The 72,089-nt window shown below is 41.2% G+C and overlaps 1 protein-coding gene across 1 annotated transcript; it reads right to left on the bottom strand.

Annotated features, from left to right (window-relative positions):
* Positions 1-63,618: 63,618 nt before the first annotated feature.
* Positions 63,619-70,221, bottom strand: RSL24D1 (ribosomal L24 domain containing 1). Its single transcript, XM_010186233.1, has 5 exons — positions 70,111-70,221; positions 67,332-67,404; positions 66,574-66,637; positions 65,520-65,605; positions 63,619-63,942 (listed from the first exon to the last, which is right to left on the bottom strand). Exons 1-5 carry the CDS (start codon positions 70,159-70,161, stop codon positions 63,869-63,871), a joined length of 348 nt encoding a protein of 115 aa, XP_010184535.1. The 5' UTR covers positions 70,162-70,221; the 3' UTR covers positions 63,619-63,868.
* Between the last annotated feature and the right edge of the window lie 1,868 nt (positions 70,222-72,089).

The raw sequence follows: 72,089 nt of genomic DNA, 5'->3' as shown, positions 1-72,089 counted from the left end.
CAGAAGAAAATAGGCGGTATTATTTTTTTTTATCTAAGAAATAATACATTCTTTCACCTCAAATTAATTCAGAATTGATTGATGGGAAAATTAAACCTTGGACAGAAAGCAATTGTGAATGTTTTTTAGCCAACAGGGAGGTGCTTCACAAAATTACAGAGCACAGAGACAGCTGTTGCTATGGAGACTGTTTTGCAACCTTAAATGTGACAGCAAGTACCAGGTGTCTGCTGTAATGAGACTTTAAGGTAATAATGAAATGTAAATAAAGTTTGCTGCCAAAGTAATTTAGCAATGAGGATGGATTGAAACCAGGTATCAGCCACAGGCCTGAAGGACAAACCCCTCTCTGGACAACACGCTGGGAAGAAGGTGCAGCGCAGTGGTGGCCAATGCACACACAGCTCACAAGCCAAGCGCTGCCGAGCAGCCCCCTCCTCCCAGCTCCAGCACCTGAAGGAAGGAGGCAAGCTGGGCTGTATGGCAGCAGTTATGGAGCATGAGTGCACGGTCAGCAGAGGATGAGGTATCTCTGGGATAACAAGACACAGAACAGCCACTAGACTTCACCTTTGGTCACTCACCTCCTGCAGAACTCAGGAAAATTTAGTTTGCTCTCTTCACTGGCTGCAGTTTGGGGATCCCATGTACATCGCTGGCTGGACATCAGAGATTGTGGCCCCTGGCACCAAGGTTCACAGGGAATTGGAAGAAAGGCTGAGGACTTGAGACCTGTTTAGATGAAGTTCTTGCTACCCCATGTAGCATTACATGGCTGACACCAATTCCAGGAAGCCCGTACAGAGAATCCAAAGGCATTGGGTCGTTTGACAGTGCTGTGAATTAGGGGATTATTCTGGAAGGGATTATTCTAAGAGGGCACATCTCATATGTGAGGACATGGGAATGCAGAACTTTGGGTAAGGAAGGGGCATGGTGACACTGTGGCAGAGGAAAACTGGAGACAGCAGTAGGGCCTGGCTTTATAAGGCACAGAGAGTTGCATAAGACAACTTACAAAGGGATAAGAGGGTTCTCGGTTAGGGGAGAAATTCAAAGTGTCATGAGGACATAAAAGAATGAGTACATTTTGGATACATGAAGACTGAGCAATGGAAGCCCTCTGTTTGGCTGTGTTGAAGAAGTGGCTCTCTGTCCCTGAGCTCAGTCACTTAGCAGGGAACTCACATGTCCTGTACAAAGGGCACCTGCACATCAGGCACATGGCATCCACGAGCTGGAGAAACCACAGATCTACACTGCAGCTGAAGGGAAGGGAGGCACTAAGCAAGTAGGGTCCCATATTCAAAGCAGCTCAGCTGCAAGGACCATTTCCCAGCTACAAGTATGCATCTGCTTTCAGTACCGCCCCAACTTCTTTAAGATGCTGTGAAACAGTAACAGACAGCTTCCCCTTGTACCCTGCCAGTATTACATATCAAAATTAACCTGCTGCATTTCTGAGTTATTTTAGAGGACCAAGATGCATTTATTTTTGCAGTTAAGTGAAAGACTTCAATTTCCAAGGCTTCAGGTCCTAAAACACACTTCAGTAACTGGCACCATGGAAGTTACTCACATGAGCATTGCTGAGTCAGAGACCAAATCTGCCATTGTTGAGAAGTCAGTTGAATTTTCTCTAACTCAGGTAACTTTGGTAAATAAATCTTTACAAACTTTTCCTTGAAGAAGACTCTAAAAGGTTCCTCTACTGAAATTTAGCTGTGTTTCTATCAGACACCTATGGGTTTCTTAACTATTCAAACCAGTGCTCAGAAACCAGTCCAGTGCAGAGCCACAAAGATGCTGGAGGGAGTGGAGCATCTCCCTTATGAGGAGCGGCTGAGGGAGCTGGGGCTCTTGAGCTTGGAGCAGAGGAGACTGAGGGGTGCCCTCATTCCTGGGGATCCATTGGGAAAGGGCAGTGTCAGGAGGAAGGAGCCAGGCTCTGCTCTGGGATGGCCAATGCCAGGACAAGGGGCAATGGTCCCAAGCTGGAGCACAGGAGGTTCAAGCTGAACATGAGGACAAAGTTTGTCAGTGTGAGGGTTATGGAGCATGGCCCAGGCTGCCCAGAGAGGTTGTGGAGTCTCCTTGTCTGCAGACACCCAAAGCCCTGGCCGTGTTCCTGTGTGACTGCTCTGGTGATCCTGCTCTGGCAGGGGTTGCACTGGGGGAGCTTTCCAGGTCCCTTCCAACTCCTCACATTCTGTGATTCTGTGTGATTCTGAACAGGTACACATTCACCAAGCCATCTCACAACCACTTCTCTCACTCCAGGGGAAAACAAAGGCTGCCTGTAACACAGACTTCATCTCTATCAAGAGCATCCCACTGCAGGAAATCAGCATAATCAGAAGCTCAGTTCCATCTGCCTTCATGCCCCTGCAGCACACACTGACCACCGTAACCAGCCTGGAGACTGCATCAAGGGCTGACTCCTCAGATGCCAGCAGTTACAATCTCCTGGTTTCGCTCAGACATTTCTAAGCCAAGTCTCATAACATTAATGAAATGACATTGAGAGAGATCCTCTATAAAAAACAAACCCACTTAAAACTTATGCAAGAAAAGACTATATTCTTCAATACAAAATTTCCCAGCATTCCCACTTGCTATAGAGAGCCTCTGGTTGCTGCCTGCAGAAATTTGTTTCGCATTACGTCCACATGAACTGCAAGCCACTCAAATGACTGCATATATTGAAATGCATGCAACTCCTTCCAGTCAGTTAGTCCACGTTTCTAGGAGAAGCCCTAGAAGTCATGCCCTGTATTCCAGACACTACATCAAAGGAATTTGACTAGAGCTTTACAACACAGAAAGTCAAGTAATGCTAACCTTGACAATGAGCCAACACTAAAAAAAGCACAAGCACATTCGTATGTCCCTGTAGTGCTGGGGGAGAAGGCGGGGAGGAAGAGGTGCAATGGAGCATAGTCATTTATCTCAATTATTGTCTGCTTTTCCTAAATCAGTTCTGACAAGAATTGCATTGCATAATAACCATTATTCTCTCGGCCTTGCTGGGTTTGGTTCTCTCTCTCCATATTAACAGGTTCATTGACATCTCCGTAAACTGCAGTTCCTGCTAGCACTGACAAAAAACAAACCCTGGGCTGGGTGGACCTTTGACACCCACACGTGATGTGTTCACAAAAGAGGAACATGTCATGCTTTCCCCATTAAGCACAGGAGTGCCCGAAAGGGAAAATGTTCTTTTTTCCCCTGGAAGTTCACAGATGTGGGGAGCACTGTGTCCTATGCACAGCCAGAAGGCCTTGTCTGCAAACAATTCACGTGATTTTAAAACTGCAGAAACACAGAGCAGTAGAAAAAAATCAGGAATAGGCCAGAGATCATTTCTGCCCTGGCAGCTTTCTTTAAAGAGAAAAAAACTGTTTTCACAGTGCTATTGTAAACTGTAAACAAACTTATCTTACCTCAAATGCATGGTGACTCTTTCTTGATGTCTTTGCCCCTAGTGGAGTTATGGGATACATAAGCTATTCCATATCTGATTGCTTCCACATATGAAGAAATAAAACATTTCTGATTTCAATGTCTATAAATAGCACAAATCTAAACTAAAGAGAATTACACATGAATTAAGCTATTTTGCAAAATGAGGGAACGTACCTCTCTACTGTGATGCTGTCAGGAACACAGCAACAGAGAACCTTGGATTTCACACTGAAAAAAAGAAACAAAAAAAAGCTTTAAAAATCTGTTGCAAAAAAGAGAAACATAACCCAGCACACTGTATATTATAGCACTACCTTAAATGTACCATTTGGTTTAACGCAGCTATTAGGTTTGTTCTCCCTTTCTCTGTCTTTCAATCTCTCACCTTGTGAAGGTCCATCCTGAAATAAAAATACGAACAGCAACAATCATTCCTTAAATTGCTTTGCCTTCAATGTGACATTTTTCAAAAGAGAAAAGCTATAGCTTGGCCTTAGCCTTTCTATGCCTTAAATATTCCAGCATTGCCATGATCAGAGCACCTTCAATGACAATTTGTTTTGTTTACCTAAATTTAATGCCTACAGGAAAGAGACATTTTTCTGCCATTGGGTTTTTCGCTTGTAGAGACTAAAACAGGAGAAAAAAAATACATAGCTTTATGTCCAGCCAGTGGTAGGAACATCAATTTCTCCTCTTAACTACATCAGTTACAATGTTCCAATGAATGAGAGTAAAAACAGTTTTCACTTATTTGACAGCTTTCCATTTCTTTTGTTATCTAGACCTTGATAATTTAATAGAACTTCAATGTTTTAGAAGAATAAGATCCAAAATAATGTCACTGAAAAAGAACGAATCGTGCCCATTCCTGCCTTTGTTTCAATGCTTTTCAGAACCTGTTCAATATTTGATTTTCATAACCAGTGTCATGCAGTCTCAAAATGTACTGATTAAAGAAGTTTAGCCATCCAATTAACTCACTTTGGGCATTAAATGTTAAATGGCAGAGAGAGATCAGAGTTTTATTAAGCGATAGAGAGTGAGAAAAGATTTTTAAAGGTTATTCAGTGCACCAAGAGTTTTATGACAGAACTTTATCGATCAAAGTTGTTTATGCGGTATAATTAAGTTCAGCAAGTCATCAAGAATGCAGAAAATTGGATAATACAGACTGTACTAAACTGCGAGATGGTCAAGTGAGCGAGTAAACCTGATAGGAGTAACCTAATGGCAGCACTGCAGTAACAAAAGATCACAAAGTTGAAATGCATCAGGAAGATTAAAGCTGGATCTACAGAAAGAAGCTAGGAAGATCTGATGCATCTTTTTCCTCTTCACCACTGAAGTGGTAAGTACAAAACTACAACAGAACAGTACCAGGATCTCTGGAAATCATCTGGTGCTGTTCTACCAAACAAATTAATTTAAAAGGGCAGATGTCATCAGCCAGCAGAAGAAATTTGCAGGTGCATAACTTAACTTAAGTATAACTTAAGGACAGAAAACTTCACACAGCAGAAAACAAACCAGACAACGAACTGGCTCTGTGTTGGACATGGCTAATGTGACACCATAAAGATCTTCCTTTGTAAGCAGATAATTTTCCTTTGTAAATGCTGTGTAGTTTTGCAAAAGACGATGTCTTCTATATAGTTCATAGGCCATATTTCAACATTTTCTTAGTGTGAATCAGACACTCAAAGTTATCACAGCACTAATAAACGGACACAACAAATTTCTCAGCTGTTTGCAGTCATGCTTTCCTGCACCCTCGTTAGTTCTGTGCAAGACTCTTTGGGGAAGATCACATAGTTCAATATCTAATCTTTCCCTTAGGACGTTTCTGCCACTTGGTTTTGAGACAGTTCTCATATTTAATTAAATTCACCAGAAGACCTTTATTTGTACATCTCAACCCATATAAATTAAAAGTATAAATAGCAAAAAATTGCAGCATTCTGTGTGCCCTCCAGTCTCTTATCCCCCCCGGTTGCTTTTCTGTAATTCAGTGTTCTCTGATGGTGTTAAAGGTTCCCACATGGACTGCGGTTCCTGACTAAATATTCCAGCACCACCTAATTTCCTCGACTTTCAGTGGTTCATCAGAAGGAGCTTGAATTACATTTAATTTTAGTACAGTTTGTGTTTCTTAAAACCACTTGCTCCATGGAAACATATTTATTCTATCATTTCCAACACGGATAGAAAAGCCAGTTCGAGGAAAAACTTGCCAAGTACAAAAAGCAAAACCTATTTGGAAAGACAAAATTGCGTTTTGTTCACAACCTGACAATAATGATCTAAAATGGAAATATGAAAGGTAAATAGCATCTATTTCAGTAGTGCTGCACCCTTGACAAGAAATTCTGCATCAGCCTGCCCTTGCTACGCTTCCTACATCATCATGTCACACTACTCAGACTTTCTGAGGTTTATTATAGAAGAAAACGGTCAAAAGAACATACGTGTATGCATCGTGAATTTCTGTCATGTGGACTATGGCTCTCAGTATTATTATTCAAGATTCCCAGACAGGAACTATTACAGCGGCCAGATATCAAGATGCATGTAAAAATCCATGTCCATATTTGCCAATCACAGCAAAATAAACAGAAATAATACTGAATTGGTTCTGATGAATCAACAAATTGATAACATTTCATGCAGCAGGAAATTCTGGTTCACTGGCTATTGACACAAGATTCCTGACCTAGGACGCTGGAAAGACAACTCAAGGTAATCTGGAAACTCCAGATAAACCAGACAAATATTGTCAATTATGTCTTTGACTTCTGGTTTGCTTTCTGTCTCCAGAACTGGAAGCTAATGCCAGTGGCATAGATGAAATAAAACATGCCTTGTATTAGCTGCTAATCTAACTCCATTGAAGCCAATTAGTTAAACTAATCTAAATCTGCTCCAAGGCTTTATCACTTCAGCCTTGTCTTTTTTAATAAATCGTGCATTATTAAAGCGAGAATTCAATAAAGTTACAGTGGGATTATTTGGGTTATATTAAAAAGAAATTCATGTGATACCAACAGACGACAGCTCACAAGTTTGTTATTTCACTGAATAAAAGCATAACATCCTCCAACCAATGAAACAGAATGAAAGACAATTCAAGGAAGATCATTTGAATTCACAGATCGTCTCAGTTTATAAAACAGGTTTTATGCACATAGTCCTGCACAGGTTGAAAATTCTTGGTTTACTTGAATTAATTCATACAGGAAAAAATAACCTATAAGGTTATGATTCTGAAAAACTTCAAAGTACAACTGGAAATAGTTAACAATTCTTTTTTGTTCAGTCAGTTAAAGTCTGATCATGAAGATATAAACTGATCTATTCTTCTCCCATAAATTAAAGAGGGAAACAAACGATCCACCTGTAAAAAAATCACTTTGAAAAAGACACAGCCATTCAGATAGGCAGAATCTGCTGCAATTACAGCTACCCCGGACTGCTGGGGCTGGGCAGAGAGAGGCCCCCTGCAATTATTCCATATGCTTACCTCTAGTGAATTCGTGAGGATGCAGGAGTGTTCAAAGATTATGCAGATTCCATATATCAATAAAAAACCTCCTTATGTGCCATTGTCACCAATGCTATAAACCGGTATTTCAGTTCAGCAGTTTGGTTTATTAACTCTTCAACCCTCACACCAACACAATGGATAACTAAAGAAGAAATGCCTCTTCTCTGCTTCTCTTTCATCTCTCTGCCAGTAATGTGATCACAGTCAGACAGTGTGAACACAAATGGAAATCCTAACTAATGGTTGTGAAAAGATCAAATGCCTTCAACTGTTATTTTTAAGTCTTACTGAGATTTTCCAGTTCAGCTCTTATTACTGCTCTTCAACTCTGAGATCAACTGAAAAGGGAAAACTCAACACGAGGTCTTTGACCTGCAGTGCTTGCAGGTAATTAGGATATCAAAAGTCCACAATAATGGGTACGGTGCTATTTCTTTCAAAGAGTACCCGACAGTGAATGTTTGATGGTACTCAGTGCTAACAAAAAAGTTCACTGCGAGGACTCTAATTCTGCTTTTAAGACTGCGTAGTTCATACTGTCATGGGGGCGGGCAGGGAGGGCAGAGCTTAAATAAGTTTTCTGTTGCAATGAACAGCAGTGAGTTTGGTTCTTTTGCAGCAGACAAGCTCATTGATCAGAAGAGCTCTACAAGGCAATGCTATTTTAAAGTTCAGTGGCTCTCAGCAATGGTCAAGACAATGTGGAACCACCAGAATATAACAAAGAAAGATGACCTGATTCAAGCATGCCCAGACAACCTTTCGAAGTTCAGAACCTCTTCCCGCTCACCCACCTGAACAAGGGAATTGCTCTGCCAAGTGGCTCAGAGCGAGCCAAGGCAGCCTTTCCTGCAGAGGGGCTGTATGAGACCTCTGCCGGTCCGTGCATCTTAGCCTAAGCTTTATCTATATCTGTAAATCAACTTTCTCTTCTTCTGAGAACAACTGGAAGTTGGATTTGCTTTGCTCCTCAATGTATAACTTCCAGTAATGCTTTCAATGAAGAACTTTCATTTATAATCATTGTAGGTTTCATGCCTTTAACCCAGAGCATAAAATTGGGATTTCTTCAGTCATATTTACCTCCAAACTTCCATTAACAACCTCTATTGGCAGCACGGTGTTCAGCAGTCCTGCTCTGCAAACAGGGTGCGGACCTACAAATCTTTCCTCCTACCTGTCCAAAACATTTTCATGCAGGAGCCAAAACTAATATTATTAAAAGTGTCATAATTTCTTCATCTGGATACTTTCTAAGTTTCGTACACCTATTTGCTCCACATACAGAAACGGTTTTCCCACCTCAACAGTTCCACAAAGACCCAGTTAACGTCATCCAGCCATGACTCCCTGACCTTTCTTACCTGCATTAACTTCTCTTGGTTTAGTCTGCATTTTCATATGCTAAAACACCACAGAGCTATGCAGCAGTAGCTATAAATAGCCACTTCGAATTAGTCTTTCTCTGACCTTTCTGTCTCTCAATCTTGCCAACGCTTCCTTGCAGGGCAGCCAAATAACAATTTTGTCAGTTTATAAATAACAAGTTTTTCAGATGTACTCTCTTCTCTCATTTATACTCTTCTTTTTTTTTGCCTATGCAAAAAATCCCAGCAAACCTTTCCAATTAAATTAAACATCTTCTTTTTGTTAATCAAGAATTAGTGCTCTACATGCAGCTCATATACGTGTGTATATACATATACACCATCCACTGTGCACAGCCTCATACAGTTCCTCCACCTTTGCTCTTTTTCCACACTGCTACACTGTTTACATCCTACCTTTCTGATCCTGTTTCGTATGGCCAGAAAGAAACTGAAGTCTCTCCTGTATAATTTTAAAGTTTCTATTCATTAACCACTATTAGTGTATGCTGATTCATTTACAATGTCCCCTACTTGGTTTTCTAAGAAATAAAATCTTTTAGAGTTAAACATTCAAGTGCGTAGAGAAATTAGTGAATATCACTATCCCTCCAACTCTTGCAAGAGGATCTTGAGCGAGAAAAAGACCTGTAAGTCATAGCTTGCAATTAGAAGTGTACTACTTTAAAAAATTCAATACATATAAAACCTTGAAATAAACCACAGTTTTCCACTGCAAGCACTGCCTGATCTGTTTTCTGACTTCAGCACAATAAAAGGTAACAGTGCAATATTCTTGAACAAAAGCTTTAAAACAGAGTAAAAGTTATTTGCAAATGTTTATACACAGACCTATAAAGTGTAACTCTTGCAAACTTTACCATCAAAACACATCTCCACTATAAAACTATACTACACGCAGTCATCTTTTTTAGTGGAAAGCTTATTCAACATTTGAAGCATGAAGGAGACATCAATTTCAAACCACTTAACATGTTTGGAACAGTCTATGGCAGCAGAAGTCAGAAATGCTGTACATTATATTGGGTGGAAAGACTTGATGTGAGGACGAAGCAGCTTACAGCCTTAGCTTGAAAAAGTTGAGTGAGGATTTACTTATCAATTCACTCAATCTTTTATGAATCCATTAATGCTGCACACGCTCACACAAACAGTGTTTAAACGTTTGTATTCATTCAGCCAAGGATGACATCCATCCAACAGAGGTTTGTGTAAAGCTGAGGTCTTAATCTTGTGGTCTTTGCCCCCTGGCAGGGGCTCTGCAGTATTTATGAAAGGTCTGTAATACGTTACTGAGAGCAGAAAGCCCATTCTCAGTCGGTTTAAACTTGCAATACAAGAAACCAAACTTGAACTTTCAGAACTTAAATGGTCCACAAGTGGAAAAAGGTTGGGAGTCACCAAAACGTTAGGCGAGACTCACAACATGGGTCAGTATTCGACAAATATAACATTACGCTTATTCCATTAATGTTACAGGAGTAGTCTGTGAGGAGACGATAGATCAGAATTTGCCTACAAAATTGTCCTGATCCTTTGTCAATATGTACTGAGCAGTTCAAATCAAATCAATCACATTCTAACCTCTATTACTTTCATTTAAAGGTACATGTGCTCTGCAGGGTGAATCCATTATGTAGTTGTCATGCATGCCATGCTTCTTGGGGAAAAAAAATTACCTAAAGTAAGGTCTATAATATTTTTTTTTTTAAAGCTCTAGACAAAACTGTAGCTGACAGCTTAATCTTGACAAAAGTTACTGCAAATGTTTGAGGTGTTCTGTAGTTTAATTTTGCATCTCTAAATCCCTGACCTAAGTAAAAATCTATACAGGCTAAAATTCTTTAAAGATTTCTTCTAGCATTCTTCAGAGAGCAAGTTTTTCCCCGTAGGACATACAGGCTGATGGATGATGACCTTTTTTACAGTAAGACTGCGCATCAAGTCTGTTGGTAGAAGACACAACAGGAATTTCAGATTTGGCTTCCCTTCCCAGCTGATTAACAAATAAAGCAGGATCACAGTTTACAGATCCATGTTTAGTCTAGAGAACACCACAAGAGTTTAAGCTTTCTGCAAAACTGTTCTAAGCCTACTATATAATGATGGCAACTCCTATATTTCTTCAGTTTTGCAAGACTTTTAAATTCAGATATGTTTATTATACTTTATTTAAAAAAATCTCTAATTTCAAGTCTTACAGTAGTGAAATAATCTGAACGAGAAACTTTCCACAAAACCAGAGGTGTTACATGGGTTTATGCTCGGGATTCGTAGAAGTGGTTGCTTTCATTGGGAGAGCAAACAGCCCAGCAAGAGCTGAGGGAACACATACAAGAGGTGTCATTCTGCCCAAGGAGTAAAGCCTGAGGCCTTGACATTTTCTGATAATTAAGATTTCATAGACTCATTTGTAAAAGTCAGGGTCCTTGCATGCTGGCCCAGCTTCAACTTTTGTAATTACTCCCCAACAGCTTAAATTCCCCTTTGATTTTTTAAATATCTTCCTTTTCTTTGTACAAAACCCCTGTCACTTTTTCTTTGTTTAGTATATCTTCTTTTTGCAGAGGTTCAAACCTCTATACCTTGACTTCAAGATCAAAACCAAGCTTTATTACTTTGTACCCCTCTCACTACTAGAAAGGTCATCATGACCGTCCATGCATAACCTGCTATCATTTTTCACTGAACGATGGCCCAGCGCCAGTGAAACCAAAAGATGCTCTCAGTCACACTCCAATTATTTCTATTAAAGCAACGGGTTAAATTTACTCCTAATAGATCAGTCCAGGGATGCAAGACTCTAAGTTGCTGATGAAAGAAGCCATAAGGAAAAGAAAGCCTCTGAAAGAGGCCTCTGAAAGAGAAAGAAAGCCTCAGTTCAAGAAGGGCAGGAACTGCTGGAGAGAGTCCAGTGTAGGGCTACAAAGATGATCAAGGGAGTGGAGCATCTCCCTTCTGAGGAGCGGCTGAGGGAGCTGGGGCTCTTTAGTTTGCAGAAGAGGAGACTGAGGGGAGATCTCATTCATGTTTAGATATATTTCAAGGGTGAGTGTCACGAGGATGGAGCCAGGCTCTTCTCGGTGACAAACAATGATAGGACAAGGGGTAATGGACACAAACTGGAACACAGGAGGTTCCACTTCAATTGGAGAAGAAACTTCTTCTCAGTGAGGGTGCCAGAGCACTGGCCCAGGCTGCCCAGAGAGGTTGTGGAGGCTCCTTCTCTGCAGACATTCACAACCCGCCTGGACGCCTTCCTGTGTAACCTCATCTGGGTGTTCCTGCTCCGGCAGGGGGATTGGCCTGGATGAGCTTTGGAGGTCCCTTCCAATCCCTAACGATCTGGGATTCTGTGAAATATTTGAAGTGTAATTTCCAGTGCAGGAAGGCATAACAAGAAGGACTTGAGGATCTGGGCTCCAGAAAAGAGGGGGAGAAGATTGATGCTCACTTCAGTCCCTGTCCGTGATGCTTCCAATGGGCTTGCAGGGAAGAAAATAATCTTTTAATAAATGTTAATAGGTGAACTCAAACTATGAATAACAGTTTACTAATGTAACCTAAGCAGGCTGGTTATAGGCTGTGAACTGCAAACACAGTTGTTACAGAGCTTTTTTTTGTCCATATGCAAGTATAGACACAATTATATTTACCAAACTTTGGTTTTGTTCGTTTTTTAATACTAAATTTAACAAAAATAACATTTCCCATGCTAAATCCTGCAAGCAGAAAGAGAACTCCAGGAATTACCGTGAAGTTCTGCTTTGCCCTTTGCCCCCACCACAGAGAGATGATCCTTATAAGCCACTGGATTTCACGGTAAGATTTTAGTTTGCAAATACTGAACATGGAGTTGCTCAGGTTTGATGCAAAACACTCTACTCCTGAATGACTTCTGTGAAGATCTAGAAATCATCTTCTCCACACAGCAGTAACCCACTTTGCCATATCAACAGCCCTTACACTTATGAGATGTTCAGTTAATCTATAGCACCTCTGTGAAGGAAATAAATGTTTTACAGACAAAAATGTAGCAAAAAATATTAAAGGTCACACTCTAACTGCCTTGCACAGTATCTTGCAGTAAGTAGAGTCTCCTCTGCAGTCATCAGACCTCCTCCCAGCACAAGAAAGATTCTGAGCTTGAGGCGGTCCTACACAGCTGGCCAAGGTCATACAGCACATCTGTGACCAAAACGGGCAGGCAGCCCAAACCTCCTCCAACTCCTGCCTCCTGTGCCTTCATTTTCAAACTATGCCTCCTCTCACTATGACATTTGAAGTCTTCAAAGCTCTTTAAAATATTCATACAGTACATTAATTTCTAAAATATTTGGGATAATGCATATTCTACAATAATAGGCATACAAAATATGACTCATAAGAAGGCAGAAAGGCCACTCACAGGGGGCACTGGAGTTGGAAGCAATAACAGTGCTTAACAAGAAGCAGCTCTCTGTCACAGTTACCTTAACACCAGAGTGCTCTGGCAAGGCCATCTGACCAAAAGAAGTGAACTCCAAGACTGCACAGCAGGCATGGGTCCCTCCCAGAAGCCTGGGAAACTCGCACACGCTCCCAGAGACAGCGTTTGCAACACACAAGTCAGGAGTCTCTCTACAGTCACACATTATTTCTAAGATGTCCTCACTGACTTACTGTTTTTTTTTCAAATGTATACTGTTACAAAAAGTTATAGAGAAAAATCCTCAAGTAATCATTTTTAATGCTCCTTCTTGAACACATGCTTTGGGGCTCTCTAATGCTAGAGACACACTACCTAGTTCCCCTTGAAATGCCAGTCTGTATCTGTTGCAGTCTGATGCTCTGGCTGGTGATCAGGACACTTCTGCCAGCTGCATCCACTGCTTGCATCTTAGCTTCTTACCTTTAACTTCACTTCTTCCCCTGCACCAATAACCTCAAACAATGTTTCACTATGACATCTAGTGCTGAAATAATCTTGTGACTTCTTGCAGCTTCCTACCTGGGATAAATGTGTCCCACAGCCCCCACCACCACCTTTGGTGCACTTAGACAGCAACATCAAGTGAAGAACACTGCAGGCAGAATTGTAACAGCCCAGGTACCTGCTTCTGCTAGCTGCAGGCAAGAGGAAAGAGCTCATGAGCACTGTGTGGCTGCTAAGCCAGAATTACAAAGTGTTTCATTCTCTTTTTTGAATGATGAAGGATTACGGGTGTTCTCTCTCAGAGAATATTAACAGCTAAAGAGCAACACCGAGAAACCTGTCAAAATACCTGGCTTAAGCTATTTTTGCAGAGCAAGTCTCCCTTTCGCAGCTGCCTGTGTTGGTGGCGAGTGTAAAGCAGCTCTCGTAATTTTGACACCTGAAGCTGTTACACAATAAAACACAGGGAACATTACACAACATTTCTCTACGGACTGCTGTACAGAAAGGGGTACAGCTGTTATCTTTCACTGGATTTCTAGGATCTGCCTTCTTCAATAAAAGATTTAAGGGAGGAGAGGTCACCAAAAAGGAGCACCTGAGAGAATTAATTACCTGCCAGCAACCTCAGCTGTTCCAGATGTGCTGCTTGTGTGATTTCAGGTCCTGTTCGTGCTGCTGACTCCACAAGCTGAAGGCAGTACCATCTGCCCCATTCCCACCCATCAGCACATAAGACTTCTTACATATTCTAGGGCAGTCTCACTCAAGGACTTTGTTGCCAGAAGCTATTTTCTTCTGCAGTCTTACACAGGTGACACATTTTCTGTCAACTGAAATACTATTAAAAGGTACAGCCTGCCTCAGCCATCAGTTTGTTTCTTTCTCTGACATTGCATCCTCCCATGCAAACCAGAATAAAAGACAGTATTTCCATGGCTCTAACCAGCAGTACTGACAGTGATGGGTAACTAAAGGAACATTGGTGTAGTCTTGTTAATTTGACTTATAAACAGAATTGCAACTCATCAATTACATAGTGAATGAGATTCCTCCGCAACCAGGCTCAGCGAAGGCCCCTTAATTATCTTTGGCATCTGCAGCAAACAGCTCCTGCACTACATGTTACTCATTACCACCAGTGTGACTTTACACCCTCTTGGCTTTCATAAAACAAAAGTTATCATGTCAGCATCTCTTTGAACCTGTGAACAACAAACCGAGCTATGCTGCGGCACCAGGAGTTGAGAGCAAATCCTCCTGGAGACAGCATCAGCAGAGCTCACCTCAGCCGTGCAGCCAGCTCACCGGGGTGTCTCCCTTTATTGCAGCTGGTTTATTCCAGAAAACTGTCAATGGAGATAACTCTACCTCACTTGTCAAAAGAAAGAGTATCCAAAAAAAAAATAGAAGAATAGAGCGTTACTTTTACCTAAGTATGAAGCTAAAAATAAATGTATCCACTTCAGCGTTATTCAGAACACAAGAATCAAAGGTTCATTACATTAAAGCTGAATCTGATTTCATTCTTTCATACAGAATAGCACAGTTGTTGGCTACGTTAAACATCATCATTTCACACATCAATTATTAATTTAATAAATTCAGAATAGCAGTCTCAGAGGGGACAGAGGTCAGTAATTTAGCAACTAAATCTGAGTGAAAAAATAAGTAAAGCAATAAAATGCCACAGTTCAGACTAAATGTACGACTGCCTCGCACTGAAGAAGTGATCTGCGCTCCCAGGGCTGCGCCAGACATTCTGCATTCGGAAAACGTCATTATCTAATGATGCAGCTCGCTCACCTGCCGGGCAAAACTCCACCAGAAGGAACCTTTGGGGGAAATTCAGTCGTGATGAATATACGCAACTGCTAATTGCAGGTTTCTTCTGTTGCGTACTTCGAGACCTTTGCAACGTGGCGACTGTTTCTGACTAGTCTGCAGCATGCCACAGTGTATAAAAGTTGAAGCATATACAAGTTGAAGTAATTGTCCTCAGAAAATACGACTATTTCTATTACTTTCATTATTTAATATTTATAACTACGCCACTAGTGCACTGTAGTGTGGATGAATAATCTGTACTTCATATTGATCTTAGGGAACTCAGCAAAGGCTTTCTTTAATCTATAATTAAAAGTTAAAACCTTTAGGGGAGCTATTCATCTGACAGTCAGTTTTCTTCCTGCTGCCCTCTGCCAGTAATTAAGTTCTACTAGCACTTCCAATTTTTATAAAGATTTGCTTTATAATAATTCTCTTCGAATTTGTTACCACAAAACACCAGAGGCTCCTGTGACAACAACCTCCATTTCAAAAAATCCTACACAGTAATGCTGATAATGTATTTAAAGTGTCTGTTAATGCAAAGCTGTATTCTATGAAAAGCTGTACTTCATATCCATCTGTCTTCACACTATACCTGTTACAGGTTAAAGCTGCAGTTCGCACAAAGCAGAATGTAGATTTCCCCATCCTGAATTCCACGGTGTAGGTTAGAACTGCCTGGTTTACCCAGCAAATTCAATTCCCCTTCCTGATAAGAGGAAAGGACTGATACCCCAAAACAACAGTTGGAGACATGTTCTCAATATGTTTTGTGCAAGAGTATTCCCTCCGTGCTGCCCCAATGGGACTAGTGCTGATCTTTATATTAACCACAACACTTTCCACCCAAAGAGCTCAGAGCACTTCTCTAGGGCTGAGCATAATTATCCCCATTTCCCAGGTGGGCCAGGCACTCCCAGCACCAGCTGAAGACCCAGTTCTAAAGAAACAAATGTCACTGTAGATTTTCACCAAGTCTCTTCACGTTGGACTAGTTAATATGCAGAAACACCACCAGCAAAATGCCTCCGTAATGTCAAACAAGCAACGTATCGAACTCCCTTGCTGCCTAAAAAATATTTGACTTTCATCTCTGCTTGTCAAATCAGAAATCATTAGTTTACAATAGAGAAATCTGGCACTTGGCACTTTTCTTATTAGAATGGGAGCTTGGGAGGAAAACATGATAAGAATAGCTCTGCAGCAGCGTGCCCCTGTGATTGGGATCGTGGCATGTCGTGTTCAACACTGCGGGTCTTGCTGGAAGGAAAAACCACAAAGCAGCCACCAGCCTTCCCCAAACCTGTCATTAATTGTAACCGTAGGACTTAAAAAATTAATAGTAAAGATAGGATCTGAATAACCTCCTGCTGCGTTACACAGTTTCTCCAAAAGGTTCTCGACCACTACCCTGCAAGGTGGTATGGGAGAGACAAAAATTATTTTAGTTAAACAGCCAGGGAAACAGGAAGAATCAAAGCTACAGCAAGCAAAGCACCGCGCTGCTGCATTTCAGTGAGCATTTAGAATTTCAGCCCACACTACTCCTTTTTGTCAGCACAGATAAAGAAACATTAAAGAGTTTAGATTTTAGCCAGATTTAGAGTGTCAAACCCTGGAGCTAAAATGTTGAATGTCATCAACATTCTTCCCATTTTTATAACATTTATTCGAATGCAAAGCAAAGCTAAAGGCTCTAACAGGCATCCAAGCAAAATAAAGTAGGTATTTAGAAAAAGTCATTGGCGTGCCTTTTCATGCCGTGCTAAGAGGTTAAATACACGTCCATGGGTAACATAATTAGTCAAAACAATCCTGATATGAAGGAGATGAATTTCTCTTTGGTCTTAGCCATAAGAACATGGAAGTTAATGTGTGTTATCCAGGAGGGAAAGTTCTAAGATTAAAATGTGGGTGCACAGAGGTACTGAAGTATCTGGTGAATCTGATGCCAGCATTACCCCCAACAGCTCCTTTGCTTATCAGTTCTCATTTGAAAACACACGGCTGTGAAGATAACTATTTTGAAAGACATTTCACTTTCTTATGAAATGGAATGGGAACATGAAAACAAAACAGCCAAGTAATCTCAGCGCAAACCCAAATCCTGTGACATTGACAATGCCCTGAGGATCACAGCCATAGCTTGAAATAAATCACATATTTTCTGCAGATACTGCTTCTCTGTTTCGATTCATACCCTCGCATATTTACAGAGCCCCAGAAGGAAGTGAAGAATCTACTTTGTAGGAGGGGAACATAAAAACTGGATGCTGGGCCTGCTTATTTTACCTGGGATAGGAGGATTACAGGAAAACATTCCTGTAATCTCAGCCTGTCTTCACTGACTATCCCAGTCACAGTGTTCAGAGATATTTCACTTCCAGGAAAGAAAACTACATATGCCAAAGCTCTGTTTCTATGGTTTTCCTCCTCTGAGATCTCTTGCATTGTGCTACCACTTATTTTTCTGAACTGAAGCACTGCCTTAGATCCTCCCACCAGCATATGCCATAAGAACAAAATTAGAAAGGTGTTAGATATTTCGGTTGTTTGGGGCTTTTTACCAGAGGCTGCTTTTCTTTTTTATCATTTGTTTTTCAAGAGTTAATTTCTAAGTTGCTGGACATTCTCTACTGTGAGGGTGGTGAGACACTGGCACAGGTTGCCCAGGGAAGCTGTGGATGTCCCCTCCCTGGCAGTGTTCAAGGCCAGGTTGGATGGGGCTTTGGGCAACCTGGGCTGGTGGGAGGTGTCCCTGGCCATGGCAGGGGTTGGACTGGATGAGCTTTAAGGTCCCTTCCAACCCAATCCATTCTGTGATTCTATGACATACAAGGATATATATTCTTCTCCTCTCATTGCCATGTATTACAAGACCTGAACTGACCAGTACCTCAGGGTGGAACTGCTTCACCATTTCAAAGACAAAAGGCACCAAAGGCTTCCAATCTGCAAAGTCAGGTTTCATTAAAATGAAACATGGAAAACTAGACCAAGGTAACCTTTTAAAGCAAGAAAACATAGACCTGCTGGGATGGACAGATTAAAATTAAATTACCTGAGAACAAACCTGTTTACCTGAAATGGTAAACTTACTCTCTGCACCTCTCATAGCTGTAGCCCAGGGAAAAGACCAGATCTGCACAGCTACGTGAAAACATGCCACAGCCAAAAACAAACACAACACTCATTTCTGTACAGGCCACATCTTCACAGAGGAATTGACACAAGGTGTATAAAAGGCATTTCTGCATGGAAAGCAATACAGCCCTCAGCCTCAACTACAGCAAACGTCACAGAACTATGCCAATTTGCATTACATTTACTTCTGACAAATGCATGTTTCCATAAGCAAAAATATTTTCATAGCACAGCAGCTTACGCAGCTTTGTTTCACTGTACCTGACCAAGCAGCTCTCATGGAGAAATTACACAGAAGCAGCAGAGGAGAGTGTGTGTGTGCGTGTGTGTTTGTCTGTTGACCTTGTGAATGGGAGGAAAGTAAATCTCTGTGGTTTTGTTTTTCTTCCAGAGAACTTCTACAATCTGCTGCTTCAATGTCTCTTCACATGACTCAATGATCCTTGATCCCAAAGGGACATAAAGTTTGGCAACTTTATTTTCAGATGCTTCCTTTTTTTCTCTTAGCTGTTACTGTGAAGATATTGGATTTTTTCTTTGATCCGCCAGAAGAAAAATCAATCTTTCTGAAGAAAAACAAGCAGAGAACCGTCTACTGACAATCATCATTCATTTGACTTTTTCCTATTATTTGGAAGGCAGCAAATGCCTCATTCTACTGTAACACTACTTGTATTAACACCAAGTATTCTTTAGGGTTTTCTATTTTACTACTTAAGCTAGAAAATTTCCTTTTCCGTTAGTTCAGCCTCTGCACCATACATGAAAGCAAATATTGTAGATTTTCTCTCCAGTGTTTAAGATATGACTAAGTTCTAAATCAAACCTCGGATGGTCTGGAGCAAAAAATCTTTATTAGAAAAAAGGCTTAAAAAACTATAAACTTCAGAGTTACATCTCATGTCCAAACCCAACCATTTGCATATCCCCAGAGTGGAATCTGACCCAGAAACCTGCTGTGAGTATAGGGCACAGGTGATGTGTGCCTGGGCCGTAAATCCAATGCTTCTGGTACGTACTGCGTTTGCTAGCTGGGCCCGTATGGATGAGCAGCCCACTCTGGCACATCAGCGGGTTGTACAGCCCGATGTGGTGTTTGGAGCACAAATGGTGGAGAAATGAGCAGAGACTCTCCTACCATTCTGACCTCCTGCTTTGTCCAAGCAAAGTTGTCAAATCTCATTTTTCTACCTGTTGGTTTGCTACTATCAGCTAGAAAGCATTGCCAAATCAGTTAGAAAACACAGAAAAATATTTTCATCTGGTTAATAACACACATTTGAATGAGAAAACTTTGAAAATGCTCTGAGGTAAACCATGACACAAAAGATAATTTGCATTGGAAAATCTGTAGAAACCAATATATTGTCAGTAACTTTCCTCACATGAATATGCAAAACTCTCATTAAATTAAGGAGGGAGAGACAAAATCACCAACAAAGTGTATAAAGATTAGTTATATTCAATCATCATGGTATATATTGTTCTTTTCTCCCGTGGTGTCAAACAGAAAAGTTGATTTTAAAATTCTGTTCATCTGCCTATATTAAAAGTGATCATCACAAAACCTTAATCTCCCTCAAATACAGGTCCCTTTGGTAGTCTCTCTACAGAGCAGAAGGGAAGGCATTATAACTGACGTGTCAACAATACTGTAAATGGCTTTTCATACCTCAGAGGTGGCAAGGATGTAATCGAAATTCCATGCTTAAAAGGCAAGGCAAAGGGAGCAAGACAGCTGCTATAACTAGGTCCGCTAAAAATAAGCAAACAGATAGACAAATAGAATCAACTTTTCTGAGAAATGGGACACAAGTTCTCACAGGACAGGAGGTGGCTTCATTAATGGTGGCAAAAGTGTCACAGAGAATAACAGTAGATACCATTCCTCTTGGGTACTTGCAAAACAAAAACAAGATGTACGCACTGCAGAAATCTCACAGGGTATAGATATATGTTTTTAATTCCTTCAAACCTGCTCACTTAATTAATTTCCAGAGTGAAATCAGAAAATATGCACTCAACAAAACTCTCTACTCTAGTCCAGTTAAGAACTGAGTAAGAGTAGTTTTAGATTTTATAGCCAGTAAATGCTGTGACTACCCCAGTTTCCTGGAACGGACTCCCAGGGTCTCAGTGGAGGGTACCAGGTGCCCTTTGCTGAGGAGCCCATGTCAGAGGCCACCACACTTCCCCACTGAAGCAACCTGCCCTGGCCCTGCAACCCTGCTCCAAGGAGCACAGAAAGTGAGGTGACAAATCCAGCCTGACAGGGTAGGTGCTCTTTGGTCAAAAGTGGCACTGTTCCTCAACAGACAGAGACAAAAATTTTCCATCAGAAAAAAGCCAATCCAGCAAAATTCTGCAAGAACAAGTCAGTTCAGTCAACTCTAATGACTGAAGCTTTCTGGCTTCCCGCCTGCCTCCTTGCCATCCCATCTGTCCTAGCTCTTCATAGCATTTCCCAGTGTCCTGCAATTAAACCAGCAGCCTGGAAGTGCCACTCTGAGGTGAGATTCCCAGGGCATTATCCCTGCAAGGCTGCAAGGAGGGTGAGCATCAGGGTCCCCCACCGATTATTATTATTATTATTGTTGTTATTTTAATAGAAACACATTGGGAAGAGCCAATGCAGAGCATGCTGATCTACGTGCCTTCAGTAATGCTTCCCTCTCCCACCATATTAAAGCCCAGAGCTCCACTACAAGCAGTAAAGGGAAGGGGTCCTCTCAACAATATCATTCATTTCCTCACTAGGTACATGTTTACAATTAGAAGACATGTTTACAGCTTAATTAGCTACTGTCAGGACGTCATTAACCACTGTCAAAAGCAACCAGAGAAAATCAGAAGTGCCGATGTTTTGAACAGTGATTTCTAAATATTTTCTTTCACAGAAAGGTCTTCTTTCCGGTAAGGTCAGAGTGAGAAGCACAACTGAGAGAAGAGGGAGAGGATTAATTCAGAGAAAGAAATCAGAGCTTTCCCCACCATAAGCAAACATGTTCTATTACTGTCACAGGGCTTAGGGCATGGTTTACTGCACATACAATGTGCATGTTAAGTTCAGCCTGCTTTAAGCAAGATTTTGACTGGTTAGAGGAAATCAAGAATCTCACTGTGCCTCCTATAAGAGCAGGGAATCAGGATGCAATGCGACCAGAAGAGAGCATTCAGGACGGCTGCGGCAGCACATACAACTTCTAAACAATTTTCAGGGATGGCTGGCTGATAAAAAGAAGAACATTTTAAACGTGTAACAGAAAAGATTTCTAAATGAATTTACTACTAGCTACGGTGCTGGTTTGACAGTGAGCCCTTGTTTTGCTGATTGTCACTGTTACTTCATCACAGGCACAAATATTTGCCTTCACCAGGTCTTCGGGCTCAGTATGATATTCTGGCTACCAGTACATCTTGCAAAAAAAATCAGAATTGAAGAATATTTGAATACATGCCTGCAAAATGTAAGACCTAATAATACTCAGTTGCTGTTAAATTCCAGCAGGAAAAACCTTTGGGAATCTATAATCTTTTGGTACAGAAAAATGTATTTTGGAGGGAAGCTCTATGGGTCTAGTTCACTTTGATGCTGTAAGCAAGGCTACATTAGTTGGTTATTTTTTCCTGAGATACTAACTTACTTAGATTAAGTCACATTGACACATATAACAAGGATAAAGTCCCCAAAAAATGTCAGAAACAGAGCAGGGGGGCTGTCAAACAAAACATAAAGATCAGCTACTCCAGCATGAACATCCATACTGCCGTGCAAATGACATGATCCCAGTTTGCATAACTTGCCCCTTTGAATACTAAGTTGTTCCCCACTCACACAGCTATGAGTCGTCGCTTTCCCAGGAAGGATTGTTCCAGGAGAGAGAGGAGAGTCTCGCACTGGTTTTCCTCCTGGAAAGGTCTCGCATCATTTCATTAACTGTTCTTCCTCCAGTAGCTGAGCAGGTAGGGAGGATAAAGCATGCTTTTATACCCAACCTAATTAGATAACTACATTAACTGAGCCACTTACTATCTCATTTATTTCTGAAACTGCTAATGTTTATAGCACTTCGGTGGTTGCCCAAACTGTATAAAAAGGACCTAAGGATACTCTAATGCAACTATTTATCTGCCTTGCTACAGACTTTCCATGACTTTGGGATATTGATTTATGTTGAAAGGGCTATTTTCATTGTAAGAACTGCAAACCCTTCGAGAGCAGGCAGGTTGTTTGTTCTGTGAATGAGATGCTGACAGCCTCACCAACATCAGCACCAAGATTTCTCTAGAAGCGAGAGCAGAGCCCAGACGATTTAATCAAGAACTGTGCTATTATAATAGTGCAAGACAAACATTAATTTTAGTGATTTATAGAGCACCTACACTGTCATCCTACATCTCATGAAAGAGCCATCAATTACCCGATGGCAGTGTCACAAAAAAATCTCCCAGCTTAATTGCAAATGCATGTTAAATGTTCTCTGAATCCAGCCACTTGGAGCTTTATGGGCTAAATTTTCACTTAGCAGTTTTTCATCTGATGATGAGAAATCAGTTTACAAAGCTTAGTATTTTCCCAATGCTTCTGTAGGTTCAGTCTCATTCTCATCTCAGAAACACGCACTACGAATTCATCAAAAACATCAGAAGTAGCAACAAAAAGGACTAAGATCCAACATACATCACTTGATTAAAAACCAGTTCATTTGCAAGCAATATTGCTTCAGCATAAAAGACAACTTTTCTCCTATCTTATTATTAAGCTTCTCTCAACTTGCACTAATTAAATAGAATTTAAATTCTGCTTTCTAATAGCTAGGAAATTATAACAAACCAAGAAAATAAAGTTTACCACATTTCTCTGTACTTTATATCTGAATCTGAATTTAAGCTCCTCATCTTCATGTTATCCAGATTGCAGAGCTTTATTTTTCATCTTCTCTAAGGAAAAACACAAATATATAGTAAAAAGAAATGGCTACATATAAAATATTTGGTGCAAATATTCAATTCAGTCCTTAGCAAAAATGGAGGAAACCTCCATAAATGTTCCAACCTTTTTGAGCTTGGTTCAGTCACAGTTCTTTGCAGTCACGTTATTTCAGAAGTACAACCAAGAAGCTTCAGTGGAAGATGAAAAGTTAGGATATGCTGCACAGGCAGGGACAACTGAAATTGGTACAGCATAGAGCTTAGCTAGTCGATAGGTACATACATACATAAAACTCAGAGAAAAGGAAAAAAATTACTCAAATCAGTAAGTTTTGTAAAAGGCAGAGCCATGCAGTCCTCTCTGGATTTTACCATCTAGATTTTAGCTGTATCTTCTTCAGAAGTAAAAGGGTTTTTTACCCTATCTGGAATTACACAAGAACATTCCATAACAGGCTTTTCAGACAAATGTATCTCTCCTTGCCGCAATAAACTTCAAATAATAAAATAAAGTAAGACAATCTAGCTGTTGCATTCATGTGGTCTCAGTGAGATGCACGGTACCGTGCGAAGGAGCAGGGCTCGGTGCAGCGCTCTGGAGGAAAGGGCAGACAGGACCCAGGGAGAAGCACAGTCATGTGTGGGGCAGGGGAAGGGCTCAGAGGCCCAAGCAGAAATACAGAAAGAAAGAACAAGACAGGGACTAACAGGAACTGAGCAGAGCTTGCTGGCACCAACATTTGTGGAGTTAGACAGTACAAAGCTTTGGTACCCGTGAGCTGGACTGTGGGCTGGAGAACCATGTATAAGCTCTAATTCTTGGTCCACCTTCTCTGGGCTTTTTGGATTCTTGCTTTAAACACTAAGATCTTTTGAGTTTAATTCTAATAAAATGCTTTAGAAGGGCATGGTTTAAAGCCTTTTGGGCCTTCTGGGCACTTCACTTAGCAGACTGTCCAGGCAGATCCACTTCAAAGCTCTGTCCGCCCTGGAGCCCCATCATGCCAAAAGTTAAATCAAGAAATTATCTTTATTATCATTTGAATTTCTGTCTGTTAGTAGATGTAAGCTACAGTTTTGTCAATATATCAGTTTTTAATTGTTATTTGTTCCTCCCAAAATATAGCACTTAGTGTGGCAGCTACAAACTGGTGAGAACTATTTGCAGCCCCAGAAAGAGTTAGATGGAAGATGACAGTCAGACCAACAGGGTACACATAAAGGAATTGGCCTTGCTATCGTAAGGTGGTATTGATGGAAGTCAGAAAGCAAGGAAAATTACTGAAGGAGAACTCAGTGCTGCAGCAGGTCACAGAAAAGTATTGGATTTGTTTAAGTTAGCCTGGCTTGGGGCCACTCTGCTAATTGTTACTTGCTGTGAGCACCCACCCTTTCTATCACTGCTGTTTGGGAGTAGACAACCGGGGCTGTGTGAATTGCAGCGATAGCAGCTGCTCTGAGCATTCAGAAAATGACACTAAAATATTGTCCAGGGATCTGTCACAAACACTGACTTTTCCCTGAACGTGCTTTTCTATCAGATTACAATTGTCAGTACTGAATCTTTATGTTTAGAGAACAATAATGTCAGATATTTAATAGTTAAAAAATTACAGCTTGCTGGAACCATTCATTCAACAAAATCACTCCACACCAAAGCTGTTTTGTCTTTCTCAAAGCACAAATCTACAATCACAAAGCACACAGCATTAATACAGCCCGCATTATTTATAACTGTCACGAGCTACATTTCAGTCCTACTACAGACAGTCATAAGCTTGAAAAATGCTGTAGAGCATTGTTTCAGAATTCAAGTTGGAAGTGTTTGGGGTAGGAATAAAAGCTCTCTCTTGTCTGTCATTCAATTAATCCAAAACCAAAACATATATCACCTTCTTAGATTTCATTTACTTCTATCTTCTGCTTCACCAGAAAAATAATTTTAAATTCCTATCTGGTTTTATTTGTTTAGTTTATGGAGTCCCACAAGATTGCTTAAAGTCAGATTATTTGTAACTAAAGTAATTTGGCAAAATTGCAAACTAATAGGTGCAATTTGTATTGTGACTGAGCATTAGGAACTCCCTGGAGTGCAAACTAAGAGCATTTGCAATGCAATACCTTTTCTGGAGCAGAAAATTTGTTTTCATTGGAGCTCAGAACAGCTACAGAACAAAGGACACCTCACCAAAAAAATCTCTATTTTTGAGGGGAAATATAAAACTTCCTTGCCCTTGTAGCATAGTTTCCTCTCTTCTGCAAAGGGAGCAAGGATGGAGAGGGAGAGATCCAGAAAGAGCTAAAGGTTTAAGACTTCAGCAATGAAGAAAATGTGAGCAAACTTATCAATACATTGAATGTATGGAAAGAGCAAAGGAAAAATTTTATAAACTGGTTTGAGCGTCGCTGTGTCCTCACTTTAGTGAGGCTGCTGGACTGCCAGAGCCACTCACTTTGGAGCAGACTATTACACAGTTACTAACATAGAGTAAGTGCAAAATACTTCATCACCGAGGACATTTATCCAACCAGACTTATCTCACTTTCGTGCATACAGTGCCCAGCTGGAGAAAAAGCACCTATGAAAAATGAAGTATTCGTCAATACTTAGTTCCAATGCTCCATCAGGAAAGACTGATTCACTGCCTGCCTGCCTTCCAGGCAGTATAAACCATGTCTGTCCACAGCTATTCAAAAGCTCGAGGAGATGTTATAATTACTGCACCAAAACAGTACCAAAAATCCCTGTTTCTCACAGGCCAGATGAATTCCAGCACCAGTTGGGGCTCTCTTCTGCCATGACTCATTACTTCAATCCATTACAGTAACAGTGGAATGCAGACTTTATTTAGAGGTAACCAAAGGTTGTAAGTAGGAATATGGCATAAAATTGAGAGAAAGCTTCAGCTGAGCTGAAAATTGTCCCTAAAAATTGTTAGACAGAGAGCAATTGTACTTTACTGGGAAGGGAACAAGAAAGACTTATTTAGGGGCTCGGCATGCTGTCTTTCTATGCTCCTATTATGTTTTATGTGGAATTCTTCTCAAATGCACACTTTGAACAAGGTGGAAAAGTGCTTCCCAAGCACTGGGTCAGAGAGAAGTGCCAGACTGTAGAGAACTTGCTGGTGTCTACTGAGAAATTACAGACTATACGGTGTTAAGATCCCTATTCTGATTATAAGCTGAACTAAAAACCAGATATTGGGAAAAGTATTCTGTGCATAGAATTGACAAGATAGAGGTACACCTGAAAAAATGCCAGGAACTTCTAAGAATGTGCAGCACAGCCTCTGAACCTGCTTTTAATATCATAACAGGAACACTGAAGAAAAATTTCAGAAGGTTATTTAGGTAGAACTCACCATCCATAAAACTCTGGGTTTAATACTTGCCCCAGTCATTCCCCACAATATTTTTATTAAATAAAATTATGATACAAGCTTCATTCTCTCCATATGAGACCTATATGGTTTCAGAAGGCTTTTCTCCTGAATCTGAAGCTCTATTATTTAATCTTTCCTGGAGGTGGAAAGATTACCAAAGATGCATATGAATGTTGTCAGTCTTTAATAACTTTGAGTTTAGCTTAGAAACCCAACTGATAAATACACAAACCTCAGAACCACCTCAAATCTTTTAAAATGCAGACACAGAAAAGAAGGGGAGAAGGAAGGCAAGCAAACAGCCTAACACTTGGTGTGGTTTAGAAGAGTTTTGATATGAGCAAGTAGAAGTCTTTTCGTACACCTTACCGAGTCTCACAGTCTACAGTGAAAACATTTCTTCTTAACCAAATGAGCCGGCCTGCACCAAAACATAGGAGCCAAAAAAAACCCCTTTAGTTAATTTTCATTTGTTAATGCACAAAAGAAGTGCAATAGCAAACTACAGCCCTGAATGCATTCCTTTATATTATAGTATAGAGCAAATTACTAACTAGCTAACTATTAAAATAGCTGTCATGAATTTTGTCATCTCCAAAAAGCTGGCATTTCCCTAGATAGCATTTGGGACAGCAAAGATCAGTGAAGAAGCCCATTCTCGGTAGATCCATTTCTTACTGCTGTTTCCATCCTCAAGTACCTCTTCATAAGGCTCCCTTTGCTTCAGCTCACAAGATCACCATTTTAAATTCCTTTTCCCAACACGAATTTCAATGTAAGACAAAATTCTTTTCTCTCCAGTGAAAAGACTTACAAGCCTCAGGAAATGTAATAATATTCATGATAAACTACACACAGATTCTGTTTACCCTGGTAGAAAATGTTTTGCCCAGGGAACAGTAAAAGCTAACAGTTCCGTATGCCACCATGGATTAAATTATGTTAGACAGCTGAATCTTTCAAAGACTCTGACACTGTCTAGCTGATTGGACATACCATTCAATATCCTTCAGAATAAAAGACATTGAACGGTACAGAATACTGAAGGAAACTTCAGTATAACAGCACTAAGACTGGTGTGAGAAAAAAATTGGAACTTGTATTAAGAGGAGATAGAAAATTCCATGCAGAGGTACCTGCTGCTTTTCACCTCTTGGGGCTTTTAAAAACATTTTAAACAAACCATCGAAGTTACAAGACTCAAAGACAGAGGCTTTTCTTTTCTACATTTTATGGATGCAAGATCTCAAGGATATCATAGTATAGAAAATAGAATGTAGAAACTTCTTCACAGTAAAAGTGGTCAGATGCACCAGTTACCAGTCCTGCCCAGATTGCCACTGCTTTATAAACGCAGCAGTAAAAATCTGTAATGGGCATTTGGAAACTGAAGTCCTAGGAGAGATCGAGTTGACCAGACCTTTCTGCTGGATTTGGCTAGACCTTCAAAAAAGCAAAAAAAAAAAGAAAAGTAAAAAACCAGAAGACCCTTATTCTAACAGATGGACCTCAACTCGAAAGAGAAGACAGAGACAAGATTTGCAGACAAGACTGCTCCTGTCCCCTGTCCTCACAACTGGTCTTTGTTTCCAGGCTTACCACTGCACCAGTTTCTGAGCAGCAGCAAACTCTGCCCAGTTCCCTTTGGTCCCCAAGCAGCTCTGCCCGTCCTTGTCCTAGACCGGGCAGGTCGCTCCCTGCTCCTCTCTGTGGGTTCTCCACACAAAGCACAGACATCCAGCTCCTGCCTACCTCTCCTGCTCTGCAGTCTGAAGCCATCTCTTCCCCAGGAGAAGAACCAACAGCCTCCAGAGCCTCAAAGGTCATCTTATGGCAGCTTCAAAAGAAATGAACAGAGGTGAGCAAAACCAGACCAAAGACACAGGCCATTACAACAGAACTGTTTAAATAGCTGCTTTCTGACATTCTTTGTCAACACACACAGACTAAGCCACTTAAAACTAGAATATTTTCGTCCTTTAATCCCCATTTACAACACATTGGTAATGTTTAAGAACCACTCCTTGAGGGTTTCATTTATATATATAGTCCAAGATATTTATGCCTCATTGATCAGACTGTATTTCAGTTCAGTCCCTAGAAACAATGCAGCCACAACGTAAATGGCTTTAAATAGTTTTATTTGAGATGCTTTGCAATGTTCAAACTGAGGCACTTTCCTCAAAAAAATTAAAAAAAGTAATTGAAATGTCAATTATTGCAGTTATTAAAAAATTTATTCAGGTTGCTGGATTTCAAGACAAGTGACCAGAACAAAAAACCTCAATAGAATCACAGAAACACAGAATATGAGGAGTTGGAAGGGACCTGGAAAGCTCCCCCAGTGCAACCCCTGCCAGAGCAGGATCAGCAGAGCAGTCACACAGGAACACGGCCAGGTGGGTTTTGAATGTCTCAATTTTTGTTTTCTCAATGTTTGTTTCAAAACAGTGACTAAAACTTCTGGAAAATAAAGTTCTTCTTGGTTCTATTTCTTCTAATTGAAAATGAAGTTCCAGTTCCCCCTAGTTTTGTCTCAACGGTCATACCAGTACCATCCATGCCAGCATCGACCTGCACACAGCGTTTCATCAAGCAAATTCCAAACCACAGAACTCATGTAACCACTGAAAGGAAGCTGCCATATAAACTTAAACTATTGAGTAAAATAAGTTGTGAATATTTTTGTCGAATCAGTCTTAATTGAACTATATGAAAATACTGGATAAATATCTTTTCTTTCTATACTCTCCAGATACGATTACCAGTCGAAGCGTTTGGAGTGACAGAACAAGCAGACATACCAGGAGGGAGTCAGAAGTGTGCATTTGAAAATAAAGATTTCTAATCTGTAATTATGACAAGACTAAATGAGCCAAACCTCAGTAAGATAAAAATAACATTTAAAGCAACATTGTGAAGAGCTCAGTATTTCCCCTGTTCCTAGAAGAACTGATCCCTGGTTGCACACTCAGCTGGTCTGAGGGCAGCCTGAGGAAGATGCAAACGACACAGACACCAGTCTCAAAGAATTCTGCTGCTCTGCATTTCTTCATACATCAGGTAGCAGAAAAGTAGTTGACAGACTACTGCGTACACCTCTAATTTGCTGCTATGCTATCGATATTCCCAGCAGGTTTCTGCACAGTTTGCTACTTCAAAGAGTCACATTATATTGTCACTAGGTGAAGTTTAGCACATTAAAAGGCTTTTCAGTGAAATAATAATCACTGTTTGCTGAGACAGTCTCCCACATGAATCAGCACAGGAGAGACAAACATGTTCACCTTCCTCTAATCTGCTTTAAATTGCCAAGCAGTCAGCCACATAAATCAATACACCCAAACAAACGATAACTGGTTTTTACTTTAACATACACATAACGATGGATGCACAGTAGCCCATTACTACTTATTAGGAGCACCATTTGGAGTACTGCAGTTATGAATCTGTCTGCTACATCAGTAGAGAAACCTATTTACAGAGGCTTATAACTACATGACAGAAGCTGTTCTCAGTACATAATACAGCATTAAAAGTTTCAGATGGGGTTTCTCGGGCTGAAAATAAAAGAAGAAGAAAAAAAGAAAAAGAGGCAAGGGAAATAATCTTGCTTCATAATTCCCATATCAGATGCCAAACAGAAACAGCATGGGAACAGCTCAGAGTGTTCTGACTCTATGGACTTTGGTCTCAGACAAGATCAGCAGTCCAGAGTGTTCGTGATCATTACAGTCTGTGGCATGTTTTATCATGGTTAAGAGGTGTTCACGATGGTGACATGCCCTAGTTCTGATCAAAGAGATTACATCCTGCTCACACAATCTTTCTGGACAGTTTCATTTGGACAGAATGCTTATCCTTGCTGTAACTCAACCTACGGTATTGTGGACTTTGTTAATAAGCCACTGTGGCGCATTCCAGAGACAGCTGCTCATTAGCAAGTTAAATTATTTTTATATGTGATTATTTTTAGAAAGACCTATGGCAAATGGCTCTGTCCTTTTCCATTTCTACATTCAGATAAGAACACTGCAGACAGAGGCTGTGCATACCACACAGCCGCTGACTGCTGTTCACCTTCAGCACAACCTCAGGGAAGAGGTGGGCAGGCAGAGGTTTGTGCTGAGGTTTACAGGAGTCCTCAGGTGCTGTTAGAGCTGCACAGGCATAGGCTACCTAGATCCCTGTTTGTTTGGTGTAGGAAAGTTTAATTGGAAAGTTTGCGAGAAGTTTCTTCTGCGAGTTTGCAAGCACTTTCTTTTCAAGTGAGTTTGATGATCTTAAAACTTGCCTGCGTGTCTCCACTTTAACCACAGTACGTATCCAGATTCCCAGTTCAAAGGAAAGAATAAGTTTAATTGGAAAGTTTGCGAGAAGTTTCTTTTGCAAGTTTGCAAGCACTTTCTTTTCATGTGAGTTTGATGACCTTAAAACTTGCCTGTGTGTCTCCACTTTAACCACAGTTTGTATCCAGATTCCCAGTTCAAAGGAAAGTTCAAAACTAGAGGCACACCTGAACCTTGACTTGAGAAGGCCAAGAGAATTACAGTGTCCAACTAACTTCATCTTTAATATCTGTGCTGTCTTTGTCAGCCAGGAGAGCAAACCACAGCAACTACCTGATAATTTATTTTTTCTTCTCCAACTCCCCACTCACTCTGGCTTGTCAGCCAGGAGAGCAAACCACAGCAACTATCTGATAATTTATTATTTTTTCTTCTCCAACCCCCCACTCACTCTGGTATCGGGGTGAGATGCTCTCCAGACTTAGCACAAGGCAAAACCGAATACACATTATTGCCATTCAGTTCTCCCAGAACAATCACTTTCAGGCAATAGTCAGTAGGGGCTTTCAAGACAGGGCTACTGAAAGCCCTGGATCATCTTCTGAGTGATCTGAACAAATCAATCTTCCCCAGGTGCTTTAGAATTGCCTTGCCTTCCACAGGATGTGAATTAAATGTGCTCTTTTGCAGGGGAAATATAAAGCTGTGCAGAGTTCTTAGTCACGATTCTGCAGAGCTGCTAATACCTTTCCCTCTCACAATACCTAGCAGGAACTTTGAGACATAAGGCAGGCACCAAGGACACAGGCTCCACAGGCAGGAAAAAAACAAATACAGGACTTCTTTCATTTTCTTTGCTGTCATACCTGCTAATTCTACAATGCCAAAAGGACATTTGGGTACTTTTAACCTTTTCCACGACTTTACGGCTCACCCTGCTCTAACTTAATTCTACACATCAAGACAAATAGATAGACAACATCATTTTGCATCACAGACAAAAATCGATTTTTTCAGTTTTTTTAAATTGTGTTTTTGTGACGATTCACCACTGTTCTGAAAGGTCTACCCATGTGGTACTAAGGAAACCACTAAAGTACCAATATATGTCCCAGTGAGCATGGAAGCAGAGAACCAAACTACAGACTCAATATCAAGTCTCCTTGTTGTTCAGTAAAAGCATTCAGATACAAGTGGCTCCCACATGTCTGCTATATAACAATTAACATATTTTCTAATGCAATTTTCAGATACCAACTTGCAGGTCCAGTCAGAAACACAAACTCTCCCTCACTGGGAAGTGCCAGCCCAATGAACCTTAGAAGGCTTGAACAGGACATATCCTCTGCCAAATAAATTTCCTTGATGGCTGAATAATTCTGCTTTATCAAGGTACAGGAATCTGTTCGCCTGTCTCGAGTCCCCTTGATGGAAATGCACAAGGACAGAAGTGGTTTTTTTAAAATGCTGAGTTGCAGGAAGGTCTGATCACATGGCAAGTATCAGCTTTTCTTCTGCACAGGAGGAGAAGATGTCAGACTGGGGCTAAGAAGCGAAGGATGAAAGTTTGGCCACAAGCCTGAAAGGTGGAGATCATTTGTAACTCCTTTTAAAGCAGTATCTGAATCAAGATGACCCAGCTCTTCTCAGTCTGCACTTTTTTTTTTCCTTATGGCACTACCTTTGCCTGATTTTACAGGTAGAAAAAACTGCTAAATGGCAGTAGAAATATTAGTTGGCCAAATACAAAGCCTCTGGAATACCTGTCTCGCATATCACACAATATGCCCCAATTACAGACCTAGAAGATGGATTTTTCAAAATATGAAAAACTAGAAGACCCGGGATGAAAATCAAGGCAGATTATCATCTGTATCTTTTTGAGCTGAGCACTTCATGAGCTGTGGAAGTCTTTGTCATTGTCCACCGTTCTTTTTAAAGCATGACTTGGTAACATGAGTCTAACCTGAGGTCTCAAACCAAAAAAAAAAGAAATACTTTGAAAGCAACAAGCCATTTGTAAATGGCACAAGGGAAGGGATTGAAACCAAGTGAAGCTCAACTGTAAGCCCTACTTTAGATGGATGGAAGAGTTTTTGGCACACTTTATATTAGCGTTTTGCAGATCTCCTGTTCTGACACAGGATCTGCCCTATTAAGGTACAAAATTAGTTTCCTAAGCGCTTGCACAGCTGAAACGTGCAGACAATCACTGGTGAAGAAAGGAAGGGGAAGGCAAGAATCATGTTGGAAACATGGCACGATATTTCTGGTTCATACCCTTTCATCTAAAAGATACAAAAAACAAAGGTTGTCAGCCTTGTGTCCAATCTGTAACTCCAGTTATCACTACAGATATATAGGAAAAAGATATTTTCTCATCGCAGTTTCTCCAAAATGCACAAACCTAGAAAATCCTGCGTCTTCTTGGAGTCTGGCCTTTCAAATTCATCGAAGACGATGCAGTGCCCTCTGCAGGTTTTCCTCTTGTATTACAACTCCAGGAAGTCGATGCCTTGGAGAAGCTTCACAAAGGACAAATAAACTGAGTATTTTTTTTAGTATAAAAATTCTGCCTGCTAATCTTCGAAATAATACTGTAAGTACTGTAAGCTGAAAGGAAGACAAAATAAATAGAAGTAGTCTCTTTAAAAAAATAATAGGGTTGTTAATTTATCTGAAAACCTTGGAATTATAATAGATTATAATAAGCAGTTTTAAATTATTTGCTACTTCGGTGGTGGAACGGAATGAAAGCATGGAAAATACGTTACTGCTACCTAAGCTTGTATTATCAAGAAGTCTGCTAATAGTTTTTACAGGAATTCCACTTGGTTTAATTGTTATCACTTTTAGCAGGAGCAATTACCATTACAAACTCGATTAGCACTTAGAAAGTCAGAAATGAGATTAAATCCCATTATACCAACTTGTACAAAGCTTTTCCTCCCCTAGCACCTGGACACATACCAGCTAAACACTTAAAGCCATAGCCACTTTGGACATTACACACAGCCACAAACTCAGAGGTGGTAACGGATGAAGCAGTTCAGATACAGCATGACAAAACTTGTTCCTTGGCTTGCTTTTTCACATAGTGGAGAAAATACAGATATGAACTATTTTTCATTGGCTGCATTACCAAACAAAGAGTATTCACGAGAAGTTAATTCAGCAGCTTTTTAAGGGATTTACAAAAGCACATCAGATTCTACTCAGTGCAAAGGTAAAACTTACTGAACTTCAGTACCTCCATTGAACTGAGCTGTGTTGCAGTAATCACCACAGTAAATTTTGTCAGCAAACAGACTGATGAGAGTGACAGGAGTCGCTTTCTTCCGAATGTGCAAAACCCAGACACAAACAGAGGTTTTTATCTACGGAAGCAAGGAAAAAAATGTTAATAATGTTGTCATTTTTCTTCCTTTGTATACAGTGTGATTCGGTGGCATGAAAGCTCCTTTTAACTGTATCACTGAGCAAGGGGAAACATCATCACACCAAAATTAGCTTCAAGACTGCAAAAAGTATTTTCATTTGAGAGAGCTATGGCCTGCATCAGAAACACGGTAAACAGACACATGGATTTGATACACGTGTGTGCGCGCACATGTGATAAACAAACATGCCTTTTGTAGTTCACTTCATGTAGTATTTCTTCTCAAGCTACTGAAAGTGAAGGTTCTAGCTATATACCCAGAAAGTTTCACTAGAATTTCACAACTCAGGAAGAGCAGAGCAAACATCTGCTGGCTCATCAGATGTAACCACAGACTAAAGAGACACCCTGACAAACCACAGAGCAAAATGGAGTTAATAACCCAAGTGGCAGTGCTCCAAAAGCAAACCTGGTGAATCTGTTTATAACCACCCAAAATGTACCTCCAGACTCTGCCTTTGCAGGCAAGTTTAAAGGAAATACTGTCCTTATTAATATCCATCCTTCTGACAGTTTCAACACTAATAGGAGCAACGTTCCATTAATATTTTAGCCACCTAGATCTTTTCCCAATATGCAATAGCATTTTCTTCTAAGAGAACACTTCTGGTTTTTTCTACCTTTTCACAAAAATGCTCGATGCCCCTGGCAATCCTGGGTCTCTAGCAATCCATGGTTTCTCTCCCTTGCCTTTGCTAATGCGATGGGAAGAACTAGCAAGAAATCTTAACGGCAAGAGACTGGCTGTGTGTTGTTATCCCCCCAGACCTCATCACCAGCCGGGTGCTGCAGACTGCTCTGAGCATAAAAGTCTAAAAGGTGTCAATGCCCCAAGACTCTGAGATTCACCAGGAGTTTATCACCGATCACTAGTAGGGAGGCTGCAGTCTGACTATTTGTTGTCTTTTGAGAGGACAGGCAGCCATGCAGGAGTGGGTTGGAACCGTAACACTTTTCTAGAGGGCTGTTCTCACACAGTCAGGGTCTGCATGAGGAAGATAAATCACGTCTGTGACTGCCCTCTCCCCTAAGATTAAATCAGAGGGGTAATAGCACTCTGCTGCACAAAGCCAGAAAACAAAAAAATGCTGGGAAAAAGTAGAATCAGCCTCATCGTCCCACTGGATAAAATCATGTCAGGAAGAGAGGAATGAGAAGCAAATTGCCAGCTCATGTGAGAGGATACACTGCTCATGTGGTGTGCCCCCTTGAGAGGGGGCTGCAGCACAGGCTGGCTCTATGAGGATCCAGCTCCAATAGCAAAACAACCACAGGTTTCACAGTGACACGGCTGCTGAGGAGCAGCCTCACACACCGCGTTACAGTAGAAAAGTGAGTGACGTTTCACCCAAAACCTACCAGGATAAAATGGCCTGTTTTCATTTCAGTAAGTAGGAGTTTATCCCTTACATAAATGAAACACTGACACAGTTCAGCCTTCCCTGTGCGTTGCCATTGCTTCTTCCTGGCAATGGGAGCCTTCACCAGCTTATTTCAGGGTAGCAGCTGTCTCCTGCGATTACAGTTTACCGCAGGGGTGATATCCTCCAGGGTTTCTTGCCCTGCGACAGGGAGTGAGATTCAGGAATTAAACAACTGTTCTGATGCTCAGGTTGATGTTTATAGGGAAGGTAAATTTTCCTGCTCTACTTCAAAGCAGGCTTTCATTATTTTGTTAGCACAGCATATATTGAGCCATGTGGCCCCAGGTCCCTAGCTTTCACTTCATGATTTAATGTTAAAGAAAACCCAATATCTTACTCTCTAGCTTTCAAAATCTGGACACAGCAACCCAGATATACCTGAGGGTATTGTATGATTATGTTCCCAGAAGTGTGTGACTGTAATTAGAAGCAGAGCCTGTAATTTGCCAAGTGACCCGCTCAAAGAGAATTTCTCCATTGCAGCCTCGAACATTCTCAGCCAAGTCCCTGGTCGCAGGAGGAATTCCAAAATGGGTGATCAGGCTTGGATGCCAAGCAGAGAAGTTCATCAGGAATTAGCCATTTGTTAGAAAACAAAACCAAATCTATTTGGAAATGAAATAAATACTTTCATTCCTGATAATGAAACATCAGTGATATATCAAGTATTCTGGAGGAACATTTATATATTTTTATACCCATCTTTGATGATGTCTGCGTTGTTACTCGAGCACAGAGGTGCATAACCTCAGTGCAGCTGCTACAGACACGACAGAGATGCTACTGCTTCCCATCACCCACACCCTGTACACAGACCTGGTGAAGGCAGGTAAGCTGCAGAGCACCTGGGTCTGTTTGTCACAGCCCTGACTTCGGGGGCCTCTCCCAGTATCGCCCTTCTCCTCTGTTTTCCTCCTCACAACAGATTCACACCCCAATGCCACGCATTTCACAGAAGCTCTGTTACCACAGTAAGGCCAGCTTTCACTGAAGCATCCTGACGCACAGAGGCATAAGCACGCACACAGATTACATGGTTCTCCTCCAGAATTTAGGTTGACAAAGGCGCTGATTAGAAGAGCCATTTGACCTGCTGACACAACCTCTGCAGTGTCCACCAGCATTAAGTATATGATAAGTCATGCTGAGAAAGTGATCATAAATTTAAGACCAGCTTTGGAAGAGAATAAAATGAGCTGATTCATTGTTGTGTGTAGATATACCCCATTAAAATTGTATTTTATTTTAATCAAAATAAAGGAGACCTCAAAAAAGGCTTCAGTTACAGCTGAAGTTACAGTTATATTCTCCTTACCGGCTTCCTAACGTAACACAATTACATAGCAGCCAGTTGCTGGAAGTGTTTCATTCAGGGCACCGTTCTTTGACTTTGCAGGGACAGGGACAGAACGCAGCTGTGCATCATGCGAAACTTGTAGTTACCGTGTACCAGATAAACACGTCATATAGGACCCGAGAAGTCAACCTTTTAGTCTTGCTGCTAATGAGACCTACATATCTAACTCATATCCAAGGTTTTTTTTAACTCCACTGTTGCTGCAACTCAAGAAGCATCTGAAAGATCGAAATATATATGATAAAGAGACACAGAATATGCAACTAAGATTATTACAAATTAGAGTTTATCTAAGCGGTGAATCTTGTCTAAGCAATACTGATGTTATGACAATCCCCTCTACTTAAATGCCCTCACTTCCCTGTCATCCCCAGCCTTCTCCCAATTATCTAACTAAACATGCCAGCATCATTTACACTAAAAAGAGAGAGGAGGAATTTTATAGTAAGCCAGATGATGAGTGAAATTGGTATCGTGCTGGAAGGGAATAAATATGGCAAGCTTGGCTGAATAGAGGGTAAGAGCGGAGGCAGCTATTACAAGGAGATGAAATCAAGAAGAGCAAAAGAAATTATGGTATCAGAAGGAAGGGGAGTATGGAGACTTTGATCTGGAGATTGTAGAAATGTAGGTAGGGAGAGGGAGAAGCTTCTCGCAATATGCTTGAGCACAGTGAGCTTTGGTGTGCAGCCTCTCCAAGGAGTACGGTAGGGACACTCAAACTACACCACGGTTATTAAAATCCAGCAAACTAATGACCACAGAGCAGTACAGCAGCAAAAGATGTCAGTTGCATCTTGTTCACTACTGAATACAGACATTACAGAATATCAGTTAAGCTCAATATTTACAGGAGTAACGATCCTAAAACCTACACTGCTGTCAGGCAGAGCTGGATCTCGCTTCTACAACCTCCCAAGGGAGGGAGAATCCAGGCTGAAACCTGGAACTTTGGCATTTTTTGGTGTATATGGAGATTTGCTGCCTCACGCGTGCCTGCTGAATCTGGATGCGGATAGGGACAACACAAAAAGCTGGTCTCTGAAATAGCACTTTTGGGAACTGGAGTCCCAGTTTCTTCTTCGTGTCAGAATGCAACAGGCAGGCAGAGTGCAGCTGACGTGCAAATACAAAAAGCAAATCACAGTAACTGCGAAAAGCGAGATGAAATAAAAGACAGCTTGCTTGTTTCTACAGCTCTAAGGAGACAGAAAATAGACACCGCGCTCCCAGAATCCTGTCCCGTCATTCTGGGCCCTCATATGCCACAATAATTCATAACATTTATGTGCCTCGAGGAGCCAAGAGCTGAATGTCTCCAGGCACTCAGTATTTGAAATACAGGAATCCCACAAATGCCAGCACAAAGCAACTGCTGCAGTTTCCAACCCAAAACAGTGGGCTCCTCTTCAGAGTCTGTTTATGATTTCCTTTGGGTGCACTAAACACGAGATTTTCAAGCCTGGCTTTGCAGTTGGATGCTGACAGAATCCACTGACAGGAAAGCAAATCCAAGTGCCCTCTTGAGAAGCACCATTTTTTGTAGTTATTGATGAAAATCTGCTTTGCCCTGGCATAAAGTAATGTTTTGCACGTACTACTCATCTCCCAGGCTAAATATGACTGATTATTGAGGCTAGTGGCTTGTCCACAAAATCAGTCACGCTATCCTAAAGTCGTAATTCTAAAAGTGTAATAATTTTTTAACCACATTAATTATTTCAGCATAGAAGGTTAAAAAGAGTTGAGTTCAATTCAGATGCAATTTGATTTTAAAAGTGAGTTAGGAATATGCTGATACTAAACTGAAAATGAGACTGTTGAACAAAGGAGTTTCAGCCGACTGAATAAATCAAAGCAAGTTTATCTAAAGGTAGGCCTGTAAAGGCCGTACTTAGGGTAATAATTTAGTCCAATTATTTTAGCAAATGCAGCAATTTCACATTAACTAGAGTTTTAGAGATGCTTTAGAGGATCGTGAAGGGTTTCTATTCAAGTATTGTTTTTCCTACCTGAGGCTGCAGGTCAATAGAGCGACTCATGAGAACCTTAAACAATTTTTTTTCAGAAACACACAATATTTTCCCACATGCAAAACCTCATTTAATCTAAAAAATATTTCCTTCTGCAACTTTAATTACAATTTAAACCCAAGTTGTAAGCAAAGGTAAATCTATTTTTAAGGCTAAGATCACTAGCACGCAGAAGAGCCACGAGCCTGTCCTCCCTAGCTGCTTGAACACAATTTATACTCTGCGTGTGAAAAGCTTTTTCAGAAACCCTCCGTTTTTGGTGTAATGTGTACCAACTAACATAGTCCCCTGACTTAATGAGAACAACATTTAGGATTTAAATCAGTCACTCTTTAGGGTGTTATCATAGACAAAACTCTGCTGCAACACCTAAGAGGAAAAAGCAACACCACCAGAGCTCCGCCAGTGTGCAGGCTCCCAGCCCTTTGAATGAGAAGAGAGACACAGAATCCAGATTTGAGTATTTCACCGATTAAAAGACCTAGGTCTACGCCAAGACTCTACAGCTTTTAGAGACTCTAACCATTTATTTCTATTTTTTCATTCAATTTTAAATGCCATAGCCAATCTTCAAGTTTTTTTTCAACAGATTAAAAGGTAGGTATCTCACCAGTCAGTAAAAAAGGGCTAATGGAAATTGCACAAATAGCTATTAAAATAGATATTTTAATCAGGCGAACAATTTCCTCTGCAGATTTCCGGTGCACTAACTAGCAGGAAGGGATAGACATATATTAATTGGTAATGGCTTCCATACAACAACAACATCTTCAAAATTTACATTTCACAAAGTAGGAGAGCTTAAATCTTGAGAAGCCTAAGTCTCGCATGATAACGTTGTCTCTTGTGGTGACAACAGTCAGAATCTGACGGGATTCTCGTGCATGTTTCACCCAGCTTTCAGTAGAAAATGGCACTAGTTCCTGTGCTACTCCTGTCGCTTTAGCAGTTCCACATGTAGTCATTTTCACAAGGTATTAAACGTTATCAGAACTTCACGGGAGCTTGAATTTCTGCATACTTGGTTAAAGGTTGATCTCTGGTATTTAATAAAAACGAGCAAGAAATTTGTGTGAGGAAAATAAACTTGATGTGACAAGGGAACAAGTGAGAAAATTTAAATTTTCAAGACAGAGGATTCATCCAACGACTAAAACCAGGAGTGACACAAGTGAGAAGAGTTCGGTATTACTACCACGGCAATGATCTGCAGTAGCCTCACAGGCTTGATGCTGCTGTTCGGCCATGAGAAAACAAAAGACGTTCCCATAGACAACTTACAAAGTATCTCTTTTTCTACCACTAATCCCAACAACATCACCACCAGGCTACTATAAAAGCAGCACAGCAAAATGTCTTCTCCCCTTGCCTAAGCAATTTTAGCGGCTGTGGCAACAGCATTTTAACGTTCCCTATTTATTAAAGAAAGGTCATAACTGTGGCGCAATCCCAGGGATGGCAGGAGAACAGACAGTCCTTGGCTGGAAAAGGCCAGGCATGGTTTGCAGCGCAACCAAGGTGAATTTTTCCTCAGCTCTCTGCGTTACGTTCTTGCTCAGCTGTGCAGCCAGATCGCCTGTATTTTCCAATGCATTCTGCGAAATCATCAGATAATTCAGATGATCTGAATAAATGACCTTCACACAGCATCACAAACTCGGAACAGAAAATAGGAAGTGTTTCTATATTTTTTAATGATATTCTAATTTTAAAGTTAATCTTTAAAAAGGTGTTTAATAATTCTGCCTGGATTTTTCCTCTATTCACTACATCCCAAAGAAAAATCATTACACTAACAGTCCAAATTGTTGTTTCATGGTTACTTGTTGCTTCCTTCTCTCTCTCCAGTATCACATTGATCCAGTTTGTGCTCACCAAAAATTACCCTGAATTGTTCGCAAATGGGTTGCACAAGACTAAGGTGCTTCCTGATATCAACTCCAACAACTTGCTACCGTGCTCACTTCAGATAAGCATTTCATAAGCTAAAAGTTGCTCTTGAACTTCTGCTATAGATACATTGTCGAAGAGGTTTTTTTTCTTCTGACAGACAAGAACTTTACTGCAACTCCAAATTTATTCACTGTCAGTTTATGCCCCTTACTTGTGCCAATGTTTACCTTCCAAAACTCTTTCTCCAGCATTTGTTCTTTAGGCGTATTGATATAGTAACACATCCATTCTCAGGCTTTGTTTTCCAGAGCCAACCAAAGCTTCATCACAATATATATTCCCTGTTCCCTGATGAGCCTCACAATTCTTTCTGCACCTGCTCCAGCCTGCACCAAAAAGGCTGTCCATACTTGCACTGTTAAGGGCTTACCAAGGCCTCAAGCAATGGCCCTCAAAGGTGCTTGTCCTCACTCAGGGTGAGGGGAGAAGCCGCAGCAGTGTAATGCCAGCCTGCAGGGTGCTCGGGCTCACACCTGGGGCCCCACCAGCTCTGCAGACTCTACTGCAGCACAGCCCCAGCACTGACATCAGCACCTCCCTGCTGGCACTCTGCGCTGTTAGAACATCCCACCCATACTAATGCATCCATCCAGCATCAGCTGGGCACCGAGCCAGCCTGCATCTAGCAGGGCTGACACCGGGCATAAAGCTAAACCACTCGCATCTCATCGGTTCGCTTAGCTCAAACCTGCCACAGGAGCTGTACAGCCAAATCCCAGCAATCCACAGCTGACGAACAACAACAGAGCCATTTGGATCCACGCAGTGCTAAGCCAGGTATCTCTGACAGCATGATCCCAGCCACCTGCAGCTGAGGTTATTCACCCAGGAATAACAGAAGGGCAGCTATATGGCCCTCCAGAAACATCTCCATATACATTTATGACTACATCACACTGATGTCTTATACTCACCCTGGGCTGCTACAGTGCAGAAATCAAAACCAGTCGTATTCTGTATTTCCTGTGGGACTTGGCCATTGGTTCATTTCTTCATTGGTTTATCAAGAGGAAAAAAATATGGTGTGGGTTAGAATAATCAATTCCTTTCTAATCAACTATTGATTTTTCAAGACAGGGCAGTAGTCAGGAAGGTTTGAGGTGAGTGCCGGCAGGCGTGTCTTCCATGTCCCCTCCAATGCTGGAAATGCAAGAGAAACAAAGCCCAGCTGGAAGGAGACCACCTCACTGCAATCCAATTCTACTAGGCCCCAAAAGTCTAACACAGTTATTTCAGTTATATTCTTATGCTGTGTCCATCATCTGCCATTTGTACTTTCACAAATACAAATGATACACTATGCAAGCTGCAGTCTAATTGCCAGATTTTGAAATCCTTTAGCAGCTGTTTCAACTGACAATAATGTCATAATGCATCAGGGTGTTGAAACAGTGGTGTATACCTATCTGCCCCTCTGGCAACATCCATCTGGTGCGGCATTTGACTGCTGCATCTTTCAGTCTAGGAGGAAAACCATCTTCTCAGTCACACTGTGTTCAGTAAAAGCTATGCTGCAGGAACTGAACTATCAGAGCTAAAAGGAGAAACAGAAAGGAAGAAGATGAGACCAGCTAGACAGCACACATAGTTTCTGGCCTTAACAAAAGTCAGGAATATAGTCTGCCACTCTGTGGGGACAGAGCAATAGAAGGCATCCTGGGTGAAGGAAGGAGACAGAACTCCAGTGACGGTGGAGAGAAGACAGTAAATAGGGGGAGAACGCAGAGGGGAAGCAGGAGAACTGGGACTCGTACAAATAACAAGGGGGAAATATGAGGAGGAGGAAAGCAATAGAAAAGTGGCAAAGAAAAGAGCATGGAAGACAAGGATGGGGAAGAAGAAAAAGAAAAGAAAGAAAAGTGACTTTATAGACAAAGAGGGTGAGCCAGAAAAGATTCTTGATTTCAATTGCAGAATAATTCCTTACAAAGCCAAACTGGTTTTGGCAGCCACGTAGCTTGAGATTGCAGGCCTCACAGGTGGCAAAAGGAACAGGAAACTTTGCATGCTATTGAGACAGGCTGAGAGAGAATTGCAAAAGGAGAGCTGAGGCTCCTTCATTACACAGAGCTACACACACCAATTCCCCTCATTCCTGTGGGTAGTGGGGAAGACGTCCTTTGCAACAGCTGGAGAACAAGGCAATGTTTTTTGCAGGAAGTTAGTTGTATTTTAAGAGGTCTCAAAATTCAGAAAACTAAAGGGTTTGTTGCAAAGACTGTAAGAGATTGGTTATCATTTTAAAAGGAATAAAAGGGAAGGTCCTGTTACTGCGTAGGTGCTACATGTGATTGCACTTCCTTCAGCCGCAGCTCTGGCATAAGCAGCTCCCACCAACACTTCCATTCTGGCTCCTGCTCACCCCTACCCTGGGCTCCCTCTCCCGGTCTTTTGGGACAGTGGTCAGTGGGAGTCCTATTGTGAAACAGGCCCAGAGAACAAACCTGCCCTCAAAATCAGCACTGCTGTCAACAGGAATGGACACACACCTCTGAATTCAGTTCAAAACCCAAAATCATTCAAGAAAAATTTTTAAAATATGACTATGAAAATTAAGAATTTATTCCTTGACGCAGTGGGGAAAATGCCCTCATGGCTAAAACACAGCTCAGTTCCTAGTTCTGCCAATAAATCCTCTGCAACCTTGTCACTCTCCTCTGTGCCTCAGTTCATCGTCTGCACACTGCAAGCTTTGCAAGAACCGATGCGAGATTGTTTGAGACACACAAACTCAAATCATGACAGCCAGAGACACGCACACCAAGGTTTCACATGGAAGAAGGAAAAATTCTAGGAATGAAAAAGTCCAACTGCCAAGCACACGTCTAGACCAGAGGCTTTTCATTTCGGTAGAGCAGGAAGCCAAGAGGGTGATGAGGTGAGGGAGGAAAGAGAAGAAAGAAAACTGAACACATCAGAATTGCTGAGAACTGCGGCAGGGGCCACCCTACAGAAGAATAAGGGCTGCATGCCTTGCAAAAGCAGTGCACAAGTTTGGGAGCAAGTTTTTCCAGACCAGGACCCTCTCTTTCTTATTGCAATGCTGGCTGAGAAGAATATGCTTGTGTCAGCTGAGATAAGAGACATGCAGGTGAAAGAATTAGATTAAGATATAATAACAAGGTGTGATAAAAGAATGGTTGCCAGTGTGGTGGATAACATGGGAAATAATAAAAGTCACTTTAAAAACAGAGGCTACTGCTTTTACCTACAAATCACCTGCTGCTACTAGCCCATGGTATGAGTCAATGACCAGAAATCAAACATTCTGTGAAATACAGTTTACATCAGCTGGGGAACTACAGAAAAAATCATTACCAGTCTAGAGATAACAGGACCTACCCTTTCTGGTGTCAAATAGCACCGTTCCCTTTGTTTCAAATTCAGTTTACACCAGTTAACTTGCGAGAGACACCACCAGACGTGTTGTGCTAACACAGGGCATGGGATCTGTCGAAGAGCTGCTGACGGGCACACTGCTCACTGGGAACCACTTGTTCTGATGACTGCCGAGAGCCTGAAAAACAAGCAAACCTGGGGACCATGCGTCTCAGATGATGTGGAATGGCATGAGTCTATAGGCACAGTTTAGAGACTGTGCAGCTCGGTCTAGTGCATTTGTCCACTTCTATTGGAGTGCCTGTGCATGGCTACAGTGCAAGTTCTCGGGGGAATGCCCAGGAGTTGATTTGCGAGGTGAGAAATAGGTGCCTCGCTAGAGACTTCACCTGACTTTTTCTGTCACAAACAAGTTGAGTGCAGACAAGAAGCTGTCTCTTGGCATCGAGGCCAATCTTTCAATTTTTCTTACTGCTGGCATTTAAACCCTTGCTCTAATGAGATTTGCAAATCAGTAAAGAAATTCTACTATAAATTATCTTAACTTTAACCAAGGGAAAAGCAAAACAAAAGCATGCAATGAAGGAAACGGGAAGAGAGTAGAATTAGACTGGATATTAGGAAGAAATTCTTTACTGTGAGGGTGGTGAGACCCTGGCCCAGGTTGCCCAGGGAAGCTGTGGATGCCCCCTCCCTGGCAGTGTCCAAGGCCAGGTTGGATGGGGCTTTGGGCAACCTGGGCTGGTGGGAGGTGTCCCTGGCCATGGCAGGGGTTGGACTGGGTGAGCTTTAAGGTCCCTCCCAACCTAAACCATTCTGTGATTCTAAGTCTACATTTGCTTTAACAGAGCTGCAACACTGCAAAAAAAAAAAAGATGCAAGCATCTTCCTAAATATCACACAACACTAAGCTCTGTTCTGCTATCAAACTTGCTTTGAAATTGTATTTCAGCTATACATGAGAATAAGGCAGGTTGTACATGAAGATGCCCACAGAACTGCAGTTCCCATTGCTTCAAACCTCTCTCCATGAAGATGCTCATTCCTCTCCCTTTATATTCTTCTGGTTGTGCATTTAATTTTACTCTTCCTTCAGCAAGATTATCAGCCTCTTTTTCTAAGGCAAGATAAATGAGAACGATTGCTCTGTCCTACAGAAGGTCCACCAGCAATCACAGTATCTTTTTAATCAAAATCACCAGTTAACCACTGTGTTTCTAACAAAATTGCACTTTTCTTTGATAAACCTCCTCCTATTATTTTTATCAAGGTTTTCCCTGCAGCTGATTTTGGCTGATACGCTTGTAATTGACAACTTGACACAAGTCAGTACCTTTTCTGAATATTAATCATACAGTCTACTCCCTAGCCCTTAGAAATGTAATGCTTAAAGCCAAAAATACTATTTTTTCCCCCTCTCAAAACTCAGAGACACGGTGTCAATATTTTTATGCCTGATTTGCAGCTGCAGCGATATTAAAACTAAAGGAGTTTTGATAAGCCTCACCTTTAGGTAGGCAAATCATCCACCAATATAGTCTTGAGGGGACAACACTTGGTACCTTTGACCAGCAGGATCAAGCTCCCAAAGTTTACTCACTCAGATTTCCCATCTTTCCCATCAAGTTATACAAACATTTTTTGTCAAAGACGCAGGAGAGGTTGCTTTCTTCTCTAGCTACTTGCCCCCTTGGCAGGGGAGATCACTCCTCACATGGGCAGAATTCCCAGGGTCAATGGAAAAATTTACAGAGGATATGAAACCAGGCATCGTTATAAACAAAATATCAATATGAGTGGTGGTTTTTTTATTGCACGTTCCCAGTTCCCGTTTATCAGAGGACTGGTTATCTCTTCTCATGCCCTAGCTGCAATGTACTCTCAGCAGTGTATTGTAAACAACCAGCCAGGGCTTTTTTTAGCTGTGTAATCAGAAGCCCTTGCTCCTCTGTTTAATTTCTGCTCCTGTAAGTATAGCTCCCAGTCATTACCAGATGGCTATTGTTACTCTTATTACTGACCCTGCTGTCCAGATACCTACTTGCACTTATTATCCACTCTTATTTTTCCAAATAAGGACCTTAATGAGGACAAGTGTAGTCTTTATGTCTACAATCATGTCTTAAATATTTCAACTTTAAAATTCAGATTGTAAGCAGTGAGAGAGCATATGTTCAGAAGCTTTTTAAAATACCTCCTTTATTACACTGTCAAACGATTCAATGCTGATGGTATTTTTGCAGTCACTGGAATGTTTATGTTTTATAACCACTGCCTTGTTTATGGTACAAGGTTTATTTCCCTTGGATTTCCTCCAAAATAGCTTTTGGTTGCTCAACAAATTAAAAAGATGTTGTTAAAAAAATAAAAAAAGAAAAAGAAATTAATCCTGGCTTAGCTCTAGAAATGTGTTCACACCTTAAGCATTTTTCTTAAAGGTTGTTATTCCTTCTGACTTATTACGATTAAAATTCCATACAAACTGGTTTTTTCTTCTCCTACAAGGTCTTCTTAATTATGAAGATTTCCTGATCTTTCTGTCACTGCATACGATGCAGACGATCCCAAACAAACAAACAAACAAAAATCACCTCATTACTTGCAGTGTCCATGACTTACATCCAAGCTGTCCCTGCTGTGTCAGCCAAAAGAAATGCATCATTTCTCCCCATCCACCAGCACCATCCATCAATGCCCTTTCTGCCACACTTGTTTTGTTTGCCTGTCCCTTTGGTAAACTCAGCACTTCAGCATTTTAACACCCAAAAGTGGCTCTGAAGAGCTCAGTACTGAGCAAACCTACCAGGCACCATGGCAGGAGGGCAGGTAAAAACAACGCCCAAGAGCACCCTGCTGGGACCGGCTCCTGCACTGGGATGGCCCTGGGAGGCCAGGACTTGATAAACAGAGGCATCTGAAAAATAACTTTATGTAAATGGATGATCTGCCTTTGTAGCAACTCACTACTATTTGTGTTTTAACAGTGTGCCAACATGAGCCAAAAGTTGTAATTCTGTGTGTATTCTTGAAGCTTGGGATACAAAGGGGAAAGGGACCTGGGGGTCCTGGTGGCCAGCAGGATGACCATGAGCCAGCACTGTGCCCTTGTGGCCAAGAAGGCCAATGCCATCCTGGGGTGTATCAGGAGGGAGTGGTTGTAGGGCAGAGAGGTTCTCCTCCCCCTCTACTCTGCCCTGGTGAGACCACATCTGGAATATTGTGTCCAGTTCTGGGCCCCTCAGTTCAAGAAGGACAGGAACTGCTGGAGAGAGTCCAGCGTAGGGCTACAAAGATGATGGAGGGAGTGGAGCATCTCCCTTCTGAGGAGCTTGGGATGCAAAGCTCAAGATTATAGCAGGAATACAATCAAGTATTAACTTGTTGTTACAATCTGAATATCACAATTCAACATTACAATTCAATTTGTTAAGAACAATACAACAGTAATCAGTGAGGTTCTTAGGGAGCACACTCACAAAACACAGGCAAATTCTAGTGATGTATCAAAGCAGCTCATTATTGCGTTCATAGGTTGGATGAGTGTGCTGTGCCAGTAATATTAATACTGGATATATCTAAGAAGGGGGTTGAATTTCTCTTCAATTTTTAAATCTGATATTCCTGGCAAAAAAAAGAAAGCCAACATTCACCATATGCTGGCGTTTCACATACAGAGGAACATACCAGTAACAAGTTAAAACAGTCAGGTTCCGTTCATGACAAAGTTTAGTCAGCAAATACTAACAAGTACCGTTTTCTGAGCCTTCCCTCAGTGTTGGCCTTGGGAACTTAAGAGCTAATTGAATTTATTGTCTAGCAGTGCCCACACTGAGAAGGCTCTAATGAGCTATGAAGACACAAATGTCTAAGCCCTCCTATCATCTGGCACAGGTCACTGTACGAGACAGCGAGACCTCTTGTAGACCACTCATTAGCAATTGTCACTAGCAACACGGATGGCAGTACAGAAAAGACCGTCAGTGATACCTGCCATATTATTCCACCAAATTTATGCTTCCCCACTTCTAGAAGTGCGCCGCTTATTTTGGCTACAAGCCACAATTCATCAGAATTACAAATTATTTTAAGACATCCTTAAATTCTCCTCCCCCATCCTCATTTAACCTAAACTGTTTATACTGTTCATCACTGGCAGCTGCACAAATTCTCCTCTAGTTTTTCTTCAACAACAAAGGTATTTGCTAGTGTCACACCAGGACACGGCATGAATATTTATGAAAAGATTTATTAGCTTAAACTGGTACCTTTAGAGATTCATTTGTTTCTGTCGAATCAATTTGTACCATTCATTCTCTTTCCTAACCTGTATGGCTCTCTGCTGGCTCATAAGGTTGTGTTTGCAATGCCTTTCCAATTGGTACCATGCTGAAAATACCTGTCCTGCATCAGAAACATCCCAAAACAATCAACCTTCCCCATTTTAATGAAATTTCTCCAAAAAGCTACCCTTGGATCACCTAAGAATGGTGTTTTCACTGAGAAGCAGCAAGTAAATTCCTATCTCAGTAACACCGCAAAGATGCACTCAACTACACACTAAACAATTCAGTAACCATCTGGGAATTTGAAGCCTGGCTCTGACAACAGGGCTGTAATCAAGCCAGATTTGAGCTCTGATGACTCAACAAATTCAATTTCCATAAGGTTTTTATTTCATTGACTAGATCTACATCAACAGCAGACAAAAATCTCAGAAGTCATAACACAGATCAGCGTAGTCTAATAAAGCAACCAGCAGAAGGGAAATCAAGTCAGTACCGTACCTTCCATTTCCCTTATTTTAACCAGTCATTTGATGATTTAGTGAGTCAACAGCATTCTTGGTAAAAACCTCCAGGATGAACGATTTTGTATTGGGTGCACAAGTGGGAACTGCCATTGAGTGGGACGCCCCACAATGCAGAAGCCAACACACATACAAGCCCTTTACAGGTTGCACTGACAAATGCAGGGCATTGATCATGCTTTGGGACCAGGGCCTAGCCCCACACCTCTGCAGCTGTCTCAGTGTGTGAGAAACCAGGCTTCTCCCTCCTCTCCGGTCAGGCAGCCCCACCAAGCATGCAGAGAGCACCAGCAGCCACCCCACAGCCCAGACAACGGAGAAAGGTAATTCACAGCTTCATTCAGTAGCAGAAAGGCAGAATTGTGAGATTACATTCTTCCATGATGTCAGGGTACAAGTGCAAGCTCTTTAAGAAAAGAAACCTCTGATTAAAAAACACTCCCATTAGGGGAGCCAGTGCTGAAATGAAAAACATTAACCACGACAGTTAAAGTCTTGTGGAAGGCTCCAGCCCATAAATCTCTCTCTTGCCGTAATGTCAGCCTCAGCTAAGTAATAGTCATGCTTCAAAAGCCAGCAGCAGAGCAATTCCTCTTCCCCAAGCCCAGTGTATGGTGGTGAGGAGGCATCACCTTCCTGCAATTTAAGGTCCCCGGTACCGTGACAGTCCTAGGGTCCTGACAGCGTGCAGCGTCAGCAGTGTTCTCACAGGACTGAGACCCAGCATGACTGCCTGTGGGCAGCCTTGTTGCCTACAGATGGCATCCCCTCCTTCTTAGATCCGAAATAAGTGTGTTTGCCCACAGTAATTCTAAGGGAACAATAAGTCCCCCACAGTCCGCCTCCAGTCTGGCCTTTAATTATGCAGTCACAACCCCTGCAAACAGGCTCTGCTCTTTGATCTTCACTTTAGTGGTGCCAAAGAGGTTCTTAATCCCTTTTTCTTTCCAAGTACACTCGTAAAGGCACAGAAAGGAGAATAAACCAGGCCGAGTTCCTGTTAAAGCTTAAGGGATTTTTGTCTCAACCAAATAGCAGACCTGCTTTGAGTGGCTGGGGCCTCTTCCCTCCTGTCTGCTTTGATGAAATGGAGATCCACATGTGGAGACTGGCAGAGCAAGCACCCAGCAACTTATTGGTGCAAAATGGTCTGAAGAGTGTATGAATCCAACAGGCAGAGCTTATGTACACCTAATCTCTTCATGTTTAGTTCCAAAGTGGCCTATCCTGAATACTAATCAACGGAAAATAGAGGAAGCAATTATTTATGTGGGCCTTCTCATTTATCAAAGCAGGAAGCTGTAGGCTCAGCACACATTAGGTCAGAAGGTAGACTACAGGGAGCTTTCAGCTTCTTCCAGCTACCAAACCTGTGATTAAATTAATTCTGTGCCCGCTTTTCTCACACAGCTGGGCACCCATCAATCACAGCTCCTCCACCCCCGGAAATGCACTTCCTCAGCTTATCTCTTAAAGAGCAGTTCTGCATGCACAGCATTAGCTACTTCTGGTGGACTGCATGGGGTTAGCAGGCTGTTTGAGAAACACAACCACTGTCCGAGCAATAATCACTCGCTGTTCAGTCCCCCACCACTCCCATCCTGTCTGCATAATTAAAAATCTGTTACCTTCTCTGACTCGGCCAGCAATCGGCAGCTCTCTCACAATAGCGCTTAGCAGGCGTAGGGCTTTACCAGATGGCAAGACAATGACGCAGTTCAAAATCTAAAGGTGATGCCACAGGATCGGACTGGTGCAGACTTGGTAACAAACAAAATGAAAAGCGTGACAACTGTGGGATCAATAAGGCAGATGAAAAATTAAATTAACTGCATCTCATACAGTAGAGAGTGAGTGTAATTTGTTGAAGGATAAAAGTAACAAGCCTCCTTGTTTGGTAAGCTTCAGTATCTGTAGAACCTCTTTATATGTTTCCCATTTCCCTACTAATGATGCTACAAAGCAATATTAACCAATAAAACAGCTCTTCATACTAAACACCCAGGCACCGAGAATTAAAAGACGTAGTACATGCGTTTCATTCATGTACTTACGCTGTTGCTTATAGAGGTAATGGACCACAACTAGAAATGAGGACTGAAATTGTCTTAAACATGCTCTGATTTTGCACCTTGCTGCTTGGCTAAAAGTGAAAGCGTGTATAAAAAGATTAAGTAATTGGATCTTCTGTTTTCATCTATCATTATCAATATTCAGAGGAGACAGGCTGAAACGGAGACTAGGGAACATCTGAGACCAAATCAGGATAACTCAAAAGAAATGCTCAAAAACGGATGTGAAAAACAGTGTCAAGAATTTCTTATTTATGAGTTTGTTAACTTTTAGTCAAAAGTGTTTAAAATAACCACATCTCTCAGAACACTGAGCTTCCTTAGTATCAACCTACATGGAATTATGCCTTTGGTTCTTGTATTTTTTGATAAACAACCACTATACCACATGATGGATGAGTACCTAAACACGATGTGAAAGATTCCCATAAAAACACTAAAAATGCATTACATATTTCAGCACTTAAACCATGTATCAGGTCTCCCCTCTGTCTGGAATTAGAGGCAAAGAGCACCACAGCAATTATTTCACATCTAGCTCTTGGGGCTTGGTGTTTTCTGCTGCTGTCTGTCACCATCCAAGAGTGGCATTAAATCACCCGAATCTTACAACAGTAAGAAAGTTAACACGTAGAATTTATTACCAATGTCCCAGTAAAGGTTTCTGGGCTGCCGCTATGTGAGGTAACCAAGACAGCAAATGTAGAGGTACAGACAAGTAGAGCACTGTGTCCTTGCCCCAGGGGAAAGCCACATCATGCAATTTTAGGTCATTTTAGTTTGTTCAAGAAGTTAATATGCTTCCTTGGAACCAAAAAAAAAAAATCAGGTCAGGAATCATGGACTTGTGTTTCACTTTTTATATGGAGCTTTAAAAAAATGCAGCTGAAGTATTGATCACGTGCTACTGTCTCCCAATACTTGTTTATCATAACAGCGCCAATGGACAAAGAAAGGATCAGAAACTGCTGTGCAAGGAGACAGAGGTCAGGTATGCAGGGAGCTGCAGGGGAAGCTGTGAAGGACAGTGGTGATGGCTGGAGCAAACAGCTGTAGGGGAGCAAGAAAGTACAAGAGAAACTTATTTATTGAAAGCTGTTGCTCTAGGTGTTACACAGGTGCACAAACACTGCTGTAGAGTCGGTCTCCTTTAAATAAGGGATGCCCTCAGATCCCCTTTGCTCCTCTCTAGCCCAAGGCACATCTTCAAAACAGACTGGATGTCATCCTTGCAAAACATTTAACTTTAATTTTACAGACAGACAAACAACAGCAGCAAAAGGAACCCTGCTGCACGGAAACTGTGCACTCAGGGTGTCAGACAGTGCTGCCTCCCCTCTCTGCAGCTCAGCCTCCACACCAGCCCACCCATTCCACCTGAGATTAGTACTGGTCTTCAGGATCTTGAAATTCACTGCTGAAAACTCATGGTGCCTCTGAGGCACTGGGATTAACCAGGCCACTCTGGCCGAAGGATTTGGGTAAATTACATTGCATCTTCCCTGATCTCCCTGCCCACGTGTGCTCTGGGCTCCGGGGGCACTGGGGCACGCAGGTTCCCTCCATTCCCTCTCCAGGAAAGCCAACCTTCCCCAAAGGATCCTTCTAGAGTACTGCAAACTCAGTCAGACTGCAGGAGAACAAGTAATTGAACCAGATTCTGCACAGCATTCAAAAATCAATCCTTAATTACAAATTGGCAACCTCAAAAAGGTCGAAGACTGAAGCAGGTGAAACAGCCTCACTGCAAAGCCATACAAATTGATTCCAAAATACTAGAAGGGTAAAAAAAAAGTGGGTTAGGGCTGTTTTCACAGAACTTTCTCTACAGTTGATGCTATAACCGTCTCAAGTTCATCACTTTTACTTTGTGGAGGTCTTCATGCCTACATCCACCCACACTACCTCCAGAACTAAAATTTGCTCTGCAAACTCTAAATCTATAGAACAAAAGCTTTTTTCAAGGCATTGTCCCCAGTGGATCACAGAGGTGTTTTGCATCCTCTCCCCAGCAGAAGCGTTAGAATATTACAGAGGAAAAACTACAGCAAAACAAAAAAGTGCATCTGACGACTAAAAGGCAGTAGAGCTCTTTGTTAACTCCCAAATTCAACACAGCACTTAAATAAGTGCCTTACTTCAGGGACAAAGAGGGACTCGAGCAGAGACTTGAGGTCTTTGCTGAATTGATTTCACACAGATTTCGTCCTTTTCCCTCTCAGAACTTTAAGCGATTTTTCTGAAGTTACATGAGCATCTTTAAATAAGTATTCAGCAGAAGAGATTCAGATCACAAGCTGCAATAGCATCAGTAAGCTCAAGCTTTTGATAATGTTTACCTCTATTTCATTTTCAAAGTACACAGAACACCAAATCCTGCTTGCTTTTCATGTGCAATTAATCCCACCAAAATCCTTTGGGACTACTTCTGAAAGTAAAACGAGCAGGATTTAGTTTATAATCCAACACTGACAGGAAGGGAAAATATGATATAGTGTTTTAGCCCTAGCAAAAAAAAAAAACCCTGGCGCTAAATCCTCCCTCATTAGTGAAGAGTCAGTGCATATTCTGCAGCTAATCTGGCAACGGGGCAATTTCCTGTTTGTAATATATATTTTTGCCCAAATGACTGTATAGAGACAGATGGTCACACCAAAGGAGGGCAGTCCTGGAAGGAAATCTCCTTCCCTCAGGAATACTTCACAAGACCAGTCTGGGGACTGCCAAAGCGGGATCTGTTGCCAGGCAGCTGAATCACAATACACTGAACACCTTCTTCAGGTCCTGGCTTCTGTATCAAATTCCTACCCTCTAATAAATACAGTGCTAAGAAGAACAAAAAGACATTTCCACGACTGGATAGGACTTTGAATGCCAACAACTACATGTTGAGACTAATTTCAAGTTTCTCTCATCCAAGGAAGGAAAGCTTTTCGGACTGCATTTTCTGCGTCCTCAGAAGTACGCCCTAGGTTACTGATTATCTGGAATCCCATCATCAAATTTTCAAGAAAGATACTCGTTTCCTTCAGGCTGCAATGGCTCAAGCAGATCAAGTTTCTAAAACACAGGCCACACAAATCTGATGTCAGCCAAGGGCTTTATTCTACCTCGTAATTTCCCGCTGTTTTCTGACACCAATTAACTGGGCCTTCCTTGTTTTGTTTTATAGAGAAAATGAGGAATTTTAAGAATTATCTATGAAAATACAATATATAGTTAGTATAGCAACCCACATATTCCTTAGTTGAATGTCGAATTTGCCTCTGTCTGTATTTTCGATATGCCAGAAAGATTTTGATCATCAACAACAGATTCAGCTGAAAGACCTTCAGCGTTGTCAGGTAGTAAAAAGTAATGTTTTTGGACAGCGAGATGAAATCAAATGCTGCTGTGATCAACAAGCTGAGGAGTTGCCAGTTCTCATTTTGATTCACCCAAGTTTCAGAATTAAAACTGTATTTGGAATAGTGGAAACCTGTCTCACCTATGATCTATCTGTTTTGCTTGTCTGCAGGCTGAATAAGACATCACTTCTTTAAGGCACTCATGCTTGGCCGAGACACATTCTTCATAAGCTTGAGGGCTGAGGAAAAAGGTTTTAAATTACATTTTAAAATACTGGATTACATTTCATGCTTATAAATTATAAAATCTGCAACCTTGGAACCACAAAATACGTGTGGCAATGTCCTCAGTGAATAGTTTAGCAATATTTCAGCTCTTTGGTTCTTTCTCCCTAGTGATAATAAATACACAGAGATAGTGCTAAATTGGGTTGCTTACTAGACAAACTGGTCTATTAGGATTTCCAAATTGCATAATCAGAGAGAGTTCCCAAAATGTGGCTTATGGGACAAATCATGTAGAATACAAAGTGTTACTAGACATAAGAACTACTAGAAATTCCAATTCTTTAACTTCAGCAGAAAAAGCAGAAACAAGTCAGGTGTCCCATGCCCTAGGCATTCACCTGGTAAAACAAGTCAGCTTCTTGTTCATATGGGAGCTTTTTTATTCCCAGTCAGGTTTGGGGCCAGACCAACAGTGTCATTACTGAACAGCACCGTGTCCGACTTGTATTGTACTGATTTGTATCAGGCACACACATTAACAAACCCATCTGACTTCCACAGCAACCAGTAACACTGTTCCGTGACTGAACCTGGCCCCAGAGGCCCCAGACAGGGACACAAACCTATCAAAAAAAAAAAAGGATGCATGAAAGGAACTCTATTTCAGAGGTAGAGTTGGGAAAGTAAGATTGAAATCACATTTAAAAAGTCCTGTAGGCTTCTAAAAATAAGATTATTTGCTGGGCCAAGGCCCACTGCAGTCCCTTACCATGCATAGAAAAGTTGGAGAAGAGGGAATGTATTCCTTGGGTACATCCTTGGGATCAGGCAGACCATTTTCGACAGGATTAAGAAGAGCTGAGCAACTTAAATCGAATTACTGAGGAAAGCAAAGCCAGGAATAAAATTCAGGTCTGCTCACTTGTGGCTGTCTACTCACTGTTCAGCTGCTGCATGTGATGTGTGGGAAAGGAAATGGCAAACTGTACTTAGGATGTCAGAGTTTACTTCTAAAAAGGTAAATGATTCATAAAAATCCGTACCAGTGAACACTTCCCTCCATCTATGATGAACTATGCTCAAGCATTTAAGACAACAGCACCACTCACTTCCAAGTCACAGCTCTCAAGAACGAAGAGCATTCAAGGTGATACTCTTGGCTTGCAAAGAGCAGCAGATGCCCATCTGTTGAGATCTGTTTCGACAGAATTTAATCCCTTTGCAGTTCTTTTTTATGCCTGATTATTTTTTTTATAACATTGCCCATCTCACTTCACTTAAAAACAAAATCCTTACCGTGATGTCTGATGCATTCGGGTAGCCATGGACTTGTCTGCCTACTAAAGACTTCGAAAGAGAAAATATAGGGAATGACCTGGCAAATTCTAAATCAAATTAAATGTGAGCAGTGAATGTTATTTTCTTTCCACAAAAGATGCAATAAAAGGCTCGGGGTATGGGCTGAAAAGCCAGCTAGTTACAAAAGAAACAAAAAACAAAGCAGGAACAGTGTAGACATCTGTATCTTGAATACTGCAAGGATTTACCATCATTCCATCCCACAGACCAGACAAGAAGAGCAGATGTACGACAGAGCAACAGAGTTTCTCAGAGCACTATGCCTTCCTACAGAACAGGGTAACAGGTTAGGACCCTTTGGTTTAGAAAATAGGTAACTGAAGGTCCACAACACCGCAATCGCTGCAGAGAGGCTGACAAGAGGATGATTATTCAGCTTCTTGCAACAGCAGAACTACAGAAAATCCAATGGTATCAAACCCAAAGCACAAATAAGTTCTTCCTCACAAGAAGCAATCGAACAGGAGTATTTCTCCCCACATCACATCACAGAAATGAAAGCACAGAGGGGATCAAAATGAGGTTAGATGCAGTCATAGAAGACTGGTTCACCAGCAATATCCAAAGAAATCCCTAAATTACTGAATGTTTGAATTTGGGAAGATAAACCATGGAAAAGCTCACTCAGATGCACGCTTTGTTACACTTTTTCAGAGAGGATCTGTCATACTGGCCACCACTGGTCAGACTAGGTTAAATGGACTTTAGTAGGAACCAGCATGAAAGTTCCTCTAATTTCAGCCTAAAGGCTTTAAAGGTTTTCAAAACTGGACTCAACAAGATTGCCATGAAAAGTAAAAAACTATTAAGTTTTGGACAAACAGATGAAACTCATGTAATTAAGGCAGATTTAAATGACTGCCAAAAAGACTACAGTCTGGGAGTAGCTGTTTAGCAGAAGTTGGCACATCCTTAGAGAACAGGGAGCATATGGTTTAGACGTTCCACATATGACCAGGCTCATGGAGATCATTACACATGACACAGTAAGAAAACAAATGGAACTGCGTGAAGTACAGACCATGATGGTCACTGGAAAAGCTTGTAATATTGCTGCCTGCAGACACTGCTTTCCCATAGAGAAAATGGATAAATTTGTTATTGGAGGCCTACAGGTTTTTACCCTGCTCAAGCACCTTCAGTTTGACCTAAGCATGCCTCCTGTGTTCACAGCCGTATGTTTTCAAGCACGACCTGAATCCCAGAATCACAGAATCCCAGAACGTTAGGGATTGGAAGGGACCTCCAAAGCTCATCCAGTCCAATCCCCCTGCCGGAGCAGGAACACCCAGATGAGGTTACACAGGAAGGCGTCCAGGCGGGTTTTGAATGTCTGCAGAGAAGGAGACTCCACAACCTCTCTGGGCAGCCTGGGCCAGTGCTCTGTCACCCTCACTGAGAAGAAGTTTCTTCTCAAATTCTATGTATCTGCTGTGGAAAGCCTTCAACAGCCAGTAGAAGTGATTTTTAGAGAGCCATCTCCTTCCCTTTTGCAACAAATTAACCTACACCAGCCGTGAAAAGTGAAGAACGTTTCCTGTCACCTTTGTACCACAGCTTTCTGACAGCGCCGGCGGCCACATTCCAGCACACAATCTCCTCCTCCATCAACACCAGACATGGAAGTAGACACCTATGGAGAAAAAGCACAAGTGCTCCAGAAGAAGCAACATCATATTCCCTAGATATTTTGGGGGACCGTCTCTCTGAGACATCTCAAGCAGTAGCAAGGCCATGCCCTAAAGAAATCTAGATCAGAGCGTGCTTTGTGCATAGATCATTCTAAATTTATTCTTAGCTCAAGGATAAATACGATTTCTTTCTAAATACCACATGTGAATTAGGATCACATTATGATATGTGCATCTTCTATTTCAAAAGAAATCTTTTCCCCAGACATTATCCACAAGCTGGGTAGAGCTAATCAAATTAACCTTGAATAACTTTCCATCTGTACCCAGGCACAACTAACCCAACAGCGGGGGTGGGAGCAGCCCAGGGGGCAGCCTGGCCGGTTCTTTCTGACCTCCCAGCCCACCATCAGTTTGTTGGGCTCATCAGAAGGAAAAGCTGCCTTCACAGCTGAGACTGGAGGCTGCTGGTGTCAGGTCTGTCACTGTTATGAGTCAAGGTAAACCTGTACGGCCTGCACTTCTGTGTCCCTGAGCTTTGCGCCAGGGAGTACATAAAGCCTCAATAGCTGGGGAACTGAAGTGCGAGCTGATCTTGCCTAATGCTGGGAATGGCAGAAAATGGTGGTTGTACAAGAGAAAAACGTTTGGTCTTTCCACTGCTCACCTTACCCAGTACTGCTTTTTAGAGCCAATTTCTGCAGTGAGGCTAAAAGAATGAAAACATCACCTTTGGCACCATCTTGCATAAACACAGATACTGTAACCGATGCTAGCTTCAACACCAGAGAACTCCTCACCGCTTTCTTTTGCCAAGTAGTGAGAAATCTCTCAAATTCTCTACTCAGGAATCACTTCAGTCAGAGTGGATTACCAAAGCAATTCTCTTAATCAGCAAGTCTAGTGCAGAGTGGAGTCTTACAGAAAACGGCTTACGCAACTGTAAACAAGAGTTTCTTTTCAATTATGCACAGACCCCCGCCTTGCTTCCAGGTGATAAACAGTGGATGCACAATATTCTTGCCTTGCAAATAACACATCCATTTCTATTCAGGAATCAGTTCCCTGCACTGAAACAGTGTCACTAATAAAACACACTGCTTGTAGAGCTAGAGCTGATAGCCCCTTTTACTTAGCACATACTTTTGTTGCTGTATACATATCTTTGTGTAAGACGAAATGTTCTCTGGGTATTTTTTAAAGCTGAAGCCACAGCAGTTTAAGAAACAAGAGTAATATTACCAAATATTTTTTCCCTTAAGTGGAGGAAAACAAACAAACCAACCACAAAACAAAACAAACAAAAAACCCCAAACAACCAAAACTAGCAAAGACTGTCTTCCAACTCAGCTACCTCCACAAATCCTTATTTCTCCCTCTGTTTTCACCCAGTATCAAGTATTGCTGCTTGTTCACAACACTGGGAATATAATCAGGTCAATTAGGTGACGGTTATGAAAAAGAACTTCCTTGTATTTAGCAAACTCCACCAAAGATTAATTATTACTGATACCAATTAAAAAAAAAAAAATCCTAGGCATTTCTCTGCACAAAGCCTTTTTAAATTGAGAACTAAAAATAGACAGACAGACAACAAGCAGACTTAAACAATTTTATCAGTGGGTGATTTATTTCGGCTTTCTGCTCTCCCTGGTCGCAGTTCAGTGCAACTCATAAATAAGTTAGGCTGGCGAAGGAGATTGAATTTTTGAGGCCAGAACAGTAATTGAGGAATTGAACAGCCTGGAGTTTGAAATATCATCTCCTGGGACATAAAAGCCTTTGGTCCTATTAGCAACTGTCTATATTGCTTCTCCAGACATTGACACATACGACCATGTCAACATATTGAACTGATTTATGTTTCTTTGTCTCACAAAAAGACAGATCTCGTACGTGTTCTGGGCTCCGTCATGCTGTTACTCCAAGAGTAAGAACATCTCGAGTCAGCTAGCTACATAAATTACAACACATGCCGACATTTTCCTGCAAACTAAAGGTTTCCAGTCACCATCAAGTTTCTCTCAGGAACTATTTTTCAATATTTAAAAGGCATCCAAACAAATCTAATATTTAGAAGGTTAGGAAGAAAGGTTGAACAAAGCTTTTTAGCTGTAAGCTTTTACAGTAAAAAAAATAAATTAAAAAACATGTTATTTCCAAGATGCGTTTACTGTATTTAAAACCTTTTTTTTTCCTCAGCTAGTTTGCAAAATTACATTATTCACAGAACCTCAAAGATTTTTCCTTTGCCAAGTACTAAAAAGTCAGATCTTTCAAAAATATGGCAAGGCCCAATTTCCTGTGAAGACAATCTGCACCAGTTCAGGACAGTTCGATTATACAGAAAGCAGTAATCTTCACTTTTTCCACACTGTATATGTCAGCACTTGCAAAGGAAAGACTGAAAAGTTTGCCTGAGAAAGTTTTTGGATTTTGTTCAAAACAAAACAAGCAAATCAAAAAATCCCACCATCACTGACCACTTTTTCAGTCATTCTCTCAGGATCAAAATTTCAAAGGAAAACAAGAGACTCCACAGACAACCGAAACAACAAGCGATAGACTGCAAAACCAACCCATGACCAAAGGCAAAAAGTATCACCTCCAGGTCTTAGTTGGTATGAAAACATGGTAATGATCTCAGCGAAAGCACAGGCCTGCACAGGACACCCGCACTCTCTGTGAGGCGCTGCGGCCATTTCATGGCGCCCTCAGGGGCCTTTGTACCTCAGGAGCCTGCCTCATCCCACCTGGCAGCTCGGGGCCACCACCGCATGCCTGTTCCTCCACACCTGGCCATACACACACGTTTGATTCACTGATCAAAACATGAAAATAATAACTTTCCCTCCCTAACTTATCATCCCACAAAACCTAAAGCAAACATTATTTCTAAGATGGCGCCACTTGGTGTGGGCCTCCCAGGTGTGACAGAAATGGTTCCCCACACAGCACCCCTGAGCAGTTGAGTTTTGGATAGCTATGATGTCAATCACATAATTAAAAAGGCTCAAACTTTTATAAAAGATCTGAAAGGTGCCTCTGGGGTCTCAGGGCAGGGACGTAAACCTCACAGGGGGCACAGGCCTGCCCAGAGCTCTGCAGCGTGAGGAGGGGAGGCAGCAGCAAAAACACATGAGCACAAGGTTAACCTTCTCTGGAAAAGAAAGACAGTGTTTAAGTTTAAATCATTAAAGTGATGGATTAAAAAGGAAAAAGGGAAATATGAGAAAAAGTTGCCTCACGTATCACTACTAAAATCCACATTCGCACCTTCTCCAGTCTGTGAGAAAGAAAAAACATACATCTAGTTTTGTTTTGTTTTGTAAGAAAAGATGGCAACTAAAACTAAAAGGTATTTCTTAAAAATAGAGTATCACATCTGTTCTGATCAAGCCCATCATACTTTGTTTAGAAGAAAGGCTCCCAATGGCATCATATACAAACACAAAACAGCAAGAGTTTGTCGGATCTAGTAAACACCAGGCAAGATGGACTGTATACTGGAATTAAGCACTACCAGTTATTAATAAATAAATAAGTTTTCAGATTAAATATTGAATCACATGGACACACCATCATCTGCCATGTAACAGACTGTACTGACAGCACCTCATGCTCCGCTCCTACTAGATCTCAGCACAGACAGGATGAGTGATTTGGGTGTATGACACTAGAACAGAGATCTCTAATGAATAAAAATGTGCTACTCATTAAATACCATCTCTCCAACTTGCTATTGAAGGGGTAGCTGATGGCAGGGCCTGCCTCTCCAAGGGACTGGGCACTGCTCAGCCCCACAGGCAGGACATGGATGAGGGCTCCCTCCATTTGCACATCACTGCACTCCTTCCCAAGCCAGCACCTGAGCTAGAGCTGTTCAAGTGGAAAGAGTAGTGTTTTCACTTCCTAATACTCAGCAGTATTTCTCCATGACCACCAGAATACTGCTCAGTTGGACATTTTCTGTCTAAGTCTTGTTAAAAAAAAAAACCAAAATCTAAAGGAAGTGCTTCAAGTCAGCATTGTCTTAGGTGAAAATTTTTATCCTGAGCAAGTAAAGAAAATAACAGCTCTTCACCAAAACGTATTTGCATAAGAACAATTCCTATCAGAAATGTTGTTTTGACAGCCATCCCTCCAAAAGAAAGAAAAACCACCACTCCTCTGCAGCTCAGCAGCTCCTTGGAAATGTCTCCGCATGCAGTGGGTTATCACAGAGACGGGCAGGATGGAAGATCACCAGCTCCATGTTGTTCTTCAGCTGCAGCTGTTCCCACTGACAGACAAGCGAACAGGACACCACAGCAATTAAATTAAAAAACAAACAAACAAAAATCGCAAGGGCACCTTCAGAAAAGCTGCTGTAAGCACGTTACTCATGATAAATTTTTAAACTCAACTACCTCCCCCATACTCACAAGGTACACACAGCAGGCTATGAGTCTGCTTCTCAGGGAAACAGCATGCCTGCACAACGATGGACAACTTCAGAACTTCAGCATTAACTTTCAAATGGCCCTTGCTTGCCGTTATACTATTACACAGTCTGTAACGAGGTACACAAGTTAAGCAACTCCTACAACTGGCAGGATGTTTAGGATTTATGGTTGTAGCGTGCTTCCCCAATGGCTCTTCTCAGCTGCTGCAAAATGGCTGCTTCACTCACAGACCTTCCTAGGAAAGGGTTAACAATCCCATAGAGAGACTTTTAACAAGTACTGAAGTTCATTTAAAGACATTTGGACAGAAAAACTGAATTATTTAATGGTAAAAAGTCTCATATGAAGTAAAAGATTGTATATAAATACTGCGTAACATCCAGTGGAATTCATCACTTTGCTTTGCACGGATTTACTTTATTTTTGGAGAAAATTAAACCCTGACACTTACTGAACACTGTAACTTTAAAACTCAGTTAAAAAAATGTTTAAATACAATTCTTTTCTGAACTACACAATACACACGTAGGTGGTAAGTATGATGAAGCCTTCCAGTGCTAGATATAGCACACATTCAAGTTTGGAACAGAACTACAAATTACTGTTCTTCAGGATAATTAGCACTAACAAGAAAGCAAATACTAATTTAAATTCCTTCGAAAGGTTTCTCTGATCACATTGTTGTCGACAAAACTGCTGACAGTTTAAAAAAGCAGAGTATTTATCTCAGTACTGATGATACACCGAATAAAAATAAATCCCACCACAACATGCAAAATGCTCTAACATGATGTAGTTTTCTGTCAAAATAATCCTGATTTTTAGGTGAGAACAGTGAAAACCGTGATTTATTGAGCATCTCAATCAGCCTGATTACATGTCAGGTTTGAATTTCGGTAGATCAGGCGGATGGCAGGTCCAACTTCAGACTGGATGCTACCACCAACCACTATGGTTCTCCAAACAGCTAAGTCCTACATCAACGTTAGCTCTGCCAAGCTTACGTGTCGATTGTAATCCTGAGGAAGCCGACTGAAAAAGGAGACAAAACAAACACTATATGCATTCATAACAAGCTTTTCCCAATGATAAGAGTGAAAATAAGTCTGGACTGCACTGGACTGACGTAAAATATTACATCCTGCCCCACCTTGTAACCAGTAACAGATTTTTATCTGCTTTGACCGCTACAAAAGAACAGGCAAAATAAGAAAAGTTCAGGGCCAACATCTTTTATTTCTTGAAATATGAGGGAAAAGTTACCCAGAAAGAAAATGTAACTTTCAAGGAACACAAACAATACGCCTTATTCTCCATCCTGCTGACAAGGTTTTCTCAAATTGCATAATTTTAAGTTCTACCCAAACCTGTAACCATCTTATTTTTTATAAAACCAAAAATAATTCAAACTGTACATGACCATTATACATTAAAACCTCTTTTTTTTTTTTTCAACCGTAAGCACAGTTCTGAACGATGTCGGGTGAGGCACTAAGGAGCTGTCAACTGTTTAAGAGATATAAATAGAAAATGAAAGCATTTTAGGAGTCTTCTTCCATAGTCACATCCTCTTGGAGCTTCTGCACCATTTTGTCCTCCAGCTGCTTTGGCGTGCCTTCAAAGCAAAGACAAAGTTCAATTCAAGATGGTTCTCTAAACCCAAATAGCTGTTATTCTTTGAACACTATGTCTGTTCTAGGTGAAACAGCCTAAATACATGGCTTATAGAGTCTGTGTAGAGTAAACCCATCAAGCTTTCAAGTATGTATTGCTAACCTCCCTCACTGCCTAAAACTACTTCCGAATTCTTTTAACAGAAAAGCTTATGTCTTTTTTATGCAAAATCTAATAAGCAGTCAACACGTGTTTTCTTCTAGAATGATCAACTCTGATACAGCCAGCAAAGCCTTCTAAAGGACTATAAAAACACATTACTTCTAACAGATCAACGGCCTTCACACATTAGTTTATATAAAGCTTCAAGGCCTCCTGAATGCTGCGTTGGATGGCAATGCTGTTAACTCTCAATACTACTACCAAAACCAAATACGCTATAAAATTCAGACTGACATGTGATTCTGCTCTCTTTAAGGCCCAGCAGAAATGCTGAGAAGGCAGCTGCTGTCTGACACACAGACGTACCACGGGCTGTTGGGCCTCATTCATTTTGCGTAAGCAAAGCCAGACAAAAGACATAAACAAACACTCAGGTTTATTCTTTTGACTTCAGCTCTTTGTTCTTTTTCTTCCCTCAAAAATCAAGGGACAGAGCAAAGCAAAGTTTAAATGTATCCTGACAAAACGTGGTTTCACGTATATACAATTTTAGACTACAGTTAACGCAAACTGGAAGAAAAATATAGAAGAGAATTCTAGTTAAAGTCTAATAATATATCACACCTACATCCACAGATACAGAATCACTGGTGGTTTTTATAAACTAATACCTAGTGGAAACGTTTCTAACATCTCCCCATGACTCTACTCCATTAACTGTATTTTTAAAAAGAAATCATCTTCACAATCCATTTTTATCAACGCCATCTAACACAAGCTAGTACTTCTAATAAAGAGTTCAGAAACCAGAAAATTATTTAGGAGAAACAGGTTTCTCCAACTGAAAAAACCCCTTGGTTCACTAAAAAAGAATACACATTATTATATCTGTTTTAGGGAATCTTTTTTAAATTACCATGATATTAAAAAAAGCTTAGGCTTACACGGAATAAATATTTCCGTGTAAGTCTTATTATACAAAGTGCACTACAAAAAAACCTGCTCTCACAATTAGCTAACGAATTCATAAAAGCAGAGTTTGACTACTGTGTTTTATATCAATCAGTGGCACAGTCTGCCGAGTTCAATAATCTATTCAAAAAGAAGACTTGGATTGGTTAACAAACACGCAGTTCAGAGAGCACCAGGTATTGAGTGCAGTTTAAAATACTCAAATAAGGAATGGAAAGGGTAAATGCAGGACTAGATAAACAAAAATATATTTGATTCAGAACAAGGACATTGCTTACATTGACTGGCAGGAGCTACTCTCCATATTCAATCCACAAATTAATTGCAAGAAAAATGTACAGCATTATTGAGCTGTAGAATGAGTCTCACACACACAAAATCAATATTCAAATACAATAAAACTGTATACACAACCTAAGTAAACCAGGGAAAGCAAGTTCTTACCTGCATGTGGAGCACGAAGAAGGTGGATATTCTGTTTGACTTCTTTGATGTCTTCTGCCTTCTGCAACTCTTTGCTCTTCTTTAATCTGGGGAAGGAGAAAATTGAGTTGAGTTACCTTCAAAGAACAGCTGTAAGTTTGCGTTTTAATGCATGACACACGTCTTTAAAGGCATGTAAACTGCCAATTACTACAATTATAGGGAAATAAAGGTAACAAGTATTTGAAAACCAATTCAAGCATACACTGGATACAAAACCAGGGAAAAAAAGGCAGCACTGTATCAACTCTTACCAGAAATTTGTTTAAATCTAAGACTCAATATTACAAACAAGTTCAGTTCTGGGCCCCTCACTACAAGAAGGATGTTGAGATTCTGGAGCGTGTTCAGAGAAGAGCCACAAGGATGGGGAGGGCTCTGGAGAACAAGCCTGATGAGGAGCGGCTGAGGGAACTGGGCTTGTTTAGCCTGGAGAAGAGAAGGCTGAGGGGAGACCTCATCACCACCTCCAACTGCCTCAAGGGAGGTTGTAGAGAGGTGGGTGCTGGGCTCTTCTCCCAGGTGATGGGGGATAGAACAAGGGGAAACGGCACCAAGCTGTGCCAAGGGAGGTTCAGGTTAGAGCTAAGGAGGAAGTTCTTTACTGAGAGGGTCGTCAGAAGCTGGAACAGGCTGCCCAGGGAGGTGGTGGAGTCACCATCCCTGGATGTGTTTAAAGAGCGGGTAGATGAGGTACTTAAGGATATGGTTTAGGGGGCAGACAGGAGCGGTTGGACGTGATGATCTCAGAGGGCTTTTCCAACCGAGTGATTCTGTGATTCTGTGATAACTGTTATCATGGAGTGTCCAAAAGCTGCATTTCACTGGACAGCCAATAAAGTGTCATAGTTTGGTAGCAGAGTGGAGACCACTCGAACTATTTCACCCATCACTTGTATCACTGTGTACACAAAGCACACACTTGGTACATACTTTCCATCATCATTTCTCTGGAAAGACGGACTGTCTAATACAGACTTGTGAGAGCTCCCATAATACAAATATTTCTCCTCACCTGTTCATAATAAATCTCGCTTGGCGTTTTTGCTTTATTTCCTCCACTCTCTTCATTGCATCAACTGAAACAAAGCAGAAGTTGTTTTAAATGGGTTTACACACCTACAATTTGAAATACATTGTATTTTCCAAAGCAACATTACCAATATTCCAGAGTACCTCTATGTCAGAGGCAACTCTTATACTACATAGAGGAAGTTATTCCTTCCTTGGAGAGCAGAGTAGAGAAATATTCTGTGTACCAACTAGGACAAACTGTATTTTAAAACTTGTTTATGCTTCCACTTTCATGCCTACACGTATTTTCCACAATTAAGCACCACAACAAAAGCCTGACTTTACTTGAAATCAGACAAAAGTTACCACCTTTGAGGCATTCATTCATCATGTAAGTAACTCTACCATCTCACAGCAACTGATTTATTAAATGGAACAAAGAAACAACTGCATCAGTACAAAAGGCTTACACTGGGAGCCTCTTAAAAAGCTTGGTAACCACTAAGGTTTTTTGAAGAGAGTAATTCAAAATACAGGACTGCTCCAGCTCTAACCAGTTGCTGAAAAAAAACGCAATCACGTGAAACTCCACACGTGTTCACAACTCAAACCTCCTCCACACACGAGAATTTGGTCATGATCCCAGTAATTTCAAAGACAATCACCACAAAGTGTCAATACTCTACGAAGTCTTCTGAAAACATGTTTGTAAAATTCACTCCCCGTAGTTCACCTTTTGTTTTCTCTAACATCACTCACCGGTCTGGTTCCACAACTCTCTCTGGTATTTCACTGGTTCATTTCTACGTTTTTCGAACTCGAATGAATTATCCTACATTAAGAAAAAGTAAACATAGATTATACACAAAGCATACTGAGATCGATGCATTCTTACTGCAGCACTCGCTCATATAACTTAATATTTTACGTGATTTTTTTTTCCCTTTCAGAACCTCAGCTCCTATACTTGAACAACCTTTAGAGATTACTAAACTAAAAGGAAACAGAGTTGAGTGTTTGACCTCAAAGTGTCAGAAGCCACAGTGATTTGTCTGAAAAGAACTATTTACCAAGCCATGTCCCTCGGCTATTTTCTTTTTAGTGAGACAAAAGGAACAGAGAAGACCAATGTGGAGTCAGAAATACAGAGTGGACTAGACAGGTGGAAGGCAAAATTGAAAACATGTAGAGTCAAAAGCACTTAATGCAGGTCAAATAAGTTCTGCTCAACAACTTATAACTTTGAAAAGGTTCTAAACAGAAACACTATTTCATTTTAAGATTATTGTAACAATATCAAGTGATTTGAAACGGTGAAACATTTCAATGGATGACATACTGAGGTGTTTGAGGCAGCTGAGGGCTTTTTGTTGTGCATTTTCTGTTTGTTTTGCTGGGTTTTTTGGTTGTTTGTTTTTTTTTTTCCAAAGAGCTTAAGATAGAAAAACAGTTTTCTGATTTTTATTTTTTTTTTGCTAGGCATGCTTAGATTTACACCAACTTTATCGGACAACATTTCCCTACCCACCGGTTCTTTTTTATAATGGTAAAGCAGAATTATTAGGTAGCATCAAGCAGAACAGCCAAAATACAAGCTGTAGAGCACACTGCATGTTAACATCTAGATGCCATTCTTATTCTTAACAAAAAAAACCAAAACAATCCAAAATTCATTGTAGCCAAGCATGAGACAGCAGCACATCAACTCACTACAGTTTACCATAAACGGAGTCAGCTTTTGCCTATTTATAACCACAGAATCCCAGAATATGAGGAGTTGGAAGGGCCCTGGAAAGCTCCCCCAGTGCAACCCCTGCCAGAGCAGGATCACCAGAGCAGTCACACAGGAACACGGCCAGGGCTTTGGGTGTCTGCAGACAAGGAGACTCCACAACCTCTCTGGGCAGCCTGGGCCATGCTCCATAACCCTCACACTCACAAAGTTTGGCCTCATCTTCAGCTTGAACCTCCTGTGCTCCAGCTTGGGACCATTGCCCCTTGTCCTGGCATTGGCCATCCCAGAGCAGAGCCTGGCTCCTTCCTCCTGACACTGCCCTTTCCCAATGGATCCCCAGGAATGAGGGCACCCCTCAGTCTCCTCTGCTCCAAGCTCAAGAGCCCCAGCTCCCTCAGCCGCTCCTCAGCAGGGAGATGCTCCACTCCCTCCATCATCTCTGTGGCCCTGCTGGACTCTTTCAAGCAGTTCCCGTCCTTTGATACATGATATTGTTATGTATCATGAGAACACACCACAAACAGTGAAGAGAAGTCTCCTAAGAGTACAGCTGTTCTTCCAAACACTCACAGAGATAAACTACAGCTACCTCATGCTGGCCAATGGATCTTTTCAATTCCAAGCACGAGGCCACAGAATGACCAACTCCTCAGTCGTTCTGAGTGAGAGAACAAGCCTGTCCTCCAGAAATACCTTGTGAGCAACCACCTGGCAAGGTTATGTCCTTCTCATTGTTTTTGCTGTTTAATAAAAGAAATCTGAAACCCAGGAAAACAAGGAAATACATTTAACCTGTATCCAATGTTCCTGTTTGAAGCAGCAAGAACTGTTACCTTCTTACAAACCGCAGTATTTCCCATCATCTCGAGCCCATTTAGACACTCTTCCTGAAGCTGGCTTATGAAAGAATGGATACCAACCAAACTACAACAAAGCACCATGCCTACATATTGTTTTAATTCTTAGCATACGGAGATGTATCTCAAAACTGGGGCATACTGTCACCTATTGAGGTGTGTATAAAGGAATTTTAAGTTAAGATCTTAAGATCTGTTAACCATAGCTTCTATGAGTCACATTAAAAAGAAAATAGAAATCACATTCTTCCTCGTGGAAGATGCATAGAAGGCAGCAAATCACTGTGTCAAAGCACCAAACTGTCAGCATCCTGTTGAAAAAGAGGTAATTAAGTCACAGTAATTCCTGACTTATTTAAGGACTGCTCCACCACATACAAGTGCTTAGTTTATCACTGAAGTAACTTTGCCTTGAAACGGTTTTTAGCTATTTTAAGATCTCGTATGCTGTTTGTGAAACATTCCTATGTACACAAGGACTTTTCCTACACATTGTATGCTTTAAGACTTCAAGAGGTAAATATCTTATGTGCCTACACAGAGAGACTTCCTGGGGTACCTGGTAACCAAGATTATCTGGTTGTGCAGAAACAGAACTACCAAACGTGTATCGACAGAGTGGGAGACTTACAGATGGGAAAAGAAAGCCTTGGACTTGGGAACTGCCATGCATTACTGACATAGATACCTGACACTGAAGCACACAGTGAAGCCCAAATGTGAAGCTCCAAGTCATAGTCAAGCTAAATTAATGGCTTACTCTCAAGAAAACTCTCTCATCCTCTTCCACAATCCAGATTTTCTCCACTTACTCCATCCCTCATGCTAATCTAATTCAATGACGATGCATTAAGCTAGCTAACCTAACCTGTCTGCATCCGGAAGAAGCGAGATTTCTGACATTGTAGTGAGCTCAAGTAAAGCGTGAGCCAGTCCAACTTCTTACCACTGTCAATTCTTTGCCAGCTGCTTTCCGGAAGGCTTTGGTCCATCTCATCTTTCTGGGATTTCGCTTCTTTTTAAAGTTTCTGTGGCATTTTGATTTGCAGAATCTAAATATCTTAAAAGATGAAGAAAGAAAGAAAAAATTACAGGCAAATCATATTATTCCTGCCCCACTGCAAGCATGATATCAAACACCGAAGTTTCTCTAACTGCTTATAGAAAATGACATCCATCTTTCAAATTTCAGCATTTTTAGTTCAAATACAGCCCCTGACAAACAGAATTTCAAGCTCCATTCTTGATTTTTTTTCATTACAAAGTCATTTTCACAGCTGTCCAGGATGTGCACAAATACTTACAATTAAGCTGATTATAAATAAAACATACCAGGGTTGTCAGAATTATCATCTGCAAAAATAACTGTAAACCCAAACCTGTACTGTGAATAAACAATCTTCTATACCTGTCAGCACTTTTTAGACACAGTGCCATCCTGACAACAACAACAAATCCCCACACCTCTCACGTAACTCTTTTCAATTCAGTACACATGCGCACACAAGAAAAGTCTATCTTCTGGAATGCAGCTTGAAGCCTTAAAGATTACCCTGCAGCTGGAGTCCTAAGCACATTAGTTAAGTCCTGGACTGAATTTACTGAAAGCTGTTGAAGCATATGCCCAAACATTCCAGCTGACCTTTTTTCTTACCCCCGCCTCCACTTTCCTACAGACTCTACAGGACACTACACTCACTTTAGGCACCTGCCACTGCCGGCCATAAATTACCTCACGTTCACCCAGCTGATGTTTTCAGGCCCATTAAAGATGCATAAAAGAAACTTCATTATCCATACTTGAAATTTCACTAATAAAGTATTAAAAAGTATTGAAATGATGTAGCTAACAGCCAAGCTAAAGAACAGTGCTCCATCCCAAACTGTCCCAGATCCAACAGACATTTTCCAGTCAAAGAGAGTATGCAGCAAGATGATGGTGGAAGAGGGGGACACCATCATAACCCTGTTCACAGTTCTTAATCCTCCCTAAATTTGTGCATCGCTTTGAACTGTCCTGGGCTGTCCAGCATCCAGAGCAGAGCTGAAATTTTACTTAACAATACCGAAAATTACATTTGTTATCACTGAGTTTTTGAAAACCCTGCTTTTCTTCAACCGTGCTCTCCTTCCCATCTCACACTCACTCCTGAAGAAAACGTAACAGAAAATATGAAACCCGTAGTAAAGGTAATCACCTTCAAATGATATTTTTTTAAAAATTCAACAGCTTTTACAACTAACCTGCCGTTCTGCTACCTTTGTTTTTTTTAAACACGCACCTTGTGGCCATTTTCTACTAAAGGGAACTATGCCAATCTACATCTGCCTCTAAATTCACAGAAGCTGCGACTCGGGTGAGCCACACAGTAGTTGTTCTGACGTCCGAGCGTGGGAAGGAAGCGATTTGTGTAAGCTTCATTTCACACTGGGGCCTCCAGTGCCCTACAGGAGCTGATAAGGAGTACAGCAAAGGCTGGGAAAGTACACACAACATTTTATGTACAAACTTGTCACCATAATATAAAGCCCAAAGTGCTATGCGCATCCTGCTATGACAGCCTCAATTGGCTAAGTCACATCAGATATCTGAGCAAGTTACAACTTTTAGGAAGTACCATGAGACAGACATAAGCCATTAGCTTTAGCATACAGTGTCTGTAACCCAGATTGCTCAAAGCTTTAGAATCACTTGCTATTAATATAAACAGCCTCCACTTCTTCACAATCAGAAAATTAAAGAAGGAAGATTTCATATCGCTCTACAAACCATGTAACTTCTCGGTTTAAAAGTGAACGCGAATTTTTCGGCCCACACTCTTCCCGAGAGCCACCACAGCTGCCAAATTACAGCATCATTTCGTACAACGGCTCCCACATCGCACGGAGCCCTGCGCGCTGCTGACGCCGCCCAGCACCGCCCCG

The sequence above is a fragment of the Mesitornis unicolor genome, unplaced genomic scaffold (genome assembly GCF_000695765.1).
Source record: "Mesitornis unicolor isolate BGI_N332 unplaced genomic scaffold, ASM69576v1 scaffold476, whole genome shotgun sequence".
NCBI lineage: Eukaryota > Metazoa > Chordata > Aves > Mesitornithiformes > Mesitornithidae > Mesitornis > Mesitornis unicolor.
The sequence above is the reverse complement of the archived record's forward strand: the minus strand, read 5'-3'. Positions and strand labels throughout refer to the sequence as shown.

Excerpts from the sequence above, each read along its gene's own strand:
- RSL24D1 (XM_010186233.1), bottom strand. The coding sequence starts at position 70,161 with ATGAGATGGACCAAAGCCTTCCGGAAAGCAGCTGGCAAAGAATTGACA. Across the intron at positions 67,405-70,110 it reads CTGGCAAAGAATTGACAGTG|GATAATTCATTCGAGTTCGA; the intron begins GTAAGAAGTTGG and ends TTCTTAATGTAG. Across the intron at positions 66,638-67,331 it reads AGAGTTGTGGAACCAGACCG|TTGATGCAATGAAGAGAGTG; the intron begins GTGAGTGATGTT and ends GCTTTGTTTCAG.